This window comes from Rhyacophila brunnea, unplaced genomic scaffold, assembly GCF_057557595.1.
Source record: "Rhyacophila brunnea isolate RB1 unplaced genomic scaffold, BYU_Rbru_1.0 scaffold_2, whole genome shotgun sequence".
NCBI lineage: Eukaryota > Metazoa > Arthropoda > Insecta > Trichoptera > Rhyacophilidae > Rhyacophila > Rhyacophila brunnea.
In genome coordinates, this window is record NW_028232859.1 from 9,572,166 (window position 1) to 9,644,254 (window position 72,089).

Below are 72,089 nucleotides of genomic sequence, written 5' to 3' on the forward strand. Positions count from 1 at the left end.
CTATTAATTTTATAGGAGTGGCAGGTTTTAACTCTTAGGAGGCCCCCTTTTAAATTTTCTCACAAATCAGTTGCGTCATGTTGCGTTAGGAAAACGCGCCTCTGTCTATATTCTAACTAAAATGGTGATTTATTTTTTCAAATTTATTATGATGAGGATTATAATCATCTCATTTTAATGGTTTTTTTAACTGTCATGGCGAATTTTATGATTCTGTATCCATATTTATATGTCTTTAATACGTAAGTGATCATGTGTATTTTATATTTATGACGTAATTTCCCCCCTAAAACTAGTTTTGTGCGAAAATATTTGCTTAAACTGTAAACATTTATAACGGAAAATCTAAATCGATTGTTTTGCTTTAATTAATTAAGAAAAACCAATGAGCCAAGCGTTAAATAAGGAATTTTGGTATTTTTTTTCGTAGATTATTTTGTATCCAAATTATTTTCAGAAAATCATCTAATCGCTTCGCACGAATAGAAAATTGACGCGCCCTGATAGGCATGTGATAATAATCACAGTATAGCATCGATTAATTATTATAAATTTTTAGTATAGAAGAAATTTCTGAACAGCAAACCGAGTTTTAGTCGTAACCCTTAAGAGCATACGTAAGTGAGGACGAAATTTTTCACTCGTCGCCAATCGAAGACCGACAGTCGAGGTGTAAACATGTCAATTTGTTTTGTGATGGCGTCGGAGGAATATATTCTTAAATCGTGTAAAGATGACTTAAAAACGTTACCCATTTACTTGAAAAAGAAAACATGTCAATGAATATACTATTACTATTACTAATATAACAATAACATAACATTAAATGGATGCGTGTTGAATTTTTATGACAAATTACATTTCGTTCGGCTAGCGTCATTTGCACAATCCGCGCATCTGCGTAATCACGATATTTTTAGACCATGCGTCAACTGAAGGCTATACCTCAACTGAGGCATGGTCTAAAAAGATCGTAACTATGCGACGCGCGGATTGTGCTAATGACGCGTGCCTGACGGAACATAATTTGTCATAAAAATTCAACATGCGTCCATTTATTAATAATAATAATATATTCTTCTTCTTCTTCTTCCACGGCGCTACATCCCGGGGTGGGATTTGGCCTCCTCCACAACTGCTCTCCACTCACTCCGGTCTCTCGCCACAGTTCTCCAGTTACCGGTTCTTCCTATATGAAGCCAGTCAACTTCTACGGCGTCAGCCCATCTCCTTCTGGGTCTCTTCCGTTGGGGTAGCCACTTCGTCATGATCATTGGCGCTCTAACTTCAGGCATTCTCTCCACATGTCCCGCCCATTGTAGTCTTTGGGACTTACAGTATCTTATGATTGTTTGCTGTTCAATCAGCTCTTCCAACTCGTGGTTCATTTTGATTCTGTAGTTCCCATTTTCCAACGTGGGTCTAAAGATTTTGCGGAGTATTTTGCGCTCGAAGACAGCTAATTTGTTTTCCTCGTTTTGAGTTAAGCACCAAGTCTCACAGCCATAAGTGACCACTGGCCTTATAATTGTTTTATAAATTAGAAGTTTACTTCTTCGGCCTAGAATTTTCGACCCCACCAGTCGCTTGCAGGCATCCCAGCATTTATTCCCGGAGATATGGCGGATTTTTATCTCCTCTGATGTCTTATTTTGGGTATTTAGGCTGGATCCGAGATACGTGAACTTGCCCACCCCTTCATATGCATGCTGTCCTATGTCTATATTCTGCAGCGGTACCTGATTGCGTGTGCTGACCATATACTTAGTTTTTGACTGGTTTATTTACAGCCCAGCGTTTTCTGCTTTTATTTTCATAGTGCCACCATGGTCGGTCATCCTCTGTTTGGATCTGCTTGTAATTACTATATCGTCAGCATAAACGCACATCTGCGTTGTACTATTATCTACTATCTAGTATCTACCCATCCTCTTATGTTGGTTTCACGAGCTATGGATTCCACCACAAGGTTAAATACCATAGTGGATAGCGCATCCCCTTGTCTCACACCTGATTCGATTTTGAAGCTTTCAGTTTGCTCATTTTGTACAGTGACAACGGCTTGAGTATCCATCAGTGTGGTCTTTATTAGCCTTACTAGTTTTAAGGGAATTCCCAGTATTTTTAGGCTTTGCAGCATCTTATCCCTATTCACGCTGTCGAAAGCTTGTTTAAAATCAATAAACAGGTGGTGGAGTGTAAGGTTATATTCGTGCGCTTTCTCCATAGTTTGCCTCATGAGATGAATGTGATCTATGGTGGGTCTATTTAGTCGGAAGCAGCATTGGTATTCTCCCAGGATTTCCTCACCATAGATCATTAACCTGCTATACAGTACAGATGAGAAAACTTTATAAGCTGTTAAGAATTGTGATCCCTCTGTAGTTATCGCACATTGTTTTGTCTCCCTTTTTCAGAATAGGCACGATTATACCTATCTTCCATTCCTCAGGTAGAATTTCTTTTTCCCAAATATTGAGAATTATCTTGTGGATATTTGCTTCCAGTGATGGGCCACCGCTCTTTATCAGCTCGGCTATTATCCTGTCGGTTCCAGGTGCTTTATTGTTTTTCAGCGTTCTTAATGCTCTTCTTACTTCAGGCATAGTAGGCTCATCAATAAATTCCTCAGAAGTGTGGTACAATACTTCTTCCGTTTTCTCATGACCATTACTATAAGCCTGATTTAAAAGTGTGTTCTGAAATAGCTTTTCCATCTTTCCATAATGTCCTCCTTTTCGATCAGCATTTGTCCTTCACTATCCTTACAGAAGTTTAATCTGGGTTGATAGGATTTCGTTAGATTTTGAAGAGTCTTGTAAAATTTTCTGGGATCATTGTTTCTTCTTTGACATTCCATGTCTTGGAGTATTCTCTTGAGCATCATTCGCTTTTTCTCTCGACAGAGCTTTGTTGCAGTTTTTCTCTTTTCTTTATAAGTTTCGTAATTTTGGCGCGTTTCCCTTTGTAGGCATTTCTTCCTTGCTTCATTTTTTTCAAACAGTGCTTGCCTGCAATCATCATCAAACCATCCTGCATCTATTTTTGCTCTGTTTTCCCCCAGAATTTCTGTGGTACTCGTGATAATACAGTTTTTTGTATCCACATTCACATCATCGGTTATTAAAGTAATTTTTAAGTTTGTTTCTATAGATTCCTGGTATTTATCCAAAATTTCTTCATCCCTCAATTTTTCAGCTTTTCATTTAGTTCTTCTCTGGCCTTCTTTTTTCAGTATTATGGAGATTTTTTGTTTTAATTTTGCTCTCACCAGGAAGTGATCAGAATCGCAATTGGCTCCTCTGCAGACGCGCACATCCTCCACTGTTGTCGCTCTTCTTTTCGATATAAGAATGTGATCTATTTGATTGCATGTATTACTTCCAGGTATTTTACAGGTTCGTTTGTGGATATTTTTATGTTTAAACCATGTACTACTAATTATTAAATTAATAAATTAAATAATATATTCATTGACATGTTTTCTTTTTCGAGTACAGGTATAACGTTTTTTAGTCATCTTTACATGATATAAGAATATATTCTTACAACGCCATCACAACAAAAAATCGACGTGCTGCCACCTCGAATGCCCCTCGGCGATTGGCGTGATACTAATTGCGTTACTTGCCGTTTCACTTATGCATACTCTTAACTAAGTTTCAATGAATTAGAAATACCGATATCAAACGAGCAGATTTTTTTTGGGGGGTGATCCATTTCCAAAGAATATCACTATAATATTTTTTTATTGATTTTTACGATGGCATGACAAAATCTAGCAGGCACCACTGACTTTCACATTTACCCCGATTGCTGAATACCGCACTTTTACGATTACATTCTCCATACCCAGACACTCCGCGCTTTTATTCTAGTTATAAATACCTGATCTAAAGGTGTTCATCTACAAGTTACTGCGAGCTGTCTCATCCACAGTTGTTGATCGGATGCGCGTGGTTTAACGGTCATAATTATTAGAATTCCCCAGATAGTTGCACCAATTTATGAGTACTACGGGTCTTCCAGTAGCTACAAGCCTGGCGTGTCGTAGAATGTCGAGAAACGTCCGTTAAGAACGTTGATCGGCAGCAAATGAAGTATCATTCCATTTACTAACTAAAAATGCCTGTTTTTAGTTTCTGGAGGGGATCCGGCCCCTGACCTACCTCCTCCTGTGTGCGTGCTTGATGATAGATAGATATCAAATCTGTTAATTTTCATTGGAGGGGATTTAACCTTCAATTTTTTAATTTAATTTAATTTTTAAGCCGCGTAAACTGAGAAAGTATACACCATATTTCAATAGTTTGGTATTTTAAAATAAAATAACTCACATAACTTAAAGTAAAATTGTGTACTTATATCCCAAAAACCAATTTTGCACATATCGTAGATTGATCAAAGACCACAGATATTGTAATGTAATTGATATTCAAAAATGCATAAAAAATGACAATTTTATTTTTTAATTTGACTTTGAGACTAGTTTTACTGCTATTTGTTGTCATATAGCCTCTAAAAGGAGCGATATAATATAACAGTTTGATATAATATATTTAATATAAGTCTATATTAATGACGGCATGAGGAATAATAAATTACACATTTATCCTATGACATACGACTATTTTCTGTTTTAAAATCAGTTTTTGAGAGACGTAGAGACGTAATAAAATGAAATTTAACACCGCATACTAATCAATAGTAATATGGCGTAATTGTTACTAGAATTACTTGGCAGTATCTTATGCATTGACTGTCTCCGAATTCTTTTAGTACCTTTATTAAAAAAAACAGTGCAAATTTAATAGCGTATATGAGTCCACTATCTCTTTTTTCCGTTCCACGTTGATTTTAGCTCCGTGGGTAGTATTCAAAATAAGGGAAGAATAGATCACGTTAAAATGTTTTACTGGTTAATAAATCAGATCGTTTCTGGTTACCAAGGACGTCGAAGGGCAACAGAAGTAAACTAGACATCGCGAATACGACAAAAACAGTAATTTTAAAACGTTTTGATGTTAATTAATAGATAAGTTTTGTTTATTATTTTTTTAATGGAAAGATATTTTCGTTATTACTAAATTTAAGTAGCTATATCTGTATAATAAATATCAAATGATTATTCTCGATTTGCCGCCCTTCGAGTAACTACCGCCCCCAAGCGACGCTCAATCTACCTACCCCCACTGGACGTCACTGGTCATCGGCTTCAAAATATTGTTTTTAAAATTGGTACTGTGGAGGAGACCTGGGCACATTTCAGGCTTCATTTTTGGTATAATTTTAATTATTAATAAAATGAGGTATTTTACAATCCTATTTTACAGAAGACGTAGCCATTTATGACTCAATGTGAAATGGTTTTAATATAAAACTGAAGAATGGATAACAATAGTGTGCTACGTAATATGGTGAATTTAAAAATATTAAGCGATACGACTTATGCAATTCGACGACACGTAAAAAGAAAGTGTGAGAAATACGAAAATTAAAGTGATAAATTGTGACAGTAAATATAATACAAGTGAGACGTTTACATTATCAACATGAGTGCATAAAAAATACGAAAAATGGTTCTAAATAAGCAATAACACATTTTACACGTATTAATAGATTATAATAATTAATGCTTTTTATAATAGTGCCTTTGTATGATCATCTTGCCAAAAACGTTCCTAAAAAATAATGTTTATATTTCAATAAACCATGGCAGTAAAATTGAATAATAACTTCAAATGAGGAAAATAAATAGTATTGAAATGTGTACCCTGAACGTTTGTTTTTGACAGAATAAGATAGTACAAATTTTCTTGTAGTATACAAACCAGTTCAGTGAAAAAAACAAACTATACCGTGAAAATTTTCCGTTAAATCAATTACAAAACCCAATGTTTATAAACTGCGTTTAATTTTATCGCATATGAAAGACGACTGGCCGCGTACTAAATTTGGTATATTTTCTTCCATTTTTATTATCGAACCTTTAGTTTATATTTAAAAATTTACGATCCGAAAGTTTTAGTTTACTACGAATCGAACAGATCGGACTTGTATATTATATATTTCAACACCGGACATGCTGGTATTTTGACAGGCCGCGAGAGAATAATATATGCGTTCTATCAAATTAACAATAATACCGAACTCAATTACACCGACAAAATTAAAAGCCATTATTGATAATATCTTGTTTAAATATTTTGAACAACTGCATTATCGAGCATTTTAAGATATGTTTATTTAATTAATTATTCGGTTAATAACATCGTCAAAACTTGAAAGCAATATCTCAAAATAGTTTATTTGTTAAAAAAAAAAACAACGTTTTATAAAAATATGGATTGTGATTACGGGTAATTTTATAAAGGGTAGTTTCAGTGTGGGACCTGTCGGTCCGATATGTTTACCCTGGCGTCTGGCAGCGCCTTATTTGAAGGTGCAAAGCAACCCCTAAAATGTTGGACGTGTTCCGCGGACTCAAAAACCTGATAAAAGTGAGCTACGTTCATATTGACTCACCTGTATTTCGTCTACACTACTCAATAACTGTCATTATATTAATTGCGTTCAGTTTAATAGTCACTACAAGGCAGTATGTTGGAAATCCTATCGACTGTATACATACTAAAGATATTCCTGAAGATGTGTTGAATACTTACTGCTGGATCCATTCCACGTATACGCTGAAGAGTTTCTTCAATAAGAAAGTCGGAATCGAAGTTCCATATCCTGGTATTGGCAACAGCAGAGGTGATAAAGGGAAAGAAGATCTGAGTGATAGAAAAATTTACAAGTATTACCAGTGGGTGTGCTTCTGCCTATTTTTTCAGGTGAGTTCATTACATTATTTTTTTCTAAAGTTATGTATACAAGAAATATTTTTTAATGTAAGCTTATTATGAAATTTTTGATAGTTAGTTGATATTCATTGATAAATGTATTCATAATTTACCATTTTGATTCGTTTTTAAATTAAAATTTTACCGGGCACCAACTTCTTTTGAGTTTTTGTAGTCAAGCCGTATGGCGTGACATTTTTTTACAAACATACAAATGTGTATAATATATTATATAGTATATACCAGTGGTTTCAAACCTATGGCATGCATGCCACCAGTGGCACGCAAGATGATTTTGCATGGCACGCGTTTGAAGAGAGAAAGAATACCTATAATAATAATAAATGATAGATCGCATTGTATAAAAAATAGCAGGCAAATTCTATTCAAGAAGGCGCACTACGCTTAATGTAAATATATAATTGCATCCTGAGGCTTTATGCATCACATATAATATTATCGCACTAACCTCATCAGGCGGCGGGGGATGCCGCGCCGCGAACCTTTTGATCGATTTAAAATGCCTGAGACCACTGTAGCGAGAGAATGTCTCATCTAATCGGAGCAATTATGGTGTCAATTTGTGCATAAAGAACCAAACTAGTACATTAACAAACAATTTCATTTCTACCCAAAAAAAATGGTTGCACCAAATAAGAAACTTGGTAGAGCTAGTAGTAGTAATTCTGGCAGTTTCAAAATTGGTGGACCGAAATGTATGGTGTAATTGAAAAAAGCGATAAAGATAAGTATATGTGTGCTATGTTCTACTAGTGGTATCGAGAACATCATTTTTAAATAGAATTCTAAAAAACTATTTTTCCCCATGAAAACTGCTTGGCACGTCAGGCAGTCAAAAAATAATATTTGGGAAATTATCCCTAACCATTTTAATATATTTATGATTAAGTATACTTTCCATGAAGAATTTACAGTTTCAGTGAAATAAATTTACACTGTGCAAAGATATGTATTCACCGGTATGAAAACATAAATATTCTATCATCAAAAAATAATGTTAAAAATAAAAATCTTGTTTAACTATCTAGCTATTAATTTGATTACTCATTATTTCAAAATCATCTAGAAATACTAAACAAACAATTTGAAAACCCGATATAGATTTTCACGAAAATCGCCGCTGACGCACGCAGAATAAAAGCGAAAAGTGCATCCGCTACAATCACCGCTTGACAATTCGACCTGTTCCATAAAGCCGCGCTCATTTCCGGCGACGCTCGGGACCAGATGCGGCCCGGCGTCGCAGGCGTCGGTATCTGGGCGTCGAATTTAGACGTCGCCAGATGATATTGCGGACTGCACCGGATTAATGCATTAGTCAACGCGGCTGTTAATGTTTTACTATCAACTTACAATAGTTCTACGATCAATTAAAATATTAGGACTCCCTTGTATCGTGTATCACAAGATTAAAATGCATTTTTCGTCATGGACATTTATTTTCATTATACATTCACTCAATTCCATTTTTTTTTTCTAAAATACTAGTTAAAAAATAAAATACAATTATATGGATCTCCCCAATAAAATATAGACCAAATTTAATTGTAATAAGTTCAAGTTTAAATTCAAGTAAAGTATGTAAGGCGGCTCTCGTGGTGCAGTGGGTAAGGCGCTGGCCTTCCACCCGAAAGTTCTGGGTTCAATTCCCGCTTATAACAAAAACATTTATGTGTTTTTATCAAAGCCTGGGTGTTTGTGATTGTTCAAAAATTACTAACAACCACCTTGCACGGAAATGCAAGGACATGGTTATTAATAATTCTATAAAAAAAAATTAAGTATGTATACGTTATATTGGGTCATCCGGTACATTATATTGATGGCGCACGCCATGGTCGAATAGCACAGTGTTCCCTTCTGAGAATCACAGGTTCGATACATGCTTCTGGAAAATGTATATGTGGTTTATTTTAATTATGCGTTTGGATCCGTAGCATGGATCTAATAGATAATAAGATTATGTATAAAAAAAAACTATTGACAAACTAGGGAATAAATTTAAAAAAAGCGAATGTCAAATAATATAATATATACATTTATTAAAAAAAAATGTGAATTACCATGTTGATCTCTACAGAGTAGCAGATTTAAATACAGAGTTTTTTTAAAGATGGATATTTATTATTCCATCGTCCTATATATTGTATCATTGCTTTGGAACAAAGACTTTTACATGAATTCCGTTTACATTTTCGGACGTTCTTGGATGACTTTTCCTTGTATGCTGCTGGTCTGAAGAGGGATAGAATTTTCAGCTCATATCGGTCTCTTAGACACGACGTTTTTCTTCTACAAAGACTTGCAATGTGGCAAATGAATAGATAGATACATTCTTTGATAGCAACTTAAATATAGACATATTAAAAAAAATTAAATACGACGCGCAGTAGGACTCGAACCCGCATCCGCTGGAAGCACTTCACAGATTCAAAAATGTAAAAACTACTAATTAATTTTGTTCTAATTAGATAGGACGCACATGGGTTAATTCATAAATCACATTGACGCGAATCCAGTGGAGGCGGGTTTCAATCCCGCTGGGCATTGTATTTTTATATACATGTATTTATTATATTTGAGGTGTTTTTTTTTTAATTACATAATATGTTCAATATAAGAATATTGTTTTTTTCTCAAATCTTATGAATCGTTCGTTGAATAAAAAAATAGTTTATTGAATAATACGTAAGTATAAAAAAAAATTAACTTGTAATATTGTTAAATAGATGTATAAATCGAATCCGTAAGATATCTTTATACGGTTATAAATGAATACTAGTCATGAAACTACTCAATAAAATTTATTTATTTTTGCATGAACCGTCGTTTTGACTAAATTATGTTTAAATTATTTGACAATAACACCAGTCTGTAGTCTAAGAAATAAATATCAACCATTTTTTTATTGCCAAGTATAAAATATGTATGTACATAATATTGTGTCTGAGGATGATAATTTGTATGAGTAGATAGACACAAGATAAGAAAATATGTTTACTTTTAAAATGGTATATTAAAATCGCGATAATGTTACATAGGGTATTATTTTCAAATAAAGAATACTGAATTTTAGTACTCATTATTGAATGTTGGTATTAGTGTCTGTCAGTGGCGACGGGTGACTTTTGATGACTGATGAATAGGTGCACACTAAAATGACGACACACTGAATCATTTCACAACTGCCTGTTAAAAACAAATATTTATCATTTAAATTGTTGTGATAATATCTAATATAAGTTTATTTTTGCTGTGTGCAAATCTAGATGAACCCTTGACCTTCCAACTTTGATAGGTAATATATGATTTTTTTTATCAAATGTCAAACTCGAGAATGATATTCTTAAAATTTGGTCTGTCATACATACAACAATTTTAAAAATCAATCCGAAAACTAGACATTTAATAAATACTTATATATTTAAAGCACTGACAATTAATGACTTAGGGTACAAAATAAGATAATCTATCCACATTCAGAACACAATACACCACTGAATTTTGTCTAACAAAATAAAACTTTACCACCGTGTTTGGAACAACAATCTGACTGAATTAAAATGATATAAATTGTGTTTGTCTATGACTGAACTAATCTAAATAATAATCACGAGATACAATTATTTGTTATTTTTAAAAACAATTAATAATGATATCTGATTGAACCCAATAGACATTATTTTTTTTAAATCATCTTATTTATTTATTATTTGCTTATAGCGGCAGGCATAGACAATAACATTTGCATAAAGAGTTGTAAGCGGTGTCTCGAGCGCTTACTAAACGAGACAAAATTTGTAGACTTGCCTGAAGAGATGAGTCATCATAAGTATAGAAAACAATTTTCGATTATGATGTCAATAATCGTCATTCAAATAACAAAAACAGATGTCGCTAGTCGCGTGTAATTTTTTGTTTGATTCTAAACTTGACTAATTTAAATAGTCGCCATTCTAAATTCATATTCTGACCATAGATGACTCAATATTTAAAAATATTCCACATTATATCAATGTATTTAAATTTTAATTAAATAGTTGAAGATATAGTTTTCTTGAAGGTAGGCTTTAAATAATCGCTTAGTATGGAGACTTCGCCACTGGTGTATGTGTGTGTATTCCACTTAATAAATTATTAACAATAAATTAATTGACCCGACCTATTTATTGCATGATAAACAGTTTCGGGATTTCCATGAATTCAATCTTATACTTAATCACAGTATCGACTCATTTATAAACATTTATAGTTAATTACATAAATATAAACATCCACGTTCTAATATATCAATCGTCGCACATTGCAACACTCAGCTGTTTCGGCTACCAATGATAAATTAATCAGTAATAATATAACATTCGCCAGTAAACAATATACAAATGTGAAATTTTCACCATAATATGTTTATTAGGCGTGTGCAGCAGTTCTGTTGTGATAATGCAAGTATTCTAAATAATACATACATTAGGAGTGATACTTGATCCATCGTTGGATGAAAGCTTCTAACTCTTTATCTATTCTGTAGCTTTTAATATCCAAAATAATCATATTATTAAATATCCACTAGTAACTAGTTTGTGTGTGTAGTAAAATTAATAGCTCTTTCACTTATTTTAGTGAATTTTTTGTCATTTATGATTTATTTTCTCTTTTCTGGCACTACAGCCTGGGGCAGACCATAGCTGTCTTCAACAGATCCTTTCACTCAGGCCGATTTTTGGCTTTCTCTATAATTCCCAGCCTTCGCTCGCCTATATCTTTGTAAGCCATCAAGCCACGAAAATCATGGTCTTCGGCCGTTAAACGTGAGGCGCTTTATCGGTACTTATTCATCCAAACGTGTCACATGGTCAGCCAATTTATTGCAGACATTGTGTTTTTATAAATTTTCTCGTTAATGTCGCAGATGTCATTCTAGCAAGATTCTAGGCTAGCTTCTGAGTATCACCGATAGTTAATGTCCACGTCTCTTCACCGTAGCGCAATACTGGTCTAAACAATATTTTATATAGTCGAACTTCCGTATTTCTTGATTTAATGTGCTTATAGAGTCCATTATAATACTAGTTAGCGCTTAGAATCCATTTTTTTAATTTCATTACCTTATCATGCTGTTATTGGCATATATGATCTGAGGTAGACAAACCGATCAACTATTTCGATGTATTCGTTGTTTAGTGTGAAATGGCCCTGTAGTGACGTTGATTTGTGAACGATTTTTGATGAATTTGGAATTTTACTTATTACATATTTGTTCATTTTACCTGATGATTGCTGCAGAACAAAGTAGGTACGTCTACATGAAAATTTTTCAGCGAACTGATAAGAATGCTGCGGTTAATATTAACCGCGTACTTCAGAACTGTACAGACTGGTCCCAAAACAATTTATACAATATCTTTTTTTTAGAATTATTTAAATATATATATGTAGTGGTGCTTTATTATCTTTAGTCTCTTCATTATGTTAGAATAATAGATTACATTGCGCCCAAAAAGATCAAGGTATTGAGAGACCCGTAGAGTCCTTCATTCTATCTGAACCCCACGATTTTCCTGTTCCGTGTTGACCACATATTATGTTTCTTCAAACGAAGATCCAATACAAAGTATTTTATCAAAGTCAAAGCAATACAGAAATTTTGGAGACATATTTTAGATAGCCGCTCTTTCACGTTTATTTACACTGTAGGTACTGTAATTACTTTAAAATTTAATGTCTAAATTCAATGTTCTCAAGGGTAGTTTTAATCCAGAATCCTGCTGATTATATTAGTTGTTGGACCTTGCGTACGTTAGAAAAAATATCCTTAAATCCTCCGGTAAGAGGCTAAGTAACTAATTTGTCCAGCGTGTGTGTCCATCAATCAATCACTGACAAGGCATGTGGCGGGAGGGGAATCAATCTAAGAATGATTATCTTTCTATTCTCTAATTATTATTCTCGTCGATGTTATTCTGTGGATGGAGTGGTGGATTTTATTAGCCCGTGAAATAATCATTATTCGTCTAGGACCCGGGTAGTTGCCGGGGTGAGAGTTACATTAAACTCTTGCAGACATCTTTTTATGGTCCCAAATATAAATTGTACAGTTGTCTCTCAATACTTCAATCTATTCCCATGAAAATATTTAATATTCCTAAGCCCAGTCGCACATTGAAAATCGTCTCGACTGGGATAGTAGTCATAAATCAAAACTGAGCGCCACATGCAACTTTCTTATGTAGGTGCGTATACCAATACCATACGAGGACAATGACATCACTCGGCAATTTCGGGATTATATGCGCTGCATGTCGGGTGAAAATAGTTGCATGTGTCTCCAGATGTTTTTTTCAAACTAAAATGGTTTCTTCCAGCAGTGTGCAAAGGTCCATAAGATAACGTGTAATTGGTGAATAACGATGATGTCATATCGACGTATTCGACACGTTGCGGGCGAGACGAGTTTAGATGTGAGAGCCTGCTAATAGTCAATATGATCTTATTTTGCAAACTCTACTTCATTGTATTGTATTGCAAAGATGCCGTTCACTCAAATATTATATGTTACTCTATTCTAGTCTAGTTTATAAAATATTCTATGTAAATTCTATCATCAACTAGATTGGCCTTAGTGGCAAATTTTTTTGACGCAAATGACGAAACAGATTCCTCAAAAATTAAGAAAGAGGCCTCTAAGCAGTTCAAACTATTCGTAAAGTTATTAGGGTAAAATTTCACAAAAATCTAAATAGGATGTGTATTTCCCAAAGTACAGAATCCTTTTAGTGAAAAATGGTTTTTTGTGTTCTCTCATGCTGGAAAAAGCCTCAAAACCAGTCAATGGGTCGGTCCTCTACGTCAGTAAACGCGCCACTGCTTAGCCCTAATACCTTGGCATGAATTTACGGTCTGTCTATCGATGACTTTTTAATGTAACTATAGACTGCTTTAATTATTGTTGTGATTGCATCCATGGTTATGTTTCTATATATCTTTAAGAAAACTTTTTTAAAAGCGCCACTTAGGACGCTTCTCGCGCGAAAAATATAAATTATTATCAATATCAATACACCTTACCTATTATTAAATATACATACGCAGTCACTTCTTATTCACGTATGGCGGCAGGATACCAGATCACTGTATTGTGGTGTGTAACTGCAATAACAACTTTACCATCGCCGGAAATAGTGACATCTGCTTGCCACTGTGGTGCTTCTTTCAAGCATGTAAGGAAGAGGCATTTACACTTTAATTAACGATATCCTCCAGCCTTATTCCCATATATTTATATGAGACAAACACACGTCTAACTCACGTTACAAATAGGGATTGCAATACCGGCATTTAAAAACCTGAAAAATTATCAATATATTCAAATTATTTGTAAAAAATCACTAGTTTACGAAATACCGGTATTCAATAAGAAATACCGAAAAACCGGTATTGATATTTTCATTCGGTATTGCAATCCCTAGTTACAAAGAAGTGTGATCGTGATAAAACACTACGATAAAACAAACGTAAAATGTATGGATGATTAGTTTCTAGACTAAACATAATAATAATCTTTGATTATTTCACATGATAATATTGCCGTTATTATGTTTACTTATAGTACAGTAAATCCTCAGTCACTTTGGCTGATTGTTGTAAACATTCTAACTAAGTCATTATTTAAACCCTGAAAGCATGGGTCGATTTTTGATCGTTTCGTACACTTTTGGTCTTGATTTTTTTATGACACTGCTTATGCGTGCGACGTCAGAAAACCATCCGCACAACGCTTGCAGAACCGCGGCGATTTTCTTCAACGCAGATGATGCAATCAATTCGTAAGAATTTTTTTTCGACCATGTCCGATCCTAATAAGATCATAATATGGACCTCCACAGAGTGGAGGTTTATATAAACAGATTTTGTTTTTACGAGAAATGGATGTCAGCTACTTGCTCAACCTGGTAGGTCCATACTCTGACCGCATACACAATTCGAACAACAATATGCGTACTTACTTGCCACTCTTGCAAGACCCAGGATTCGAATCTGGGACCAACGACGCTATATTTCAACGCTTAAGCCGCGCGGCCATCGTCAAATGGGTCAATTATTAAATTGTACCGCAAAAAAAAGTTGCGTATTTCTCAAAAAAATTGTACAACATTATATTACCCAAAGCATAAGAAACTCCTTGCAACTATAAAAATATCACATAAGCGTGAAATTCGATAGTTATGAAACAAAATATGACGTAGTTATAGCGACACCGAGCGAGATAAAATGATACAATAGGCTTCACAACTCTTCATACTTCATAACATTACCAATAATTAAATTTACCATAATTTATAATTCGTGCGCAGTACAAGAAATCGTAATCTGCGCAATTTCCAGGTCAAGTTGTTCCACTATAACATCAAACGGGCATATAAGATAACCACTCAAATAAATACGTACCTACTTGCACACACAAAATAAACCACTATCTAATATTATTATGTAGAATTACTGTCATTTTCAATAAAAAGCTTTTTTAGTTAAAAGTACAGAATATTATGATTCTACGAAGAGAGATACGTTAATATTTTGACTCTGTAGGTACCTTGGTCAGTTAATGCCTGGGATCTATACATCCACGAACCCGCCACTGTTACGGGAACAAGTATTTTAAAATAGTGAAGAAAATCGAATTATCTAGTTGGCGTGTTAATGCATCTTGAAAATCTCAATCCAAAACTCACTGATGTATATTGTGTTAATTTTCATGAGTTGCTGGTCCACCGGTGGGTAACCAGTGTTCATTATTTAGAAACAATTTAGTTACCTAGTTGTTAGTTGGCGCCCGGCCAACTGACACGTACGTGACGAAACTTAAACAATGCGTGACGGCCGCATGTGATTTTAAAGCTCGGAAATCCAATTCACCTCAACGGAAAAAGCTTAAGCCGCAGATTTTCGTGTGGATTAGAGCTTGCAGATTAATTGACGTTTGACATAAATACTAAATAATTATTGTTCTCAGCCTAAATTCATTGAACGTTTGACTCTATTAGCTGTTCTCATTGATAACCTTTGATGATTTTACACCGCGATATCGTTCTAGCGGCTCGCAAAAACTGGTAGTGAAATCAAAAAGCAAAAGAAAATATCAGTAAACAATAATACATGTTATAATGCTATCTAATCATTGTTTGACAACTTAACGTTTTTTCTTACCAGATCTAGCATTTTTCGATTGCTTTCAAAAACGTATCTAGCTTATGGCGTTTTTAATGTCACCAGCGCTCGAAATGGACCGGAACGCACCGGAGCGCAGCTCCTGTTTGTGAAACCCCCAAAATTATTGCTCCGTCTCGTGGAAAAAGTGAAGTTCCTATTAAAAAGTCATAAAATTAATTTACTTCATATATTTAAAAAAATGTTTATACGCTATTTATAGTAAAAAATATATATTTATGACGTAAACCTCAATTTTTGGCTGTGGCGTCGATACTATTATGCCATAACCTTGCTTGCCACAATTTTAAAGACAGTCACTTCATTTGACCGGCAGAGCTTGGCAGGTATATAATAGATATTAAGATACATATAATTATTACATAAATAATATGGAAATAATTTCGGAAAATTATCAAGCGCTCCGGTTCGTAAAATCTTCCATTTCGAGCGCTGAATGTCACCAACAGCTTTAAATGTGCTGAAAATATGCTACATAGATATTTTGTTTATTTTTTTGTTGCACATCAAATTTCTGATAACGAAAGCAGCTTTCGACATATTTTCTAACTCTATCTGACATATTTTCATAAATGACAGTTAGCAATATTGTTTCACTAATGATGCTACGTTACGAGCACCTTCCAGGTGAATCAAGAAACGGACTAAATAAACAGTAGTTTAAGTACCCAATTCAACGCAGTAGCGTTCCAGATGGATAGATATTTTTGGAAAAGCCGGTAATTTCAGTGGTCACAGTAGATATGAAGTAAATCATATTCGACGATAGACGCGGTTCACAGAAAATCGATGACACAGACAAAACACTTTATTATAGGTATTTTCACTACATCATGGTTGCTGCCGTATCTCCAATCATATATGATGGTCTCGTACTTGAAATGTTAAAACAATAATTAACTAAATCCTTGAACTTTAAAAAATTCGAATTTTTTCGTCCTAAATGAAAAAAATCATCACATTTTCTCACAATCGCTTCGGAATTGGGTTGACATATCATTTCTCTCGCAGTTCACGCCTAGTATTTTGGGTATGAATACGTATGTGTTCCTATTTAGGGATTCCAATCCCGGGATCCCGAGTTATTTTCGATACCTATGAATCCCGGGATTGATAAACATAATCCCGGGATTTCGGGATTGATTTTTTTAGCAATTTTTATGGAAAATAAAATAAAAGCGAAAATATAAAAAATACTTTTAATAAAAAATAACTACATTAGAAATAAACTGAGTTTGAAAGAAGTGTGATTTATACCCATGCGTAGGTTGCCGATTCATTTTATTTTTTCACACGAATTATTAAAAATGGAAAGATTGGAGAAAAATAATGCTTCGCACTTTTCACAAAGTAATTCCACCATGATATCATACGTTTTACGGCAGTTTAATATTTGTCTGACTAATTAGATTAATAAGTACGCCATGATTATTTTGCTTTACTATTTTAAATCTCGCTAATCCATTCATTAAGTCTTTACTATCAGAAACAGCAATCTCCTATTAAATTCATTATTATTATATAAATTACAATATTATTTACTCCGTTAAACCTGTGTATTTCCAAGATTGAACGTATACAATATTAACAATAAATGTCTTAAATAGTATAAATTATACTAGATTTATTTTTGACCGATTTTATCAATGTTATTTGTAAATATAAAAATTGTATTTTAATAATGGAAAAAATGCCAATCCCGGGATTGTGAAATTGTAATCCCGAAAACCCGGGATCAGAATTTTGGCTCGGGATTGGATTCCCTATTCCTATTTAACTTACTAACTCGATTTTTTCATAAGTTAAAAATAACAACGATATAATTCTTTATATTTACGTGATTCAAAATTATTGTTTGTAACATGATACGTCTTATTGATTAGAACTGATTCAAGAATTTTCGGTTACATTACACCACTGTCAGTAGTGACTAACATTTTTTTTCTCACATGAATCAGACATACGAAAAACTTTACTGGGGCGGTATTTACATAAATATATATTTTTCGCATAATTATCCAAGTCGATAACTTCAATAAAATCATTCTTCGACATTCATGCAGACGGTCATGACTGTTGTAGACCAATAAAGACCTTAATCATTGAACCGTAATATACACTTTTCTTTCAACGCACATTCGTAGTTAAGTTTTCCTAGTATGCCCTCATTTTGATAGTAGGTGACCATTTAGTTTTTATTGTTATTTTATTGGCGAGTCTCTTAGGATTTTATCGCTTTTCTGCGTTACGGCAGATTAATTCAACGCCAGGGTTTATTAAGAGTCATCAAAATCAATATGGTTGGTAATTATTTTATTTTATCTCTGGATTTGTCAACAGGTCACCCCATGAGACAGATATTCTCAACCACTGTTTTGCGAAACACTAATGCATCGCTTCGAATAATTACTACTTTTTCTACCGATTTGACAGGTTATTATATAATTGCCAGGTTGTTTAAAAATATACACCAAAATTATGTCACACAATCGATGAATATTCTGACTAATTCTAAGTAATGTCTCCTCTGGGAAGGTTGGCAGGCTTTGAAACTATTGACCAGAACAACGAAGTTATATTCTTATGAAACCATGTCCATTATGACGTATTGCGTGGACCTCTATTTCTGGATTTCTACCATTTGTAATAAGATATTGGAGGTATTATTTGTCACTACATTTCATGTATCAAATATACTCCAGTTATCTACTTTTTAATGTGTAGTCCTTGCTTATTTTTAATTATTTGTAATACAATGACGCAGGCGCGTACACAATGGGGGGGGGTTTCAGGCCCGTATCCCCCAGGAATTAAATAAATACAAACTATCAAGATAATAGAATATAACTTCTTCTCCTTCATTAGGGTCCCATGATTGAGGATAGAGCCTTCTCAACGGATTGAACCCCTTCCTCTTGGCATTATATGGCAATAGTTGTGTCAGTGGAAGACACGTGACAATCATGAATATGTTTTTGTGTTGGGATATACGAAAAAGATTGGGAATCATTCATTCATTATTGATTATATTATAATATAATCTACATACATAAATCGTCTCAAAGCGGTACTAAAGCGTTTTCGTAAGCACGTCATTTTTAAAGCTTACTGTTATGATTCTATCTAATCGAATTCTATTTCGACCACTGCAACTTTTATGGTACCATCTTTGGAAAGTCGACGTTCTATATCTGATCAATATTTTCTTTTTAAAATTATCAATGGTTTTGTTTACTCGCCAAACCTACTCGAAAGGGTGGGTTTCCATTGTCCATCAAGATTTACGCGAAACCAAACTTTGTACCATGTCAGTCGTAGCGATTCTAATTATGCACAAAACTCTTTTATTCGGCGCTCTTATTTAAATTATAATATGTATTTCTCCACCGTTGATCCTTTTAATAATTCACCTGTTTCATTTGAACGTTCTATCTCCAAAATTTTGTATAAATATATATTTTTTTATGTTACTTTTATTTGTATATAATTTATTTATTCATTATTCTTCCTCATTTTTCTCATGTAAATTTCTTAATATTTATGTTATTCTTACTCTCTATCTTGTTGGGCTTAACTATGTTATGATGTATATATGGAAACTTTGTTGGTTGCAATAACTTTTTATTATTATATTTTAAATTTTTGTAATCAATATGTAACTATTTGTTTCCTTAATAAAAAAAATAATAAAATAAAAAATCACTGGATGAACCGTGTGAAAAATAAAAAGTCTCCCGTAAACTGGTCTACCCAGAAAGAACCCAGGCATTATTTCAATTCATTTCAGTTCTATTCTACTGACTCCCGCGTAGTCTATTAATTGTTAACTGCAAAGTAAAAATACAAAGTATGATACGTAGTTTAAAAAAAACTCTACCTAAATTATTACAAATTGACATATTATTATTGTTCTACAAAACTTGTCCATTTTAATCTTGAGATGTTCTATTCAAGGGTATGTTATTATACCAACTTTAAGACCCTCTCTCATGAGGTATATTCATTTGAATACAATGCAAACAAGCTTTGGTAACATCCTGATATATTCCGTGTTAAAATCTAAATGGTACACAACGGAATACTTCCTATAAGAAGGATGTGAAGTCGTATCGGGAAGGTTATTGATACATCGTCTGAAACCCTTGGGATTGTTTTTTATCTTCATATTGATACCTTTCTTTTGCACACAAGGTTTGTTAAAATATTAGGCTGTAAAACGAAATAATACCCTCGACTAATATTTGCACTACATGTTTGTTTTACTTGTATTCCCATTGCCAATTGACCAGCTCGGTGACATCTATTCAATTGAATCTAGTATTCCAATCCATTGGTTTATTTTGTATTTTTTTGTGGCCCAATATTCACCGTTCTATATAATATTTTAAGTTTTGCATATCAATCAATGATTAGGGTGTGTTGTTAACCATAATATTGCGTAATTATATAACTCTTTATAGTGTAAGAATTGTAAGATTACAATATGTAAACTTCGGTCATCCTAAACAGACGAACGGAATAAAAATATTTAAAACTCTGATACAGCCATTTAGTAATGATTAGATGTCGTATCGTATTGGATTCTTGGGTTTCCCCCGCGTTTACTTCTTCCTTCTTTCCTCGACGTTTCGGGCTTTCGGTCGTTGGAAGTACCACATCAACATTTTAATGCACGTGCTAAATGTATTAATCAGGGAACTCAGAAATAATGGGAACTGAAATACCCAACGGGTAAGGCGATAGCAGGTAACCGTCTCGAGTGAGGAAGAATCTGGGTTAAACTTACACACGTGTCAAGAATACGTTGTACGTCGATTACTAAAAACTGCTCTCGGTTTATGCATTTACGCTCATTTAATGTTGGTGTATTACACACACTATTGCACGTGCATAATGCATGCTTCATTTTCGTAGGACACTCACACATTCAACAACCCTGATTCAACGTGCGGCGTATTGAATATAGCCTATCGGTATTCTATTTATTGTCTGTTCTGTGGTATTAATAGTGGGCATCTACGACAATATCTACTACGATATTTCCAAACACCCTCACACTCTTTTTTCTACGTGCCTTTTCTAACAATAGTTTCCACATTTTATTTATTGTATTAATTTATTATAATAAATGAGAATTTACTGTATTCGATATCAGTGTGCGTTTTCTATTGGTGAATGCGACATACTTGAGGTTGTATGGATACTATCCATGGCTTTATCCAACTGACCTTCTCTTAGGTATGCTTACATACTACAGTCTGCAATTTAGAAGAGATCTTTATTTAGCTATGTATTTTTTTCGACTTATACGAGGTATAAATGAAAACTCTGCCATTCTGGGCAGTGTTGCCCTGTGTGTCCCTGATAACTATCTTAGAAATAGAGAGCATAAGTTGTTTATTCTCCCAAGGTGCAGAATCAACCTGCCATTGGGAGGGCGATAACTATGTTCAACCAAATTGCTTCCGGCGTTGATGTATTCTATATATTATTATGATATAATATAGTCACTTGCATGAGGGTGAGTTTAGGTAGACGTTATTTTATAAATTCTTAAAATAGGGTTTCCTTAGCAAAGTCGGTGTACTTCTTTGAACTTCTATAGATGTATATGTCATGTTGTAAACGTCTTAAACTTATAATTTGTAATGTCCACAATATATTTAAAAAAAAAAAATGAATTGAATTGAATTGAATAGTGTCTGAAGATTCCGAAATGCGACACGGGTCACAAAAAATGCCTCAAATGAAATAGTATAAAACTTAAATCTATTAGAAAAATTGTAATATCTTTATTCTTTCGCAGATCTGTGCCAGCCTCCTAAGTAGCGCATGAACTGTCACCGTGTAAACTTTATTATAAAATAAATTACAGCATACATTTATTAGTCTTCTTGAACAGTAAAAGAATTTAAAATCGGTGCGTGAATCAGATTCATAGATATTTTTGTTAGTCATTAGTTTTGAGTCAGACGTTTTCCGATTCCCAATATAAATTTCAGTAATGATAATGATCATCATTGCAGTCCATTCAACGATCATGTCGCTTTCTTCCATTTAAATTTTCTCTTTTTAATCGCGTTTCTAGATCATTTGTCGGGAAGCTGGCACAGAGCCAATTAGACCATCGAGCATGTTGTCACAACAACCCAAAGTGTATAGCAAAGCTGAACATATTATACCTATAGAAAGGAATTTAGTAGTTCACTGTAACAACGTGCATTATTGCAATTTTTAAGCTACATTATCTCTAACTGTTGATCGACAGCACTCGTGTTTTTCTTTACATTTTTATCTGAAAATCATCAAGGAAGTCCACGAATAATCTATTAGTGCGCAAGTTGCATCCATCGCATGATAGTTGCAGTTCGCGTTTGTATTAGTTTTAATTTGTTACTTACCACATTTTTTAATATTGCCTCTACGTGCTCATCTCTCACATGGGTACCTTAACTTAAAGTCATGTAAATTCAGTCAAAGCACATTTGAGTGCATGGCGAACTTAGTCTTGGGTAACTGCTCCTGAGACATTCCCAGTCATAAAAATAAAAATGATACTTCACATCGAAACGTAGGTTTCCGTGATACGCCCGATTAAGATCGGGTATGGTTTGGTGGAGCCATTACATTCAATGTCGCGTGAAAATTCAGAACCCGCTGAAATTTTTAATCCATACATGCATTCGTGCAGCTTGCACGATAATACGTGTTTACACTAGCATTTTACAACGTTTTTCTTAGCTCGTATTCTTATTTGTCCCTTGGTTATTTGTCCTGTGGTTTTTTGTCCGGTACAAATCTTCCAATCGATTTTTAACTAACTACCCGACTAGTTAGACATTTGAAACTTTTAAAATATATTAGAACACGATGCCAATGCATTTTTTAATACTTTTAGCCATCTTTAAGTAGAATTGAATTCATTTTCAGTTAATTCTGTTTTGTATGAAAAGTTATTTCGACACCATTATTGGTTGCTAAGGGTCTGGGGTCCTAACAACTAAATTATTAATATATACGTGCGTTACTATGGAAATCAATATGACATGTCAAAATGACATTTCAGTATTATTTCTATCAAGTACAAATTTTTTTGATCGTTTAAGCTAGTCAAGTCAAGTATATATGATTCAACAGAAAATTTAAAAACGTTGTATATAAAAAGTTCTTTTTATCTTGTAATTATTATTGTTATGGTCATGATAATACTTACTGCCAGCAATAAATCCATGCACATGTGAACGAGCTATAATGACCAACCAGTAATCGTGCATAGTAATAAAATATTTTGCAATTGACAAAAAAGTGCCATAATTATGAATTAAGGCCTTTTTAACAACATCTACTTCAACTTAAGTGTACTATAATTAATAAGTTAACTACACGATATTTGATGTCAAGTATGGGTAGGTATCAAATATTTATGTACAGGCTGTAATGTAGTAGAAAAGGAGCAATAATATGTTAAAAAGATCGATTTTCCCATTAAAAATTCGTCAATGGTAACAATTTCCACTCCGTCGACGCAATTTTTGTTTGGAAGTTTATCAGCTGTCCTTTTCTCACAATAGATAACCATTTCTGCCTCCTCATTCTCCCCTCCCATCTTATAGAATGTAGTATAATGTAGTCAAAGATATACCTAAATGCAGATTCTTCTAAAGTTTGTTGTAATACCATCATTCAAATATTAATTGTAAATTAATAGTAATGGTACCCATACAACTCAAATTCAATTAATATTATGAGGCTGATATATTGTTTTAATGCAGAATGAATAATAATTTTTATCCCAGCGTAATGTTAGAACATGGAATGTTAAGCAGAAATTAAATAATATATAGTTTTGAATGTAGACTGTAGTGTACTTGTTTCCGACAAAAGAAAATAATTATATTGAGAATCGTTTCAATACGAAATTAGGTAAATGTGCCGCAGAGGTGGACATGAGATTTTACAACTCTCTTTTTAGACCAAACCAAACCTAACCTAACACAACGTAACATCACCTATCCTAATCTAACCTACCCCAACCTAATATTACCTCATATAATCTTAGTTTGTGATAATGGTGTATCAAAATGTATGAAAATTTCAAATTTTCAATTAACGATTATTGGATCGAAAAGCCGATGCGCCGACAGAAATAATTATTTATTATAATTGTCTACATGGAATAAACTGTTTTCGTAAAAAAAAAAAAAAAAAGCACGTGTCCACCTCTGCGGCACAATTACCAATTATATTGAGAATCGTTTTAATACGAAATTATGTAATACTAGCAGTATTCAACACCTACGTCTTATTGTTATTATATAATTTTCATTGTGACATCTAAAACATAAATATATGATCCATTTTTGAAATCTACTTATTGTATTGCCATTACCAATAATAAATTACATCCAGTATAAATCAATCTTACCATATACCTATACTCGATCCATGATGCGTTAATTAATTCAGTTGTCCACTGATAAAGCAGATAATTTTTATATTATTTGAACATTATGTTATTAATTATTAATTTATAATTATTATTCAATTTATAAAAGGCTGTTTGAATACTTTAAACATTTTTTTTTTAAATAAATGTCCGGAAATCATAATTCAAAAAATGGTCACAATAGTGATAAAGGAACGCGATGCGACGTCATTAATTAAAAAAATAAACAACTTCACCATCGTTATATTTTGGTTTATGCAAATTATTATGATATTATTTCGATCTAATGCCACTCGACATTCTATAAATTTAGGGCTAAAGAAGTCACAGATTGAATAATATTATGTAGATTTTAATAATGCGTTTTTTGTTGTTAAAGAAATTGACTATAAGATAGGAACGCACGTCAGACTTCAGCAAATATTCCATGCTTGATCTAAATCTGAAATTAAAAAGAAAATACTTTCAAATAAATGAAGTAATTGAAATCAGTAAATATAACATACTGACCGCGTGCAAAGAAATAGATGGCGGCCAATTAGTTTCAAACAAAACACAAATTCGCGGGAAAACTTAGCAGTTCTAAATTATTTACTCACACCGGGGAAACAAAATGGGTCACGGTCGTCGAAAACTGTTCGCTCCACATTCAAAATTTTTACTCTTAAAAATATACTGAATAGATAATATGTTTCACTCAGATAAAACGCGGTGATTTGTTATGAGACTAAATTATGTAGGTAATTGTTTAAATATTATTGTATATATAGATATCTCATTTCATTATTTTTTCGTTCTTGGCTAGAGCAGAACTAGGGTCTTGGGACATTTTCTAGGACACGATTCGAAGTGAGTTTTCCCGCCGTCCAATGGGAGTTGGAACCTAGAGTGTAATAGAGGAGAACACATTACATTGCTCTACTAGGAGATTTGGATGCATTTTGAATGTCAACGTTTTAAGCTGTCTATAACAGCGTCCCCTAAACTTGATATAGCTGCGACCTACATATAGTAGATTTCAGTATTTTTTTCACGGACCAACATATGTGTATAAATAGATTGTTTTCAGATTGTTTCTATAGTAAGTACTTACAACTATTTATTTATTATATTTTACACATGTGTGTTTATGATATTCATATGGAAATTAGGAGTTAAGGGAGCTAGGAACATCTCATTCACCTACACTCATATTATTTAATATAAAAACATATTGGTAGTTTTTGGTCCGCCTATTCATAATGTATATATTATTATGTTATGATATATTATAATAAAGCATGGTAAAATACAATGACATACAGACATTTTGTCATTAAGTTATTAAACATATTTTTTAGCATTATTTTGTTTACATAGGTATACTACAGTGTGTACATAGTGTTTATTGGTTTTAAAAATTAAACACTGCCTAATCTAAGCCATAGTAAATAATAATAATAAAAATATTCGTTTATCTATAAAATATCTAACATTATGCCATTAAACAATACATCATTATAGATATGTTATAGATAGAAGAATATTTTTATCGATTATGGTTTGACTTAGGCAGAGCGTAATAAATTAAAAAAAAAAAACTAAACAACACCATGTGTAATATGTATTCTTAATTCAACGAAAACAAATAAATATGACTGAAAAATTGTGTACTATTTTTGTTGGATCATCCATAGGACATCTAAACTATTATGGTTTGGTTTATTCACGGTTTAATTAAATTTGTAAAAATAACCAGCACCATCTGCAAATTGTATTCTTAGTTAAATAAAAACAAATAAATACGACTGACAAAGTTTAGTGTACACTATTTATGTCGAATCCCGGCTACCTCCATCACTCGCCACTGCTTGAGACATGGCCTCCCGAACATATAGCCATTAATGGTGTCAACCTCTGGGAAAAATAAGTTGTTTTATTTTTTCAATATTTGCTTGATACAGTTGATGATGACTTTTAATAATTATATTCTCTACTTTACGGATAACCATAATATGGTCTGCTTATGAGCAAAAATTGTGTCTTACTTATTGTATGAAATAACATATAGCTTAATATGCAGAACCGCTTTATCTATAGGCACAGTGTATCGGCAACGAACATTTTAGGGCTCAAAATTCATAATAAGCAATAGCTGAAAACAGTAGGAATTTTTGGCCAAATTCTTTGCGACATTTTTAATTGCAAATTCGGAAATAATGACATTGAATGTCATTTGTCGCATATCATATTGAATTGAAAGTTATGAATGCGATGACATTCGTTGCTACCTCAATTTAGGTTTGCGATATTTTTTAATCAATTTTATGTTTGATAAGCTTTTTACCCCGTCTGCATTTGTTTCAATAATATTGAATATAAAAGTCAGAAAATTAAAAAAACTAATACCCAGTGGCTTTTTTCCACGAGGCGTGCGATCCGGTCGCTTCGTTAGAAAATACCGATATTTTAGTTTTAAGACATCACAAGGGAGCCTTCATACTTGTCAGCGCGTCAAATACCCACGTACCTAAAACCACCGCTGATAGATTGTGTATGTACTTTACAATTTCGCATAAAACTTGAGACTAAATATGAAAGGGAGCGGTAATCTATCCCTGCCTAAGGGCGGCATTTTGCCTAGGGATGTTGCTGTTTATAGAAATATAATATGCCTCATATCATATCGTCTCTGTTCTGGCAGAACACACTAACTGGAGAATACTAGTTTTGAGTAATTTGACTTTGAAGTTGTTAACATGTTTGAAATGTTCTATCACGTGAGTTTATTAAGTAATCGTAAAAAGGATGACTTTAAAATAAAGACTGTTTATTTATTAAGAAGGTTTCCAGACGGTAAAGTTTGAAATAAGGAACATTTTGGTATAACTAACTCAATATGTCATTTTTTCGAATTAGTGTCTTCTGCCAGAACAGTAACGATATATATATACTTTTTACTAAGACGGCATTTTCACTTGGGGAATTACAGTCTTAAACTGCGTCAATAAACTTGATCAAACTTTCAGTACGACATTGAAAAGTAATTAAAATTCACACCGCCATTCCAATTAGCCGGTGTACATATGCGGATATGGTATAGATATAGATGTACTATATTCAGTATATGTGAGTTAATAATACTAAGTCTGTTCTTTTTTAACGCCTGTCTTTTTCAAACGAGCGAACTTCTCCGATAACCAATGTTAAAATAACATTTTTTTAAGCTGGTTATGGTCTATTAAAGGAGGCTGAATGCTTAAATTTTAATATAATGCAGTGACCCCTTCTATAATTTTCGTTAGACTGAGTACCTACCCCTCGTGAAAAAAATGCATATTATACTTTAATAACAATCAAAATATATTTATTTTTTCCTTTTTTAGTACTTACATAAAATAAACAAAATAATAATAAGCTAAAAGCAAAATTCATTCATAATAAAATATAAATAAAATTTATATTATAAATAATTACAAGATAAAAAGAACTTTTTATATACAACGTTTTTAAATTTTCTGTTGAATCATATAAACTTGACTTGACTAGCTTAAACGATCAAAAAAATTTGTACTTGATAGAAATAATACTGAAATGTCATATTGATTTACATAGTAACGCACGTATATATTAATAATTTAGTTGCTAGGACCCCAGACCCCTAGCAACCGATAATGGTGTCGAAATAACTTTTCATACAAAACAGAATTAACTGAAAATGAATTCAATTCTGCGGCTAAAACTATTAAAAATGCATTGGCATCGTGTTCTGATATATTCTAAAAGTTTCAAATGTCTAGCTAGTCGGGAAGTTAGTTAAAAATCGATTGCGAGATTTGTACCGGACAAAGAACAACCGGATAAATAAGAATATGAGCTAAGAAAAACGTTGTAATAACAATGAGAGGGATGACATTGTTCTATGTTGAGACAGATCATCATAATTTGGTTGGTTGTTAATGGTTGTTAATTTTAATCTGAGACGCGTTCCACATCCAAAAGCCCGTTCCGTTTTTTGACTCAATGTCTACAAAAATGCTGAAAAAATAACTTCACATAGATATGAAGTTGGAAGAGGCAAGATGTATTTCAGGACTTTCTCCGTTAAAACTGGATACACGTGCTACATTTGCAACCAGAATGAACTCCTTATATTTATTTTTCAAGAATCCGTCTGAAGCTAATTCCAACAATAATAATTGCTCTTCTTCCGCATGCGATAAACCTTTCAGCGTGGATGTTGTATTGATGTCGTATTAATGCTTGTTGCACTAGGCGCAGCCAAAGCCCGGTGCAGCGCGTACCCCCACCAAACTCTTCCTGTACCCCAGGGGGTACGGGTACACACTTTGGGAAACACTGTGTTAGAGAGAGGTAAACGATAGGTAACAAAAAAAATCGTTACACACTTTGACAATGATTTGAGGTAGATACCTCATCTCTACCCGTCATGTATATGCAGCCACGATTTTTGCATGACCGCCTTCCATGACGCTATAAACTGAATGAAAAGATTTTAGTAGGTACCAAATTTCCTTGTCCCGAGACGAAGCTGCACGGTTACGAAGCAACCTTGCACCGCGGTGCTTAAAGAAAGAGTTTCGATAATAATAAAGCATCTTGACTTGTTCTGACGTCAGTTGTCTGTAGTGTCATGAAGTCACTGTATCCGTATGCTGAAATTCTGCTGAAGCAGATGAGTGAGAAGGTAAAGAAGAAATTTTCCGTCCTCTATACGATGCAGCAAAATTTTTATAATGCCTCCAAGTTCAGGACAATCATACCGAGATATATACAATCATATGGAGAATTAAGGTTTAAATTTATGTTACGGTATATTTGAGTGTATCTGTATGTCCGTCCTAGAATATTATATATTTGACTCGGAAAATACAGAAAAAACGGTCGAAAATACAGAGTTCGGGGTATCTTTAAGTATTAATAATCCATATAATATAGTGTAGAAAACATGTATGTCATTATGATGCTCTGTTTTTTCGTATTTTTTAAATAAACATTTCATGATCACATAAAAATCATTAAATAGTATTATTGTAAACGTTGTCATTTTAAAATAGAGAATATAGCCATATACTTGTAAATAATATATGCGTGATAATGGGGTTTGGGTCGAAATCCCGAAGGCCGGAATCCCGAAGGCCGAAATCCCGAAAGCCTAAATCCCGAAAGCCGAAATCCCGAATGCCGAAATCCCGAATGCTGAAATCACGAATGGCCGAAATTCCGAATGGCCGGAATCCCGAAGGTCGAATCACAAAAAATAAAAAAATACAAACAGTAATAATTCTCAACTTTTTTTTGATTGCATTTTATTTTATAAAAAGTATTATTTTTGCTTTCGAGTTGGTAGTTGTTGAGAAATATTACTGTTTGTATTTTTTTATTTTTCGGGATTTTGGCCATTCGGGATATCAGCATTCGGGATTTCGGCCTTCGGGATTTCAGCTTTTGGGATTTAGGCTTCCGGGATTTAGGATTCCGGGATTTCGGCCATTCGGGATTTCAGTATTCGGGATTTTTACCTTAGGGATTTCGTCTGGCACCCGTGATAATAGGCACTGTGCACTCAGCAAACAGGATGTAAGAAATATGGATATCTTTGCGAGGAAAGTTTTGATAAGAATATATGGGCCTATTCAATAAAGTGGCATTTGGAGGTCAATGTATAATGAGGAGCTGTACACACTTTATAGTGGATTAGAGATCACGTTGCATATGAAAATGCAGAGACTGCGCTGGACCGGTGCTTAGAGTGCCAGAAGAGATACCAGCAAGGCGGGCTATGTACGCAACCCCGAGGGCAAGAGAAGACCTGGACGGCCGAAATTGAGATGGATGGACTGCGCCACAGGAAATTTAAGCCCAGTTCAAAACAACTGATGAGTTTCGGCGCTGGATCGTCCGGTATGGAGGAATTTTTAGAAGGAGGCCAACACCCGCCAAATGCTGTAATGCCATAAATGATGACGATAGTATTCTATTCATATTGTTTTTTGTCGACAAGTGCTTTATACGTTTAATTTAATGTTTATGTATTTGCCATGATATTTGTATTTTATTATGGTCTATATATATATGTATCTCAAGATCTATTCTTTCCCGTTCAGAAACGATAGGGTTTCATATATTTTTATTATCACTGCAACATATCATAAGAGTATAAATAATAATAGGCAAATAGTTACAGAAACACATAAAAATCTCATATTTATAAAATATATAATATATATTGTGACCTTGACAATAGTTGACCCGGAACCCATGTTGTTTGAAGCTAGTACCGTATGCATTATGGTGGCATATCCATCTTTCTACAAAGTCTACAGATTTCAATCTCAAAGATATACCATTTTTAATTTTTGCGTTTTATAACGGCACGTGGCACATTGTATTAGTTTTATAAGAATAAAAACAGATTGACAGTGTACATTTTTATAATTTATCGACGTGTTTTATGTATGTTTGTACTCAGCTCTCGACAGTCGGTGTTATAGTGTGCAGATGCCCAACAAAAACTCATAGAGAAAAACTAAACTGTAAACAATTTTAGGTTTTGGTTGGAGAAAAATCATTTAAATACAGTCGTCTGTTTAGCTTGGTATTTTCATCTGACTTAAATAGATTTTCATTTTTTTTAATAATACCCACCTTTGCAAACCAAACATTTGCAATGAGATGTCGGCATTGCCGAAAATTTCACTTTGTCAGCTAAATTTTCTTAATAGCGTTAGGTACTTACAAATCAAATTATTTTTAAAAACCTTTTTTATTATGTTCCTCCACAGAGTAGAGGTTGTGTTGTATGAACACATTTTTAACGATAAATGGATGTTAGCTACTTGCTGAACTTAAAACTTAACTTAAATTTGAAAAACAACATATTATGAATTAGCCAGACTCGGGATTCGAACCTAGAACCTAGGATTATAATCCTGACGCGTAACCACTCAGCTATAGTGTGAGGCCAATAACGAGACTTAATTTCTAGTTATTGTGTAAAGCCCATCCAAGGATGTTGGAAAAATATCTAAATTCATACATCTACAATAAAAGTTAGGTATGTGTTTCATGTAAAATAACAGATTAAGTTAATTTAGTCAAGCATTTACTTCTAATTAACAATTTTATTTTACAAAATGATGATATAAATTATATTAAATTTTACATGATATTTGTAAGTCGATAGCTATTTATGTTTTAACACTATATCAAGACTACAAAAATAAACAACCTATCTACGTGGAATGATCTGTCTCTCATATACACAGAACACAGGTATTATTCAAGAATAATAATATATACTTACTTGGAAACCGTTTTAATTAATGACAAGTGGTGTCATTCTGTCATCATATTACGTTTTCTAATTCCATTATGGTCAATTCGTGTAAAACAGTTTACTCGTTTCACGGAAACAGTTCCATCCACCATCAGTGCATTTCCAATAATATTTTCAAAAAAATACGGCCCAATAATATCTCTTGCCAAGAACCCACGTCAAGCCGCTACTTTTTCAGGATTTTTCAGGTTTCTTATAAACCACCTGAGGATTTTCAATCCTCGAATCCGGCAGTTTCGTTTATTAACATATCCATTTTATTTGGTGGCAATTATTGATTTCATCCGACAATATCACAAATGTGTTGTACAATTTGTTGCACAATAATTATTGTAGTTGAATCATTTGTATAATATATTTTGTAGAATTTGTACCCGTTGTTGTATTGCATATTATTTCATAACTAATTTCCCATATCCCTAGAGTCTATACATTCAATTTGAAATGACAAAGTGACACCAGTGTAAGATGGCGGCAAATATATAACTGTCAGCTCCTATTGATGTTATACACATCACAATAATATATCTGCCTAATTATTTTGAATAAGTATAACGGATTTAATTATTAATATCTCCTTTTACTATTAATATTGAAATACTATAATGCATACGTATCCTATTTATTTACCTTTCACGCTGTGTGTTTTTGTTGTAAGTAAAATCTGACCATGGAATTGACAGACTGACAGCTGTCAAAAAGTTTGACATGTAAATAAAAGAAAGATGACTCTCCTAGCTTCGACGAATACCTATGTATAATATTATTATAATAAAACTATTTAGACTTATCTTAATCAGAGATGTAGAGACCCTGTTTTAATTAATCTAAAAATCAGTTTTGCATAACGTAATCTTACATAAGTGTAGTAATTTATTATACATTATCACAATGCTCCTTTTATATCCTACGCGAAGTATATGAGTCTCCAATAGATTATTTACGAGGAATAGTGTTTGGGCAAATGTCCAACCTATTCAGTGACGTCCCGTCTAGATAGGCAGATTGAGCGTCGCTTGGGGCGGCAGTTACTCGAAGGGCGGCAAATCGAGGAGAATCATTAGATATAATATATAGAAATAGGTACCTAAACTTAGTAATAACGGAAATATCTTTTCATTGAAAAAATTAGTCGAGTGGTTGGAAACAAACTGTATTAATTAACATGACTGTATTTTTTTTGTTGGGTTCGACATGTCTAGTTTACTTCCGTTGTCCTTGTACGTCACTTCCTTGATGACCAGCAATGAGACGTGCAGATTTGCGAATTATATTTGAATTATAGGTAGGTACATTAAGTACTTACTAATTAATTTATCCAAAGATTTTTGTCAATCATTCGCGTGTTTTGAAAGCTGTCAGGTGTATTTTTAAATGTATCTGAAACCGGGGACTCTCATTGTCTATTGAAGTATGGCATTTAAATTAGATTTAGTGGTATATATTTTGTTAGTAATGTATACATCCAATACATTTCTTAGATATTTGAGTCATGAAAGGGTGATAAAAAATACTGTATAAAAAATGGGGCGGTATTTTGGCGCTGCCTAGGGGCGGCATTTTGTCAAGGGACGTCACTGAACCCATTGGTACATATTAAAAAACAAAATGCATTTTTGACCAGCTGTGGGGTTGATCCCACGACCCACGGCTTCATTTTTTATTAAAGGAAGAATGTACTATGACAACGTGGGTGCATATAAGGGATAAGGAGTAAAACCCTGATCATCCACAATTGCATGTTGCAGCTAATGTTTTAACCATGTTAACATATTGGACCGACGCACTGGGCCAATGATTCTAAATATTAAAACACTTACCTACTTATTATACTATTCGTATATACAATATGATTGTATTTATATGTAGGTAAGTATATAGTGTTATAACAATGAACTATTATGAATGCCCGTTAAGGCTATACCTCAGTTGAGGCATGGTCTAAAAAGATCGTGGCTAGGCGATGCGCGGATTGCGGGTCGCGGGTGCAAATGACGCATACCGACCGAAATATAATTTGTCATATAAATCCAACATGCGTCCATTTAATGTTCTGTTTGTGATCGTCTAGTGGTTAGGACCCCACGTTGTGTTCTATTAGTAACAATAATAATATATTCATTGACATGTTTTCTTTTTAAAGTAAATGGGTAGCGTTTTTAGTCATCTTTACACGATTTAAGAATTAATACCCCCGTCGCCATCACGAAACAAATCGACGTGCAGTCACCTCGACGGTCGGTCTCCGATAGGCGAGTACTGCGAAATTTCGTGCATCATACTGTTCAAATTTATTTGCCGTTTCACTGAAGTATCGCCTTAACGGCCCACGTGCTCGTCGTAGGTCAAAATTGAGTTTTTATTGTATTTTCAAACCATGATCCTGGACACTCCTTAAACATTGTAGATAATCTATTTATATAATTTTGAAGCCTTATTATCTTTTATAGTTATTTTAAACATTTGATGACTGCATAAAGTATTTTTGTTACATAAAATAGTATTCTTTTAAACCTCTCGCTCTAATGTTTTAGAATATAGTCATATTTCGGTACATGACTGTGCAGTGGTGTTAAGATTTTTTACATTTATTAATTTTTAAACGCATTTATAAAACCATTAGTATAATTTATTACGAGATAATTTTTGTAAAATATTCACGATAAAAAATTATATTGATAATCTCTGTGATCCCAAATTTGACAAGAATTAGGCATTTTATTATTCAAAAAATCGGCAAGATTAACACATTTAAAGATGATTCTAAAGATACTTATTATAAGCTATGTCTTTGACCATTCAAGTGTGATAAACATCTTATGAATAATGATTGCTTTATAATAATTATTGACCTAAGAATAAGGTAGTGTTTTTTTGAAATACGCCATTTCTTTTGTCATTCCCCAGTGGTTAAGCTACAACATACGGCCGTAGCCATAAATTGACAAACAATAATTGAAGTAGGAAGTAAAATGATATTGACGCGCGTGTTTGAACATGTACCGCTTAAAAAAAATAAAAAAAAATTCGGTTAGGTACATGTTCAAACACGCGCGTTAACATAATTTTACTCCCTACTTTAATTATAGTTTGTCAATTTATGGCTACGGCCGTATTTTGTAGCTTAACCACTAGGGGATGACAAAATAAATGGCGTATTTCAAAAAAACACTACCTTATTCTTAGGTCATTAATTATTATAAAGCAATCATTATTTATAAGATGTTTATCACACTTGAGTGTTCAAAGACATAGCCTATAATAAGTATCTTTAGAATCATCTTCAAATGTGTTAATCTTGCCGATTTTTTAAATAATAAAATGCCTAATTCTTGTCAAATTTGGGATCACAGAGATTATCAATATAATTTTTTATCGTGAATATTTTACAAAAATTATCTCGTAATAAATTATACTAATGGTTTCATAAATGCGTTTAAAAATTAATAACTGTAAAAAATCTTAACACCACTGCACAGTTATGTACCGAAATATGACTATATTCTAAAACATTAGAGCGAGAGGTTTAAAAGAATACTATTTTATCTAACAAAAATACTTTATGCAGTCATAAAATGTTTAAAATAACTATAAAGGAAAATAAGGCTTCAAAATTATATAAATAGATTATCTACAACGTTTAAGTAGTGTCCAGGATCATGGTTTGAAAATACAATAAAAACTCAATTTTGACCTTCGACGAGCATGTCCCCCCTTTTTAAGAATATAAATTAAATAGATTTTTTTTTCGACCATGTCCGATCCTAATAGGATCATATGGGTCTCCACAGAGTAGAGGTTTGTATTAACAGATTTTGTTTTTTACAAGAAATGGATGTCAGCCACTTGCTCAACCTATTAGGTCTATCATAACTCACACACAAATTGAAAAACAATATGTGTACTTGCCAGACCCAGGATTCGAACCAGGGACCCACGGCGTGATACTCCAACGCTTAAGCCGCGCGGCCACCGTAGACGTGTAGATATAATATAAGTAAACAGAGAATTCGGTACAGTTCGGTCATTAGGAATACAGCGGAAAACATATTTTGAAAATACCCGATATACTGGATTATTTGTTAGTTTGGGTTAGTTTAGGTTAGGTTAGGTTTGGTTAGGTTAACCTAACAAATAATCCAGTATATCGGCTATTTTCAAAATGTGTTTTCCGCTGTATTCCTCATAACCGAACTGTACCGAGAATTCTTTTGAAAACTTAGCTAATCCACATCGTAGAATTTGTATATTCTAAATGTAGCTTTATTTTTTTGTGCCGGTATTGTAATCTAGTGAATACAATTATTATTAAATAAAAAAATATATTGAGCTCACATCTTTTACGAGAGCTTTCAATGTTTTCAAAGATATAACTATATTTATTGAATCTAAAATAACAAATCAATTAATTATACAATAATGATTCTATTATATTAAAATATGAAGGAATATTATTTATGTACTGCAGAAATTTTTCACGTGTCGTCTCTCGCCTGTCATGTCAGATATATCAAAGGTAGGCAGGTAAAATTTAAATAAAGACATTTTGCAAGTTATCGAGTTTAGTAGAAAATTGGATTTGATGTTTATTTTGCTCGTAATTCATATTAATGAATGTAGCTATATTTTACACGACTGGTTATGCTAGGTACCTAATATGTATTAAACATATAGGTATAAACATCATCAAAATAAATATCAGAGAAATATGCATAGTGTAAAGCAGCATTTTTAAATATTTTTTTCGCCAAAAAATCAAAAAAAAATAAATCAGTGTGTGAAATTATTTACGCGCGTTAGAAGTTATACTTCTTTGGCGTAACAAAACAAAAACAAAACTTGTGATAAAATAGATTCTTTGACTAGCTTTTAATTATCTTGTTAAATTACACACTCAAGGAAAAGGACCGCTTATTGGAACGCCTTTGGCTTATTTCTAAACACTTATATTACTAAATTATATAATGGTTCCTCGTTGTTTTTATTTTTAAAGTACCAACTGTCACTCTGAAGTTTAATAGTTTGTTTACGTAAGGAATTGCAAATGGCCGACAGTAATAAATTCGCTGCCTAGGCAACAGAGCAATTCTAAACTATAATACTATACTGTATAATCGTCACGATTGCAGTATCATACTGTGGCGTAAAGGTAGTGCGTTCGGCTGATAACCGAACAATCGGTTGTTCGAATCCAATCGAGCTCGTTTTTTTGTGTTACATGTCACACGCCAAAAATACACTCTGATCTGATTTCTCAAACGCACTAAAATAAGTATAACTTCAAAAATTATTTACTCTACAGGACAGTGTGATAGTTTGTGTAACACGAACCATTCACAAATATTTGTAAAAAGCCCAATTAATCGAAGTATATTCAGGGTCGATAAAATAAATATTCTCAAAAAACCATTCACAAAATAAACATAACCATTTCGTCTGGTCATCCTCGAACGATGATGAATCTATTTTTCGCGCAAATAAGTCTGCGGCCCTTCCATTAGCGCGCGAAAAAAATGAGTGTATATGTTATTAAGACGGTCAATTAACGTGTCCGAGAATGAATTAAGCCAGTGTGTTCGTGAAATGACGCTATAAAGATTTTCGCGGGAAGGATTTCCTCGATCGCGCTAATCGTTTAAAATCCCGCCCACGGTTTCGATTCAGTCTCTCTCTCTCTCTCTGACTCACTATTGCTTGAACGCTTTGGGTGTCCTATCAAAGTACATTAATCCACAAGCACGTGGCTTTTTCAAGCGAGACGAGGAGAGATTTCATTTTCATCAAAAGTTCAGCGCAAACTTTACTTTGCCATTTATCGATTTTGTTTACAGTAAATACGGCATTATTTTGACTAACCAAATCATATATACAAACAAATAACTTACAGCTCTAAAAAAATAATCGTAGCTTTTAATCAAGCTTCAAAAAGACTCACCTATCGCAATGACATTAATATGGACGAAGCATCTGGAAAAAAAAAGTAAGTGTAATGTGAAATGTTCAACGAAGAACTCGTCATTTGATAAAATGTTGTACAAACTCATGTTTAACGTGCTTCGGCGCACGAATAAGTGTCCCACGATGAACTGCATACGTACAACTTACATGTAACCGAAATAATTAACATGGTTAGTAACAAGGCCTGAACAAGAACTAACCATAAGTGCTAGTGAGAAAGGATTCGGCAATCTCATCAATATGCCTCAGAGTAAGATAGAATACATATAAATAAAGGAGTTACGTTTAAGAATGTGAAGCCGGTAAATATTAGTTTGACGGATACGCTTATTAGGGCAAACACTACTGTTCGTCATATGCAAAAAAAAACGGCTTCATATACCCGGACAATACCATATCGCTTTTGCATAATTGCTCTGAGGTTGGCAACTGATATGGCATAAAATGATTCGTAACAAAACCGAATTATTCGTATCTAAAATAGCTATACCACACATTAATAATTAACAGCAAACCAATTGAACGCTTGACCCACTGTATATATTTAGGGACATAATTGATTAATGGGATCATCCTCAATAAATTAAAACAAGAATTGAGATAGCAAGGAGTGCATTCCTCAAAATAAAACGCCTCCTTAGCAATAGCGACCTCGACCCGAGACATGGTTGGCTATTATACCCATCCACTCAACATTTTTCTATGGGCGTTAAATTACTAAACAATGAATTGGTACAAAAAGTGTGTCTTATAAACGTATCCTCGAAAATTTTTGATCTGACTGTATTCCAAATACTGACGTTTTCAAATAGATGGGAAAATTTCAAACCTCATTATGGGAGAACGAAGGTACCGACAATATTGCATACATAAGGTGGCTCTCGTGGTGCAGTGAGTAAGGCGCTGGCCTTTCACCCGAGAGTTCTGGGTTCGATTCCCGGTCATGACAAATCATTTGTTTTTTTCTCAAAGCCTGGATGTTTGTGATTGTTCAAAATTACTAACAACCACCTTGTAGGAAAAAGCAAGGATATGGTTATTAATAATTATAAAAAAAAATAAAAAAATATTGCATACCTAGTTATTTATTTAAGAAAACAAAATATTGTGGACATAACAAATCTAAATTCAAGACATACAAAACATGATATTTACATTACAACAAATATTACCCTCACAAGAGAGAAGAAGATAATATAGAAAATGATAATAATAATAATAATATGGCGATAAACAACTCATTATCTGTGTCAGCAGATTGATCGGCGATATACTGTACCTACCACAATTATAAATTCTATGTGAATTTCCGTAGTGTCAAATTATTGTAAACTCAGTAAATAGCTGACGACAAAGGCTATTTCCGTGATATCTATATTTTAATTTATATTGATAGTCAGCTACTCGTATGTCCATTGACGCAAATGACAGCTGACTCGATATAAGTAGATATTATTTTGATTGTATAAATAGCGAATAATAATTCATCGGACATGTCACTTGAATAAGTACCTGGTCCGTTACTATCGCAGTCTATGTACTGTCAGTTTATTTACATTATTGTACCGATTGTACCCTTGTAATTATGTAACCATAAATAAACTCTCACTCCTCCATCATCACGAATAACCACTATCGTCTTTCATCTACAACACCATCGACCCTCACATCAACGACTCCTACAGTAATAATAATAAAAAAAACAAAACAAAATTAAAATAAAAACATACATACTTAAGTACAATTTTATACAGAAAAATAAAATTTCGAATACAAAATACATAGCACGTCACCGAAAATATCTACGTCGTTGGGGAGCGCATTGACTAGTCTTGCACCCTTCGCTAATGGTGCCTGATAGGCTTGACACGACGAAACGGTTCCAATCCAGAATAAATCATGGCTGCGACCAAGTATGTAATTGACAGGCGCATGTAAATTAGGACAGCAGGGTTGGAAACCATCCCTCGCGATAACAGGCGAAAGTGTTTCAAGAGCAGAAGACACCTACGAGATGCAAGAGAGTTGAAAAGTAGGCATGCCTTGTAGAAAGGCAGTCGGAAAATAATCATTATTTGACGAATTATCGAAAGGAAAATAGTAGTTAATTTGTACTTCATTTCTAAAGAAAGAGCAACACACGGGTTGCAGTCGGACGAGTTTAGTTTTTAGATGGGCTTAGTATTATTTTCAGAAATAGCGGACTTTTTTTCAAGAAATAATGAAGTGTTTTGTATTTTTATAGCGTGAAGCCGCTACATATGTTATCTTTATATCCATGTACAATTATATAAACTATTTAATGAATGCTTATTTCTTAATTAGATATGGATAAAATATGTATATGTGTAGCCACAAGGTACAAAATGAATTTTCGTCAATTAAAACGCATACAACGTCAATATTCTTAGCTCTAGTATCATCAAACAGTACAATAATAAATTATTACCAACTTAAATACATCAAAAACATATCGAAACTATAGTCGACAATAATCAGTAGTTATAATAGAGAAGAATCAGTCGGCAATGTCCCATTGAAGTGAACGAAATCGGTTCTGAATTCTGATGATTATTAAATTAATTATGTAGAATGGGTAAGTACTGTATATTATGTTACAACGTTTTTATTAGGTCATATTCTTAATTGTCCGGTGGTTGTTTATCCAGTACAAATCTTGCAATCGATTTTTAACTAACTTCCCGACTAGCTAGACATTTGAAACTTTTAGAATATATCAGAACACGATGCCAATGCATTTTTTTAATACTTTTAGCCATCTTTAAGTAGAATTGAATCCATTTTAAGTTAATTCTGTTTTGTATGAAAACTTATTTCAGAAGAAATCCGTAATCCAATCCACTATTATTGGTTGCTATGGGTCTGGGGCCTAGCAACTAAATTATTAATATATACGTGCATTACTATGGAAATCAATATGAAATGTCAAAATTACATTTCAATATTATTTCTATCAAGTACAAATTTTTTTGATGCTTAAGCTAGTCAAGTCAAGTTTATATAATTCAACAGAAAATTTAAAAACGTTGTATATAAAAAGTTCTTTTTATCTTGTAATTATTTTCTTTTAAACTATAGTACATATAAGAATATTTGCACCCTTATGAATAATTTTACCTAATAGTAATTATTAACGTTTTTTTATACATCTAGCATTAATAAATGTATACTGATTCTGTTTTAATGTTCTCCTGAAACGTAAGTTTTTTTAAGACTATCCATCGAAGAAACTTAAATGATTTTAATAATTAATAATAATAATTACAATTTAAAAAGAACTTTTTATATACAAGGTTTTTTAAATTTCTGTTGAATCATATAAACTTGACTAGCTTAAACGATCAAAAAAAATTGTACTTGATAGAAATAATACTGAAACGTCATTTTGACATGCCATATTGATTTCCATAGTAACGCACGTATATATTAATAATTTTGTTGCTAGGACCCCAGACCAACTAATACCGATAATGATGTCGAAATAACTTTTCATACAAAAGAGAATTAGCTGAAAATGAATTCAATTCTACTTAAAGATGGCTAAAAGTATTAAAAAAATGCATTGGTATCGTGTTTTGATATATTCTAAAAGTTTCAAATGTATAGCTAGTCGGGAAGTTAGTTAAAAAATGATTGCAACATTTGTACCGGACAAAGAACCACCGGACAGATAAGAATACGAGCTAAGGAAAACTTTGTAAAAATCTTCATTACATATAAATTAAATTCCGTAGATGACAGTTGTAAGTATTCATAAACGAGGGCATTCAATAAAAGTATATCAGTGTAATTCGCAAGTTGTAAAAATATGATCGTACTAAAATAATTATTCAGCAATTCATTTAGATTTAGATTTTCCGGTCTTATTTCCACGTTCATGACGTGGTTGTAAAAACCTCGTTGATTTTTATGACAGCACTCAAAAAAGTAGTTTGTCTTATATGTTTGAAAATGTGGATAAATATTTTTATAAGCGATTTATTTATTGCTTGTATGAATATTGAGCACTTGCTTTTTAAAACCGAGATAAACATGAATTTTTAAATTGCAGAATTTACGATCCCGGGATTATTTTTAATTTTCATTTCACCATATTGCAATCACCTTTTTAAGTAAAATAATGGAAAAAAACTACCTCTTATATGTCTAGCTATTTTACGAATATATGTAATGGAAACTCAAACAAAACAATGTTGTAAGAATAATAGAGTGCCTGAAAGCTATATAAGTGAACTTTCACATCCTGGTTGTATCAACAATAATATTATGTAGAGATTCTTCAGGTAGACGATTTCATAGCCGTATGCACTGGGAATAATTATGACGTGGTGTAATAGATTAGACCACTCAATCTTCGCAATGGTGTCAGATGAGAAACTACCAATTGAATTTACGCAGGATAATATTGAATTATACATGGGCGCAACCCTAAAAATCTAAATATTAATGTAGTCACGTGAGAGAATATGTGAAAGATATGAACTTGTATTTTCAGTAAATAACCTTACTGCAATATATTTAATATATAATATATCAGTGACGAAGGGTGGAGGTAGTCTATTCGTTTTTATTGAACTAATACTACAATTTACAGATGATGTTGATTAGTTTTTAAAAATCAATTAAACCCTACCTAAACCAAACCAAATAAATACATATTATCTCTATATTATTACTCTGAAATTATACCCATATACTATTTTGTCAATAATCAAGAAGTGTTTTCTTGAATTGTTTGTTGTTAAAAGTAAATTGTTATTATTAAAGTAGGTCGGTTAGCAAGGTCAACCATCTGTTAATTATGTATTATTAATATAAGGATTCTCGTTTCTTTTTAATTTAAATTAGTCGATCCGGTGAATTCAGTAAACTGTTTCAAACGGAAAACAACGTGGCACAGTTTTCTACCATTATTGACTTCAAACAAAATCAAAATAAACAGACGTCTTTATTGTGTTGCCAGCGGTCGACTGTTTATGAATATTGCGTTCTTATTACAAATAAAATTATTATGCACCGGCCGATGCAGCGTCTATTTCCGTCTCAAAAGCTCGCCTCAGAAAACCCATAGCTTTTAAAAGCTCGACGACAATAATATTATTGTGACGGTATAAAACCCCCTTTAAACATCTCAGTGTTACAACAGTACAGTGACCGCATTTTAATCATTTGCCATTGAAATCTCATCTGATCTCTATTGATGATTCTAAAAGGATTCATTGTGGTTGATGCACTGTATAGTATATAAAATAATTTAAAAGATGTATACGAATTCCTGTGCAGAGAGAACAATACATTACAATAAGACAAATCTCTGTACGGGAGAACGTAGACTCGGGTTACTTTCTTTTAAATTATGTTATTGTTAAATTTAAAACTAAAGTTAAATTGTTATTACAGTAATCATAAAAAGGGGAAAAGAGGGCAACGAAATAATGATTAAAATGAAATGATCTGACTTTTCATACAGTAGTATACATTAGAAAATACAAAGAATTGTGTGTTTTTGTATAAAAGCATGAAATTCTATGAATTGGTATATCCTAAAGGTAAATTATTCGGCGGCTTACGCGTCATTTTATAATTTCGTGGGTTCAAGGTTCGAATCACGGGTTTGGTAAATAGACATGTGTGTCTAACACCAATTTCTTGTAAAAACAAAAATCTGTTAATACAAACCTACACTCTGTGGAGGCCCATAGTATGATCTTATTAGGATCGGACATGGTCAAAAAAGGGTAATTTTAAATATACTGAGCCGCTTTCAAATGTACTCAGGAAGATTTGATCGATTTTCAGTTGGAACATGTGTAATTGAAAGCCCATTATATAAACCTTCTGCCCGGGCTTCTTTTACTCATAATTCTACTATGTATGATAAATTATAATGTGACATGTATAAAGTATCCAAGCTGATTAATGAAATGTTCCACTCTTCATCGTCTGTCACCAACTCCTACCACTTCCTAACTTAGATAACGTGTCTCTTTCGGCATGGTCCAAGAACCTACATTTAGTTCTCCCATGTATTTAGCCTCCAGGGTGGTTGGGTATCCTCCACCTTATCATCTCAACCCGATGAAGTCATCACAGTTTTACATGTAATGCAATATAGGTATCACTGTACAACAAAATGTCAATTTATAGCAACTAGTTATATTGTACTTTACGTGCAGTATTTTACATCGATTTAAAAAAAAAAGTACTGATGAAATAAGTAAATAAAAAAAATGCTATCAAATGTACAGAAAAAGAACGTATATTGAATTTTTTTTCTGAATACCTCCAAAAATTCTAAGGCTAGACAATAAGTTCTTCTTCTTCTTCGACCATGTCCGATCCTAATAGGATCATATGGGCCTCCACAGAGTACAGATTTGTATTAACAGATTTTGTTTGTACGAGAAATGGATGTCAGCCACTTGCTCAACCTATAAGGTCCATACCCTGACTCACACACAAATTGAAAAACAATGTGTGTACTTGCCAGACAAAAAATTCGAACCTGGGATCCACGGCGTTATAGTCTAACGCTTAAGCCACTTATTATAATAAACTCTTAAGTAAGTATCCCGCTGGTGATTATAAAATGTAAGTCAGATATTCATCGTTAACTAGGTAGTATCTGAGAATGAGTAAAGCACATGAATCATCGGTGGAAGTAACAAGGTACGGTAAGACATTCTGTTTTCCGTAGCAAATCGCACCCAGTTTTGTGTACCATTTAAATACAATACAAAATGTAGTCAACAGCGTGTGGTTACTAAATGTAACTTTAGTTAAACCTAATAATTCGTGGTGTAATAGTCCGGAGTGAGCCCTGGCTTTTTCAAGACGTTTCCCTCCGTCCGATCGTTCCTCCGCAATCCTACTCAAATCTGGGATTTCGATCGCTTGTGTATCCTGGGCCACGCCATTCAATTACCGCAACTTGGATCTCCTAACACTCCTCCGCCCAGATAGCTTCGCATCAGAAAATTTCCGGATTGGTCGACGTGGTATAGTTTCCAATTCCGATATTCTAGAAAATTTGAATTTTTATGAACCCATCAATGACATGCGTGGTTGCAGCCATGACCTATTTTGGGTGAAAGCTGTTTCCTAATGTTACGCTCACCAGGCACCAATAACGAGGGCTCTGCGGCTGGTTAATGTACTCTCAAGAGATGTAGACATTTTTAACGATGCATTATGTACCTATTCTGTTTTTTAAATTCTATTTTATTGTTTAATTAGTATTTCTTTTGGGGCGAGAGTGAAATTGAGAGATGCGTGCGCATACCGTTACAACAGTATGAAAATAGCTGCGAATATGAAGTAGCTGCGAATCAGTCAGCTCACAAACGCAAGTTTTGATAGTATAATTGTTTCATTCCTAGGCAACGAATTTATAATTGTCGGCCATTTTCAATTCCTTACGTAAACATAATATTAAACGTCAGAGTGACAGTTGTTACTTTAAATAATTACAAGATAAAAATAACTTTTTATATACAACGTTTTTAAATTTTCTATTGAACCATATAAACTTGACTTGACTAGCTTAAACGATCAAAAAAAATTGTACTAGACATTTCATATTGATTTCCATAGTAACGCACGTATATATTAATAATTTAGTTGCTAGGACCCCAGACCCCTAGCAACCAATAATGGTGTCGAAATAACTTTTCATACAAAACAGAATTAACTGAAAATGAATTCAATTCTACTTAAAGATGGCTAAAAGTATCGTATCGTATATCGTGTTCTGATATATTCTAAAAGTTTCAAATGTCTAGCTAGTCGGTAAGTTAGTTAAAAATTGCAAGATTTGTATCGTACAAATAAGAATACGAGCTAAGAAAAACGTTGTAAAATAAAAACAACGAGAAATAACAAGATAATTAAGAGCTAGTCGAGGAATCTAGGTTATCACAAGTTTTGTTTTTGTTTTGTTACGCCAAAAAGTATAACTTCTAACGCGCGTACATAAGTACACGCACCTTTTTTTTGAATTATTGTTGTTTTTTTATTTATTTCTATTCTCTAAAATTATTCTTTCTTGTTTTTTCTCTAATTGATTTACTTGTACTTTTTATTCTGAATATCATCTTGTGAACGTCTTGAATTAATAATTTGTCATGTGGTCAACGTGTCTTTTTTTAAATAAATAAATAAATAATTTTAGTCGGTAAATTTTGATAGTATGGATCATAATGCTGGTGGTAGTGACTAAACTTCTAAACTAGTACGGAGCTATATATATTAAACAACGTTAAAATCTCGTATCAAAAAAGCTCTCGTAAGCTCTACGACAGTTATTATAACGGATTACGATTCGCGAGAAAAATGAAGCGGAAAAATTAACGGCAGTCGAGTGCATTCCGTGGATTTAATGACACCATTATCGCTTCACACCACATCCTGTTTTATTATTAATAAACACTGTCACGTATACAAACTTCGGTGATAATTTGACACGGCTGCTAACTTACGGTGATCAACGGTGTAATAAAAATATTTAAAGAAGATGTTTAAAGTAAAATCTCTTTAGATGCGGTATTATAGAATCGGGCAAAGGAGATTGAAATTTGTGATGCAAATTCGTCACGAAATATTATAAAGTATTTAGGTAACATGGCGGAGGTATTTAATTCTATATATTGATAATTAATTAATTTAATTAAGTTAATTACTGAATGGCCCAAAATCCCGAAGGCTGAAATCCCGAAAAATAAAAAAATATAAACAATAATAATTCTCAACAACTACACAACCGAAAGTTTGGCATTCAGGATTTAGGCTTTCAGGATTTCGTCCGGCACCCGATTTTTGTACCATGTTCGATCATATAGTTCTCCACATTATAGAAGTTGTATTAACGGTTTTTTTTTCTAGAAATGGATGTTAGTCACTTGCGCAACCTATTAAGTTCATGCTCTGGGTCCAAACGCAGATTTAAAAACGACATGTGATTTTTCGCGAGACCCGTGATTCAAACCTTGAACCCAGGATATTATAGGCCGACACCATACAATATCTATACAGGTTTCTTCAAAGTAATCGGTTTTTGCAATACCTATCTTCAGCACCACGTTTTAAACGGTTAATTGTGTGACCGTAAAGTTGCACGTAAACAAATCGATTAACGTATTGCCATGTATTTTAATATGAAATAATCATTATATTTTATTAACAGTTTACCATATTGCATTCTAAGTATGAGCAATAATTATCACTACAATAGAAATTAACAGTGGCGTGCCGCGGCCTGTCTATAGTGGGCCTTGTTTTGGTTCATGTACCAGTATTCAATATAATTCGACATCTAATTTATGCCATTCGAGATTTCTAAGTCAGACGAGCTAACATGAGAATTGACAAAATTACAACATTGAAGTTAAGCGCCCTCCGCCGAAACCCGCCCCGCACCACACTCAGTCTTAATCGAGCGTATCGCGGGACCCTACAATTGGTGATGTGAAACATCTGAAACATATGGACTGGGAGTGTCCTGGGAGAAGATGCCCAAGACTTAGGTTACTTGGATTAGTATTTTTATTGGTTTTATTAATTACAAAAAACAAATATTTGTAACTTCGTAATGGAATAACTCTTGCTCACGTATTCTTATGACTAAATATAACGCTGTTTTGATTTAGCAACATCAAATTCTTCTACAACATGTTTTTGACGTAACAGATACCTATTTCTGCAAATTTAAGTCGCTGTAACGCTCCTTTTACATTATACGGTTTTTACCGTACGGCAAAAAATCGAACGGCGACATTCTTTTAGTGGCGTAAAGAATAGCGTGGCCCTTTTCATATTACACGGCAACGGTTAAAAACAGAAACGGCGCCGTATAGCAGCCGTCCATTGCCGCCCGGACGGCCAGCGATGACACAGTGGTACGCTTTCACATTAGATGGTTTTAAATCGTACGGTCAGCACACTACTCAACCACAAACTGAGCTTGTGACGAAAAAAAACCGTGCACACACCGTATAGTCAATAGTGTGAATACAGCGCGAACTTGTTACCGATTCGGATTTTTAGATTTTTTCCGTGCGTGTAAAACACTATAGTGTGAAATAAGGGTCAAATAAGTTAATTATATATTTTTTAAATGTTGCAAACTTTACCAATTTTTTAATTTTAAATAACTTTCAAATATAAATATCTTTTTCAAAAAATTAACATTGTATCATTATTAGTAGTTAAAATGTAGGTACCTTCATCTTTTCCATTCATTCTTCATATTTCATTCATAACATCCGTCTAAAATAATATTTTTGACCAAATCTGAAAACTGATGTAACTATTGGTGCTGTCCATTGGAAATGTCACAGTGGTAAAAATAACCGTGAAAGAGTTCCATATTATATTAGTTATATAAAAGTAAAGTGGCCTATAGTTGTAGCAGTTTGTTTTCATCACCCTTGAAAGACACGCGTTGTCGCTAAGACAAGAGCAGTTCCCTGAACATACATTGATAAAACATATAAGTTTCTCTGGTATAATCGATGTTTTACGAATGTGCTTGCATGTTATGTTATGAATACTTCAATAAAAATATTAATTCATAAAAAAATAGTTTTCAAAATGATCCTCCGGCCACATAAACGTCATTGCTAATTTTAACCGTTTTTTCGATGAAAATAAAGAAAACAAACTATTGATTTCGTGACCAATATTATTGTGTTGTTTTTTTAATCAAATATCTTGCATAATATCTTGCAATATGTTATCATAAAAAAAACAACAAGCCATAATATTAACGATGAAATCAATAGTCGTGTATATAATAAAATAACAAACGATAATTCTGCGGCCGGAAACATATTATTATCATAGCTTAAGTCAGAAACGTTTTATTTGAAAATGTTATGAAACTGAAGTTAATCTCTTAGAAACACGAGGAAGAAATACTTTGAATAGTTTGTGATAATATTAAGCCGGTTAATAATGTGATTAGTATTTAAATAAGATTCCTATTAGACTATTAGTATAATATTTTAAACACTTATCTTTCGTATAGCTTCATAATCCGTATTGTATACTTAGTTAATATTATTGATACATGCAAAATAAGACAACAAGACGTGTCCGAGAGGGAGTATTATATTAAAATATAAATGTTTTTTTTTATGTTACAATACCTGACAGTGATCAGCGACAGTTATCTTTGACGCAATTGATTCGTAAAAAGATTTTAAAGGGGGCTTCGAAAGAGTTCAACCTTATTAAATTATACCAGAATGTTAAAAAAGATGCGTATTTCTTACAAATTGTGTATAAAATATAAATAATTTGAAAACAATGATTGCATATACACACAGGAAAAAAACATTTTGTAGAAAAAAATACGACACCCGACGGGACTTGAACGTGTATCTGCTGGATTCGCGCACGTATTCTTTATCAATTAAGCTACGGGAATCTTATTGAATCACGACAGTTTTAACTAGTAGTTATTATATGAATAAATGCCTATCGAATTGCGTTATAATGTTGGCTATCGGTTTTTTATATCAAATTAACGTAGACAATCGTCATCTACAAACAATTTTCCATGTTGCATTCTATATATAAGCAATAACTAGCCGTAATATTGAAGTTTACAGGTTCGTGTCACGGTCTGCCTATAGTGGACTTGCGTCCGGCAATAAACCTGGTTCACATAATTTCACGAATTATTTTATAAACTATATCTACCAAGATACTATAATTTATTTTGCTATTCCATAAATATTCTTTGCATACAATTCTCCTCGTCCACAATGACTGAAAAATTCTACCAATGTTTGCTCAAATAATAAAAGAGTTTGGTCCTTTGTTGGCAGGCAATGTTGTTCTACACTCCTCGCTGGCTGTGGAAGTCATGGGAGGGCGGCAAGATTCGAGCGCTGATGATGGAGCTGGACGTTGGAGTCTGCTCCGAGATCGAGAAGAAGACGAAGAAGAAACTGATTCTCGACTACTTATGGGAGAACCTCAAATTTCACAATTGGTGGGCCTACAGATACTACTTCTGTGAATGCCTAGCCTTGATTAATGTTGTTGGTGAGTAATTTATGTTAGTGTGCTGTGTGGTCTGCCCAAAGATTTACTTTTTTTCTTCTTCAAAAACGACAAACCCTTTTATATCGGTTATAAAGCTACAACTGAAAAAGGGACATTAAGGGTAATGCTTCATTTAGCTGTAATTTATTTTTAACTAGCTGACCCGGCGAACTTCGTACCGCCTCAGAATCAAGAGATCTCGTGTTACCTTATTAGCTGAATTAAATTCAGTTTTTTATTAAGTTAAAATGAATTAAGTTCAATAAATGTGCAAAAATAAAATCAAAATGAAAAGTATTTTAAATACATTGAAATGAATGTAATTCACGTGGCAGCAAGGCATTTGCTTTATTGAAGCCAATCAAAATGATTCGCGTAGCATTGTTGCACTGCTTTCTGCTAAACTATTTGCTGGATGGGTTGCACTCGGGTCGATTCCCTTCATTAAACCACCTTGTGATATACGACATTTATCGTTTTGTTGTCAGGTGCGAGAACGAATAAATCGGATGGTTTGCCGACACATGAACATCTGATTTACATAAAGTTTATACCTACGATGGGCGAGCGGTAACGCGTCGGCTTATATTGTCGTGGAACCCATGTTAGAATCACAGGTCTAGCAAATTCACATGTTGTTTTTCAATGTGGACAGAATATGGACGTAATACATTGATCAAGTGGCTAACATCCATTTTTCGTAAAAGCAAAAATCTATTAAAACAATGTTTACTCTGTGGAGGCCTATATTATGATCCTCTTAGGATCGAACATGGTGATTGAAATTTAATGTGATTTAGATGGAAACCGTGTAAAATCGCAGAAGGTTACTTATGTAAATAAAACTAACCATAGTAAGAGGGCAACATCAGACCATTTGCATTTTATTTATAAATAATGTATTCAGTTTTATCAATGTACACTAATATACGTACATAATATAAAACTGACTTTTCTATAGTTCAATCGTTATCAAGTATTTAAACATAAAGAATTCGTAATGTTCCCCCTTTATTAGTTCTAATTCTTTGGGTCAGTCACTTCTAGCTTTTTTTTAATACAGAGATTCATTCGTTGCTCACATAAAGTGTTAACATCCAATACTATATTTTATTATATGTCCAATAAATTTTATGAAAATGTAGAATTTTTGTTAATATATTTACATATAATAATATTGAATTTTCGACTAAAAAAACATCTTACCTATACTGTAAAATTATATTATAGTGTAACATGTAACCTATTTTAGTCCAAAAGAAATTTTTAAGACTCCTTTACTTTCGGCTGTATTGATATTATCCGTGGCTCTATCCGACTGATTTTCTCTTAGGGATGCTTACATACTGTAGCTTAAAATTTAGAAGGGATCTTTATTTAGCTACATAGTTTTTCAGACTTACACGCAGCGTAAATGTGAACTCTGCCATTCTTGGTGGTGTTGGCTTGTGTGTCTCTGATAATTACCTTAGGAATCTAGGACATCCGTTGTTTGTTCTCCCACGGTGCAGAACTAACCTGCCATTAGTAATGCCAATTGGGAGGGCAGTAACCATGTTTAATGAAATCGCTTCGGATATTGATATATTCCACTTACGTGAGGGTGAATTTAGGTGGACATTGTTTTATAAGTTTTTAAGATAGGGTCTATCAAAGTTCACTCTGTGTGCTTCCATCTACTTTTATTTTGTTACATATTTTATTTATTTTCTTATTTTATTACTTATTCTCTGTATTTTTATTGTTTTAAATTATTAACACTTATTTAATGTCATGTCGTGAACGCTTTGAATTTATAATCTGTTATGTTCATTATATGTCAAATAAATAAATTTTATTTGATTGATTTGATTTGATTTGATTTGAATTCGTAACAATCTAGATGCCCTTTTATTTTTAAGTTATCCATTTTAATCTTCTTAAGATAATGAGTAATTATTCTGAAATTCCTTAGGTCAAATGTTCCTAATGAACAAGTTCTTCGACGGAGAGTTCATGACCTTCGGCTTGGACGTCATCGCATATATGGAGTCGGACCAGGAGGACAGGGTGGATCCTATGATCTACATTTTCCCGAGGTAACTGATATTTAACTTTAAAATTCTAGAACTCATGGGTAAACAAATCATGATGTATGTACACATATCATTTGTTTCTACATCCCCAGAAAGTTTTCATACATACCTCGGCTAACATTTTGTTGAGTTAAAAAATTATAATGCATTTAATAGCATTCGTAGTATTCCATCATTTAATATCATTCAGCTAATATATATCATTGACTACTTAAATTTTCATGTATCGTCTTGCTAATGGTTAAAATCTGACTATGGCGAAAAAGAACTTCGAGATGTGCAATTAAAAGCGATTCTTTATTTACGTCTCAATCAATTGTTTTTGACCGAAGAATCAAAAAGAATATAGGTACCTATCATTTTTTAATTTAACTTTTCGAAATGGCGATTTTCTCTGACCAAGTTACGAATTATTATTACCGACGTATTGACTAAATATAATAAGTAGTAAAAAAGCCAAACCGAAATTAAGCCTCGACATTCTTAAGAATTTTTGTGATGGAAAAAAAATATAGCAACTGATTTTATATTAAAAACTATTTATATGTTAACTAAGTAAACAGTATATCAATGAATTGATATTTTACTTGTTACTATGTAGAGAATCATGTTTTTATTATTTTTTTGAAAAAACAAAATACGACACCCAGCGAGATTTGAACCCACAACCTCAGTGATTCACACTCATGTGCTCTAACCGCTAAGCTATATGTTTCCCATCCAATTGTGACAAAGTTAACTATTGGCATTTACTATCTCACTGAAGCGCTTTCTAAATCTCGTTAAATAATAACTAAATTATGTTATTATGTATGTTGAATAAAAAATGTTACAGTCTTAAATCATATGAATTATTTGTTGAATAAAAAAAAATGTTTATTACTTATATGTTTTCCATATAACTATGTGTAAGACAAGCGTAGAATGACAGATCCAATATCAATCTTATAACATACTAGAATTTTATTTTATACTTTAAGTCAAATTAATATATTTTGTTTAATTTTTTTAATAGGATGGTAAAGTGCACCCTGTTCAACAAATTCGGCGCAAGCGGAGAAGTCGAGCGTCACGACGCACTCTGTATACTCCCACTCAATGTAGTCAACGAAAAGATCTACATCTTCCTATGGTTCTGGTTCGTAATCCTGGGCTTCCTCACCTTACTGACCCTCATATACAGGCTGGTGATCATCCTGTCTCCGAGAATGAGGGTCCACATCATGCGGATGAGGTTTCGCCTGGTGCGGAGAGACTCAGTCGACACTATAGTACGAGAAAGCAAGATCGGCGATTGGTACTTGCTGTATATGCTAGGAGAAAATCTGGACTCTGTTATATTTAGGGACATTATGCAAGAGTTTGCCACAAGACTTGGACATAGTTACCATTTTAGAGGAGTACAAGAAGCGTGACCTCGAGTCACGCTGGTGAGTGATTGATTAATTGTTATTATTTGAAGTTTTAAGGACGGGGAAAAAAAGTGTTTTAAATTGGTGAAGTGTGACGGACCAGTGAATATGCTATGAAAAGTTGTAGAAGCTAGAGAGAAAAAATATATTGTGGGTTTTACACGAAGTCGTTGAGTTATACCTATAATATGATTGTAACATAACTGAAGATTAAATAATACTTAAATCGACAGACGACAATCTAAAAAGTAATCGTAAAATCGTAAAGATTTTGAATGTAGGCAGCCAATATTAAACTTGATTGCTTGTTAAGATTTCTAATGTTATCAAAGCTCAAGTGTTGGAAAATGATAAAGAATACTCAAGCTATTATAGAATTTAGCGGCAAAGAAGTTTGAATAGAGAAATGTATTAAGTGACCAATATTTATAAAAAAAACAGGTAATAAAAGTAACGAAAAAAAATACTATAATGAAATAAATTATTAATAAATTTTTTTTTTTTGATTTAATGCTATAGTTAAATGCATACGTTCTAGATTACTGTGGATATACGTAACCTCAAATGATGTTATTCCTACAACAAACACCATTAAAGCCTTACAACTAATCAGTGGGTACATAACTAAAGCCTATACATTATAAAGTATGGACCATAATTTCTCACGAAATCATTTCGTTACAATATTTACGTGTCTTTCTATATAACGAAACATCAAAAGTTTTTTTCATTATAATACAATTTATTCTCCAGGCATTGTTTGTTTGTAATAATGTAGATTACACATTTCGCGTGATGTTTCAGTTAGCTTGTCTATGATCGAAGTATACTAGTTTCATGACCCATGGTTACTTATGGCCCTGCTGTCGTGGTTTTCCAGCGCCTTCTTTTCGGTGAATTGATCGACTGTCAATCCTTGTTTACTAAAGCCATGGTGACCTTACATGTTGCGTCCAATTCGGCGAGGCCGAAATCTTAATTAACGTTTTAATATCGACGTCAATTTGCTAGTGAATTTTTTATATTGTTTTTTTTTTAATAATATATACGAGCTTCTGTAAGACTCTATTATAGTGCTTTAAACACGTAGTTGTAACATTTTTATCGGCGAATCGTATAAAAGATTGATTAACTTAACGTTTTGGTGTATAAGTTGTTTTTTTTTTTTAACTTAAAATCGTTGCTATTCAGGTAAAAGTCACTATTTATAACAATTGCAGTTTTTTTTTAATAATATACCTCCTTCAGGAACACGCCAACGGTGACTGCTGCCCGAGTACCAGCCCAAAATTATCCCCCCTCCCCACATAAATAAAATACATTTTTCAGTGAAAAGACAGAAGTCAAAAAAAATTAAACTATTATTGTATTATCATCAAAATATATACAGGTACCTAACAAAAATTATGACATATTTTACTTATTGGTTAATATAATATTCTGAATTATAAAGTAAAGCTTCTTAAATCTATAGATATGTATCGATGAAAAACGGAACTACCATTTAAAAAAGAATTACGCTTGTTAAAAAAATATGTGAATAAAATTATCATTAAAAATGTTTCTTTTGGACTTTCGCTGCACTCTGAACCCTGCCGCCTGGGTGTTTCAAATCCCCAACACACCCGCTTGAAGCGCGCCTGTACTCTTTAACCAGACCATTAATTGAAAGTGTCCCGTAGGAGTAAGCAATTCATGCGTTGTTTAGGGGCGGAAAATTGAGGTAGAAATGCATTTTTTTAAATGCGATTATAGGTACCTATTTCATGAAACGCGACAACACTAAATATGCATATCATAACACTCCAAATATTACAGATCTTGTATATAATGCATTTCTACTGTGTATTTATGTTAACAGATAATAAATTATAGATAATAATATAAAGTGAGTAATAAATTTAAGGCATACGAATGACACTGCTAAATGGGCAAATTTTCATGCGGCTTTAAACTTGAGGTTTAAAGCCGCATGAAATGAGGTTACCTCAATGAGGTTATGAAACTATGTTTTTGCTGGGTACGTAGGCGACTTTTACCTGAACGGCAACCAAATAATTTATATATAGTGATCTCTAAAAGATCATAAAAATTAAACAATCAGTTGAATTATTATGGACTTCTAAATGATTGAATATTAAGTATTGTTTTGGATTCGAACGGCTATATCATTCAAATGTAATAACATAAAAATTTTAGTCACACACTCACACAGTCGATGATTTATTTAACAGATTTTTCATACATCCTCGTTGATTTTTATATTCCATAAGTATATAAATATTACCATTAATATTCATTAAATATACTTATATAAAAATATTGTAAAGCATTTACTAATTAAATGAACCAATTCCCACTATTATATAGTCAGGCCGTGATACGAAACTGTTAACTTATAGGTATGTTAGTGCAAAATATTGCTTATTCTTCGAATGCAATATGGTAAACTGTTAGTAAAAAAAATATGATTGTTGCATATTGCAATATAAAGTAATAATTTTAACGAAATATGCAATCGACAATATTTATTTATTCCGAATTGATTACCGCGTTTCATTCTAAGATAATCAATAATTAGCGCTAGCATCGTAATTCGCGATTCAGTGCCACGGTCTAAATATTGACTCCCTTACAAACTACAATAATTATGAAACATTAGAATCAAAATTATTTTATATTACAAATGTTATGCGGTCAGTAATCGAGTCAGCATTTATTTGATTTAATTCCATTCTGTAATAGTGTAAAAATTAGTAATTTTAAATTGTACAAAATTGTTTTTTAGACACATCGCTGTCGAAGACTTATAATAGTGTGACAACCGAAATAGTTAATTTGAAGAATCTAATCTATGGTTAAACTTTGTAATGCATTTTAATGAATTCAACAATCGATAATCCAAAACAATACGTTCACGTAGGTATATGCGATGTTTAAAATTATTTCAAAACATTTAAGCAATTCATTTATTTAGGGACATGAGAAATCCATTAGTCAAGTTCAATAATTCAACTGTTTAATGATCTCTTCTGTGAACGAGGATTCAAGACGAAATTACTTTTTTATTTCAATACTTACTACTACACACTAATATTATTTTATCCTTATTATAAATCGATTCATAAATATAATATTGTATCTTAAATTATAATTAATAGTCTACAATAGGTAATACATTTTAATAATTAAAATCTCCCAACTTAAAAATGTATCAATTAACTGTTCCATCTTACTTAATAATAGCACAAAATACAATTTAACCCCTTTGTTTATTACTTTTTTTTAAATACTTGTATGTTTTTGTCGATATTATTTATAACCTCAACCTGCTTATCGGAAAACAATACAATTTAAATGGCGTAGAGCCAAGATGTACAATTGACAACTACGTAAAAAAAACAATTATTAATTTGTGGTAATGATTATAAATAAAAAAAAATGTTTATACAATACAATATATTATTACAGATCGTATAAAAGTAATCAGGTTAAGTTAATAAAGAACAGCCGACTGTATGATTATTTATTATTCTTTACTGATTAAGAAAATTCTATAAATTTTAATCATTTATTTACCTACACACTATTCTTATAAAAAATAAAGTATTAAAAAGATATAACATTAATAATTGAAGCACACTGCCTTTTTGAAGTTCAAAAACTTTTCAATATTATAATAGGTATATAATACAATATAATATTATGTATTCCTACAAATATATATATGTAGATATAAACTACTCCCATTATAATTATTATGCCTTATTGTATTAAAATTATCAAATTATTACACATGTTACAGTAAAGTAAATTATGATCAGAATATTAGGCTGGTTCTAGACGAAGTGTTGAGTCGAGAACTGCCCTTGTGCACCCCCATATAAGATTTTAGTGGCGCTTTTTAAAAGCGCCACACACGCTGGCTTGTTATTTAAATACATTTAGATGTGACGCTTACATATTTGAGTGAAAAATGGCGCAACTTTTCGGGACTCACGCGTATGCCGGCGTTTTTTATGCGTTCGTAGCGCATCTTAAAAAAACTATAAAAGACAATAATTAGTGTCGTCACAGATTGGGATAGCTAAACGCAACCACAAATAGCAGGAATATTCAATGTTCGATTAGGTATATCGCCACGGTGCCAGTATAGTACGCGCGACAATTCGGTAGCGATTCCGTGAGTATCGTCTGCATGTTGTCATACGATGGTCATATTTTTTTTACAAATTATAATTTTTTTTTCTATTGTTGTACTGAAGCGCATCGCTTCTGGAGCCCGCCATTTTGATTTGTGAGAATTTATAAATGTATTGCGTCCCAACACGAGCGGTGATATGTGCGTGTGGGAAAATGTTCGCGATTGATTGACGAGAGACGTTCGCATATTTACGCTTGCGATGAATCAATACGGGACGGTTCATAAATTAATTACACATATCCAAGAATTATTTATGATACAATCGCGAGAAGTGTCAGAATATAACAAAATAAGATGTAACTATATCCACACAACTACCTACATAAGGGAGATAAGGCGGTCAAATTATCAGACATTATAATCTTTAAAATCTGCTCATTTCAGATAATATGTTGGGTAGGGTCCAAGGTTGGAGGGGTCCACAAATCAAAAATGTCACATATTTCTTACTAATAAAGCCCCTTAACCAAACCGAAGAGAAGGCTGTCAGACATCTAGGTTACGATCCAGTCATGAGTAGAGTTGGGTTTCGGGAATTTCCCGACGGGAATTCTCGAGAAATTTTCGAGATTTTCTATCCCGAATCTTGAGAATTGAAATTTTTAACATTTCGGGATTTGGGATTTCTTTATTAAATATTAATTGAAAAACTTTTTTTTTAATTGAAATAAATAAACAAAATTTAAGTTCAAGTGTGTGCGATTGTGTGATTTTAGTTCAACACAACGTCGACTCAAAATGAACGCATTCAGGAAATTTTATCTCAAAAGCGTACGCGATTGTACAGTCTGTATTTTTTTAAATTCTATGTTAATAAGTAATGTTTTGAATTATTTTTGTTTTTCTACTATTTTTTTGTCTTCTTACATTAAAAAAACATATTTTTTTGAAATTTGTCTGTACATTGATTTTAGGATTTTTTACAGGTTTTTTTTAAATTTTCTCGGTATCTCGAGAATTCTGTTCTGGAAATCCCGAATCTCGAGATTGAGATTTTCTCGGGAAATACCCAACTCTAGTCATGAGGTACCGATAAAGAAGATACATTAAATAAACATGTGAATATTAGAAGCATAAACGTATAAAAAAAACCATTGCTGTATCTCACCAACTGGTGTTTTACCGCATAAACAAAATTGTCTTATCTAAGAGGCCATCCACAGATTGAAACCATAGAAAATATGGTTTTGATGTGTATTAACGTATGATTTCTGATCTTATAAACGCATACGGTATATAAACGGATATGCTCAGATACTTATATTGAAAATATATTTCCATGAAAAGAAATCATAAGTTAAGTACGGCATACGGTACAAAACGACATAAGGTTTCAATTTGTGGATGGCCCTTGGCTCGAAGCTTGTGAATGCCACAAGCCTCCACATAACCTTTCGTAGTATCGTGACGTTACCATCAATATTGGTGAAATTATTAATATAATAATTATTAATAATTAATAATAATAAATATCAATTATTAATACCTATAATAATTTAAAAAATCAAACTGTTATAATATTATTGTATTGCCATCAGTGAAGTTAATAATCTTCCTATAAGCAGCTCAAAATTATAACGATCGTTATTAAATTAAATGGATTAAAACAATAATTTGAAATACGTAGTCTCGGAATATTATTCTTATCGAGTATACAGTATACACATCTTTAAATACGAGTTTACAAACGTTTTATATAGTTAGTTAGATAGGTAGGTGCCTACAGAACCAAATAATTATTTTCCATTAAAAATTCGACATAGCTCGCCATCTTGTCAATCAGCTGCAATTTTTTTAACGATGCACCATATTTTCCGCCCGTGTAGGAAATAATGTTATACTATCCTTCACAATGGCCCAAGTCATGGTCACCATTGTGAAAAGGGCGAGATACGCATTGGCCGGCAAATATTTGCCGTCTGTCGATACAGTGTCGGTGTTTCAACACGCATCAAAAGGCGCCAACATTTGTCTGACTACGGCCTTTAGAATTTGCTAAGTCTTGTGCTTATGATTATATTATTGTTATTTTCTTTATATATTGCATTTAATATGTTTTTGCCAAATTATACAATGCTACTAGTCACTACCGAGTCATATTGCTAAATCTATTTTTTATTATTTATTATTCACTTAACAGCGCTTTGTTATACTTTTACTAGTCTCTTGTTATGTTCCTATTATGTATACAGAAAAAATAGATATTTCTTTATGTACTTATTTATTTTATTTTTATTATTGATTTACAGATTTACATAATTTGTTATTTGTGAAAAAACGTTGTAAAGAAAGTATGTGGTTATAGTATGATACAGTACAAACGTAGTTGGTACAAACGTCCAAAGAAATGGTTACATATTATAAATATTGTACGTATGCAGTTCTCCGTGCGATCACCGTGAGAAAATGACGCTGTGTTCCTATAACTACAGGAGGGGGCAAACTTTTTTGGATGGATGGCCAAATTCAAGAATTCAAAATGAGCGGCGGGCCGCAAGTAAAATACCATTTTTAGATATACGAGTACACTATTTATTATCACGAAAAATAAACATTACAAAAAAATTAATGAGAAGAATGAAACTGTTGTACATTTTTAAATTTTTTTTAAAATTCAGGTGTTAATTTTATAGTTGAAATTCTCAAAACTGCTTGTAAATGAGCATCGAAGATATTTGATCGTAAAGAATTTTTATTGAGGTTCATGATAAAAATATTTGTTCACATAATATATAGGTTGATCCAAAAATAACGAACATTTTTCTTGCATAATCTTTAAGTTGGTCGAATTTGTCTGAATTAAGTGCATTGTACATTTTGGAGATTTCTCCACGACGATGCAATTCTCTTAAATCAGTGTCATACTGCAGATCAATAATCTCAAGTTGTGGCTCTGTCGGTACACTATCAATATCTATTGAAAATGGATCGCGTACTATTGCTAAACAAATTTTAATCTTTTGTCAATATTTTTTAAAAAATATATAAAAAGTTATTCGTAATCAGAAGTACACTATTAATGATGGAGGGCCGCAGTTTGCCCCCCCCCCTGGTATAACAGTTTACCGTGAAGTGAGTTGTACGTATGTTACAAAGCCATTTAGATGCCACATATTTACAGACAGATATTAAATTCAGTAAGAACCGATTGATAAGAATTGATCGGTATCAAATAATGCTGTCATTATTCATCGGATATTTGATAGCTATGATTTGATACTTACTAGCATTTATTTGCTAGCCAAGTATTGAATCATTCAAAAATATATACGATATTATAATTGCATTTCTAATTTTCTTACAACATTTTATTTTCTTCTGACTTTCCCTTGTATTCATGCCTATTGATTGAGTGTTTTATTTAGACATGAATTTGATCTCAATTTTATACGACCATCTGTTTCTGATTGGGCAGCTCAAGATGAACAGTGATAGGGAAAACTGCATACGTACAATTTTTCCGGACACGCAAAAAAACAACCTAAATTGCAGATAATTGATTTCATTTTGACTGTGTAAATAGGTGCTAGCAATCAATATTATACCAACAGGCAACACGTGTAATCAAATCAAGAAATACTTACGTACATACATCTTAACCATTTTATTAATATTGATCATTTTCTTTACCTACTAATATTTCCTCACGAAAGATAATATAACAGAAAAATTGTAATATATTAATATATTTACAGTGCATTTCTACATTTTTATAATAAACATAGATCGATTTACAACATTTTAAATTCGTGACAAATATTTTAAAGAACATTATAGTATTTATTCTATTATAAAATGGAATTAATTATATTTGGTTCTTTGAGCGTAAAGCGGAATCATATTTCGAAGCCTGAGTAGAAAAGACACACAATTTTACTGTCGTGTTTTTTTTTTCACTTCCACAAAGGTCATGACAATAAAATGTTTTTCTCACTCAGACTAAGTCGCCGATTTTGACATTATAAGTCAGACGTCCAACTTTTGGTTCTACATTACGAGGTTAGTCACCAATTATTAGTTATGTTATATTGTCACGAAACTGGTTTTGATTTAGTATAATAATGTGGAAGTAAATAACGTAAATAATATAATAATTATAATTATGTTCTTATTTTTTAAACTCCAATGCTAAGAATATTAATAGAATATATTATATAAAATTCCAGGTTTCATATGTCAAATCAACATAATATTATTATCAAATCAATATTTTGTAAACGCACATGCTAAAACGGATGTATCAATAATATCATAATTATGACGATCAATACAGAATAATAAAAAAAAACTCTCACCAGATTAAAATGATGATTTTACCTTTTACCTATAAATTGATAGTACATTTGAATAACACATTCAATGTGAATTGATATCATTTACAACACAAACACAAAGTTATATTAAATTATGCCATAATTATTACAGAAAACTACCCTAGCTACCTACTTTCTTTGCAATACAATAAATATTTCAGTATGTGCCATATTATGTTTAGTAATAATAATTAAAACAATTAGAATGATAAATAATCAGTCAAAATATGTATTATTTTATGACTATCCTGTATTTTATAATGACATTTTCTTCTTCGATTTTCCAATCTTATTTTATAATAATATAAGCACATTTTTTTTTTACTATTTCATTGTAATATTATTTATAATTTAATCAATAAGGCAATATATGAGTAACTGATCGAAATAGCGACTATTTAATAAATATTTCCGTTATTTACTATATTCAGTTAGTGCAATAAGTCACTAAGTATCAAACGTTGACTAATTTTATATTATATAGATAGGTAGCTTAAACTTATTATCTCCTATTAAATAATCATGCTGTAGTGAATGAAAGCATTTTTCTAATATTATCATTTTGATAGTTAACGACTTCTCGCATTAACCCGACAATATCATGTAAAAATACAGTGCGACTTCTTTAATGTGGTCGGCATAGAATTTCGCTGGAGTGGGGGAAAAACAAACATTCGCCTGCTTGGTCTAAGTGCGTCTTTACAGTTTACAATATTTTTCTTCTATAAATTATCAATGTTAATGTTCGAGAATGATAATAATTGATACATGATCATACTTACATTATAACTATATACATACTTTAAAGGCAGTTTATCCGATTTGTATCTGACGTGTCTACTGTAATATGGAACTTGCACTGTATTTAATATTTAATTTGAAGTTATATCTCATTCAGAGAATAAAATTAGGATCTTTGTTCTTCTTGTAATGAAATAATACTTATAATGTTTACATCTTCAAATATTATTGTCTATCTATTTTATTTGACCGCTCTATGGTCAATCTCAAAATACTCTTAACATTTCCTAATATAACTGTATTCACATATCTCTACATTATTATAAATTGTTTATTATATTATTTTACAGTATGGTACTGAGATATATTTAAGTCTAATAATTGACATATAATAAATACCAACCAACTAAGGACTATCACAAAATATCTCAGTATTGCATTATGTTTAGATACTGACGTGTTTATGTTATATCTACGATTATTCGCTGTTCAATAATTATAACTATTAATAAAATTATAAGAAATATTTTTTATTTTGATCTATATGTTTGTGTATATTTATTTATTTATTTTAAACGATATTTTATTTTGACTAGCGTTTTATTTTGTAAAATGATTTTTAAATACTTGTACGCCGTATTGCGTACAAATCACAAAGAAAATAAACTAATGGACCATTTTCCTTGACTTTTATTGACAATTTTTTACAAATATATTATGATTTTCATTCGGCTCTATAGTATGTTATTTTTACTGTATCTTTTGTTCCAAATGGCAGTGACGTCCAGTGGGATTAGGCAGGGCGTGCCTTGCATAGGGGCGGCATATTATAAAGGGCGGTAAATGAAGGAATGAATGCAAATATTATAACTTTTGAGAGCAATGGCGGTTATCAATGAAGCAAACGATGATGTCGCAACATAAGAAAATTTAAAAAATAACCGAAACATAAAAATCCTGATAACGTAACTATTATTTTATTATAATACCCACTGTAATATATATGTTAATATTGATTTATTACACAGGAAAATTTTTGACAAGAGTGCCTCCAAACCAGTCGGAGCCACAAATATCCACGTACCTAAAATCACCACTGTTTGTGAGTATGCTTTGTGGAAATGCTCCGCTTCTCAGTAGATAGATTACACAGTGTATGTCGATTTAAAGAGATTTTTTGTGTATAATATCTGTTTAAGAAAATAAAAAATAAAATAGGTAACTTGTTAGCTAACGATTTTGGAGATAATTTGAAACAAAAAATAAAAGTGGAAGATATTTTCAGTTCGCCTACGGACGTCACTGCCAAATAGAATATATGGCGATAATAATAGCTAAATAGGTTTCAGTTGCAGTGCTTGGTCATTATTCATTCACTGCGAACCCTTTCTTAAAGGGATGAAAAATAAAGAAAAATGATGGAAGAAGATCACTGATACCTATGGTCTGAATATGCGGTTCTATCAAACAACTTAAAACAGCACCCTCAATCAAAAATCAATAGATTTCAGATACCTACTAACTGTTATTACTTATTGTCTATTGGCTTTTCCATACATGATCAACAAAGAGCATTTTATCAACATAAATATGTTTAAATAAAAAAGGTAAAATAAAAGCATACAATTACGTACCTGCATTTACATTTTTTAAAAATCCTATAGAAATAACCATATTGACTCCAGATGGGACACGGTACGGTGGGTTTATTTCCAAATTCTGTAAGCTCGGTCAGAAAATCTCCTATTAACTTACATGGCGAATTTCAAGTTGCCGATCATATCCTCTGAAACTCTGGAAGTGTCGCCATCAATTGAAAGAAAATAACAACTTATGTCTTGGAATCTCTTGAGGGAAATTTATCAGCTTTCGTATTCGTCTTATGGTGAGCGAGAAGGTCTCTTTTCGTCAAGGTCTACCCATAATAGATTAAAACATAATCTGTGTCTCCGCCAGCGGCGGCTCCTCTAATACCATGCAAGTGCAACGCACTGCCTGCATTTTTGAAGACATCGCTCAACTTTTCATTGTTATTCATACGTGTATCACTCACTTCGCGAAGTAGAACATGTAGCAGTATTATTAACAATTCTCCTTTCATGAGCGCAAAGCAATTGCGTCCAAATAGATTTTCAGTTTGCACAGGATTACAATGAGGTCATTGTATACTGCTTAAACGGTGGCCGAATGTTCCTGTAATGGCGTTTTGTGTAGAATTTTTTACACACTTTTAGATCGGCGCACGAAACGAAGGACTCTAGAAACAAAAACGCCAGTTTCTATTTTATAACAATGTTGGGGAGTTTATTTTTAATATTTTTACAGTTAACATATTTAATGAATTGCCAACATTTTACGAAAATACAAACCTGCCGCGTTTATTTCTGAACCACTTAAATTCATTCAAAATAATAAAAAAACACATCAGCTGTTATTTATTTGGCTAACGCGCTAAAGCATTGTTCGCTCAGAGCGTAAGCCATAAACTGTGACATTTATATTTCTTTATTGATATTAAATCATTTTTGCTGTTCAAATCTTTTTTGACAAATAGTATAAATAAACAAAGACATATTTAATTTACCTTCTGAGAAGTCGGTGAGAGAACACGGTAGCTTTCGGTGATTGACGTAATCATGAAAAGACGCTTTACGACCTTACGTGGCTAGGACACCTGCTCCGGATGCCGCCAAAAAGTGTGACACGTCGTACCCTTAAGGCACCGCCTCAAGGGTTCCGTCGCCATGGCCGGCCCTCACTTACGCTGCAGCGGTGCCACAAAAGTGACCTACGTGAAGCAGGTCTGAACTTGTGCTTGCTTTATGCTCCAATGCTGGGTCGTGACAGGGTGAAAGAAGAAGATCTTCTCTTTATAGAAGGTAAACCATTGCGCACTACCAGAAAATGCTATTCTGAAGACTACCGGCCGCCACTGGTCTCCACCCTACCTTAGGGATACATTGGTGCAACCGTGTTACAAACGCACGAGTTTGTGAGCGGACACGACATCCCTCAGTGATTGAAGTAATCACGAGGAGACACTTCACGTGGTTGGGACATTTTTTCCGGATGCCGTCGCCGTGGTCAACCCTCCCTCATCCTGAAGCGGGTCTAGGACGATTTGGCACCGGGACAACTGGACGCCACGGAATTCGAAAATAAATAGACGTTAGGTACTTATAGGTACTTTAAAAAAAATATTTAATATTATTATTTATATTTAAATGATTATATTATGATTTAATAGTTGGTGAGAATCTAAATATGTCGACGTAAATAATGATTTAATCATGCATATGTTTAAGTTCCAACGAAAAAAGAGTTTTTTATTTTAAGTATATAAAGCCTTAGGCATGGTAATTCTCAATCCGCAATAAAGAATACATTATGTTAAGAGTAAAATGAATTAAAACTACTAAGTAGTAGATAGAAACTGATTAAAATACCTCGTCTACGTTCTGTGTACGTGTCTACGACAGTGCGGCGTCCAATTGTCCAGAGTCCAGTCGTCCCATTCCCCCTGAAGCGGTGCTACAAAAACGATATACGCGCTGCAGATCTTGCATGGTGGGCGAATGGCGCACCCCATATACCCCAACACTGGGGCGTGACAGGGTGAAGTAAGTAAGTATAAAATATAGCAACCCATATCATTATGGTAGGTAGCGTTTTACATTTAATATAAAACAATATATGTAACATACAATAAATATCATTATCTGTTGTTGAAGCAGTATTAATGTAGATATTAATTATTATCCACCTTTTTGGCAACCCTGAACAACGTTTTGCCGATACAATGTTAATGGACTGATTTGAGGAACACAATGTTAATGTGGTGTTAGGTAATAAAAACATCAATCTAAAATTACACTAATGCACACGCCATACATTCTTCAAGTCTTCTTGAGCAAAGTACTTAGGCAAGTATTTAACTATCTGAATGCCAGCCATGACGCGGTACTTATTATTATCTGCTCGGGAAACTTTGACCCAATGGTTTAACTTTGACCCACACTATTTTATCTTTCTCGACAATAATTATTAATTATTTCAACAACTGTTTTCCAAAAATCCTCATTCGATTTTTTATAAATTTTATGAAACTAATAAATCCCATCTTGATCTAAAATGAGAGTCTTCAATAATATGCTAGAATTATCTATGTGCGATTCTTACATTAATAACTAGTCAAATCATTTTAAAAATAAATGGTAAAATTTAATTACAACCTGTTAAATACCAGGAAACAGTCATTTTGTATATAGATTTAGTTCCTTGTTTTCACCAGGGAACACAAAATCAGTGACGTCCCTAGACAGAAGGCCGCCTCTAGGTTTCGCCAAAATGCCACCTCATTCTTTAAACAGTATCTTTTATCACCCTTCCATGACTCCAATATCTAAGAAATGTGTTGTATTGATACATTACTATCAAAATATAGACTATAATTATTCGCAAATCTGCTCGTGTCGTTTCTGGTCACCAAGGACGCCGAAGGGGAACGAAAGTAAACTAGACATCGCAAATCCAACTAAAAAATACAGTCCTATTAAATCTTGTATGTTAATAAATACATTATGTTTCCAAACAGTGCTGAATTTTTAATGGAAAGATATTTTCGTTATTACTACGTTTAGGTAGCTATTTCTCCTTTATATGGCCTATCTAGCTCAGACGGTCAAATAATTTTTTTCACGAGACGGAGCAATATTTTTGCCGGTTTCATGAACCGAAACGGCGCTCCAGTGCGCTCCGGTCACTTCGAGGCCTGCGTAAGTATTGTAATTAACATTTTCTTTAACACGTGTTTAAGTAGATCCCATATTTTCCACACCCGACTGAGATCTGTACTCTGTTATATTAATTTTATTGTTAATTTTGTGTTCCCTAATTTTAACTAAAATCAGATCTGAAAAATGTTTTGGTTTCCGGCGATATGTACCTAAATCAATGCAAAGGGCCAGATTTCATAGGAAAAATATCATATATTAAATATAGACGCAAGGATTAAAGTAACCTAAATTTTCTGAATACCCATATTAGCATTGATTTGTTTTTTTAAATTTATTAGTATTCCTGCAACTTCATCTTGAGCGTCTTGGCAAGAGTCGAGACATACCAGATGCAAAACTCTTGTCAAAAAAAACAGAGAAAATGATCAGTTTATTTGCAGACAGAATTCTATGAAATTGCTTAAGTATAATTTATTATCCGAAATACAAAAAAAAAAATATTAAAAATGACCCGCATGAGCTTTGGGGTCCCTGCGACCAATCGTCTCATTATAATATACGGTATCTACCCCATGAAAAGTGGTGGATGGGTGCCAAAATATTGTTTGTTGAGGGCGTCAAAGATCGAATGCCGGCTGCCGGCCCTGTCTACAAACGTAATAATTAATATTTAATTTTTGTATTTACTCAACTGGAGTAGACCTCGCTTGCGTTTCCAAAGGCAGGAAAAGCTTTCATTGTTGCACCGATGTATAAACATAAACAAAATGGACGCGAGTTGGCAAATCAAACGTAAAATGGCGGAATGCCGTTCGTGGTCGCGGTAAACTTTCGAAACGCATTAATTTTATTACTTTTATTAGGTTCCTACGTGTATAATATCATACATATGCGTTTGTATATGTTTATTTTAAGAAATTTATTTTGGTATTTCTTCAGCATCTTGTGATACTATAATAAGATGCATCGGTAATAAATCTAATTTACATTATACACACCTACAAATTTTTCCTCATTTATCATTAGTACTTTTTGAAAAAATATTCCTGTATTTTCTGAATGTAATATAATATGTGCACGAATTATATTAATTAAAGCAACTCGTTAAATAGCATTTAAAAATAATCAAACAATGATGTGAATGAACTTTCATAAACAATTATTATTCTTCTATCAGTGGCAAAGGGTGGAGGTAGGCTGTTAAAATTCGACAAAAATAGTGCGCACTAAACTTTGTCAGTCAAATGTATTTGCTTTAATTAATCTAAGACTATAATGTGTAAATAATGCTTGTTAGTTTTTAAAATTCAATTCAACCCTGTATAATCCAGGCCATAGTAGATATTAGTCAAAAAATATTCGTTTATCTATAAAATATATAAAATTATGCCATTAATCCATATATATTTTTAGATATTTTACAGATAGGATGTTTTTATCGATTATGGTTTGTTTTTGGCAGGGCTTAATGAATTTAAAAAAAAAACTATCCAATACGTATTCTTAATTCAACGAAAATAAATAAGTATGACTGAAAAAGTTTACGCTATTTTGTCAGATCGCCCATAGCATACATAAACTATTACGGTTTGGTTTAGGCTGGGTTTACTTGAATTTGAAAAATTAACCAGCACCATCTGCAAATTGTACTTTTAGTTCAATGAAAACAAATTGGTACGATTGACAAACTTTAGTGTTCACTGTTTATGTCGATTTTTAATAGCCTACCTCCACCCCTTGCCACTGCTTTTCTTAAACCGCTTAATAGAAAATGAAGTCATTTTCCATCACATCAATATTTTTAATAATTTACTAGGTACCAAGACCCTCAATGTGGAAATTTCTTTATAAACGTTTCTTTATAAATTCTTGCTATCCATTTTTTATTCCACCCATATATGAATGTAAAAACCCCCAGAAATAATGGAAAACTTCGCAAATATGTTCTAGACATAAACAATGTGTGAATGATCACCGGGTTCGTGGTAGCATTTGTTTTTTTATAATAAAAATATATACATAATTACATTTATATATTCTTTTTAAAACCACAAGAGGCCATGAGACCCAATGCTAGTTATGTAGTGAAACAGTAGGTAGTGTATTTAGGAATAGAAGTGAAATAATCACAGACAGCCCAGCCCGGATTTGCGAAAATCACTTAAATATATTGTGACCTCACCGAGATCGAACTTGAGGTTCACCCCCGGGTGAAAGGCCAGCGCCTTACGCACTGGACTACGAGATTCCTTAAGTTCTGTCAAGTTGATAGCAACCACTAGGTAGAAGAATCGAAGTCACCATTTACGGACGGAGTCGCAGCGACTAGTCGCAGTTTCTGGTTACTGTTACCATGGTTACTGGAGACCAGTCGACAGTGTGTAAAAGGCCTAAGTAGTGAATAATCTCTCTCTAAGACGCCTTTATTAAACATAATATCTTATCTAAATACCTGCAGCTTACAAGACGCGATCACGTGTTCGGTTCTGTCAAAACATAAACAACCATGACACATTATCTTAAGCTATCCGTGTAGACATCTCCGATCATTCACAAATATCTTATTATATTAATAGTCTTTTAAAACACTTCCATAAATAAAAGGGCAGCCCCACCTGTCGTCGGATATTAAATCTTCAACTTGTCGCACCTCATTTTTCACAGCGGAAACTATGACAGCCGCCATGTTTCATTTTTGTCTATGGGCTCGTGTAAAAGCGCGGGAACGATTAGTTATTATTGCCAGACGCGAAAATGTTTGTCGCAATAATTTTGAGAGCGAATTTGTCTCGTTTGTCTTGCAATCGTCTGGTAGTTATTTATTGTTTTTTCCACCGATTAGTACGTGTTTCTCTAAATTTTATCAAAACAACCACATATTATAAATTGAAAATATGAAAACCTACCTGTAGTGTCTGTATATCACAATATAACTGCATATTAAGTCATTAAAAATATGCCTTAAATTTTATTCATTCAAGTGTATTCATTTCAAAGCTGTGGTCCACTAATCATAAGCATACACTTTAACCCAGGAGTGAAGAACATCTTTATGCTTATGTTGTGATAACGCATGGCGTGCCGGGATTGTTTTTTTTAATTATGAACAACACTTTTTACTTTTAAACCAGATCGAGAGCGTTTTTTTTTTACTTCTTCCAGCTATTTTTTTAGAGATAAATTTACAAAATTTATTCAGAGCAACATTCTCTCTAATTTTTCTATTGTATACATCATCGACGGATCGGCGGATCATCAACGCATCTGAGCAGTGCCGTAACTGAGCCGGCGGTGTGGTAAATTTACACCCCCCCCCCCCTCACAAACACACACATACAATTTGTCATTAAAACTTATATTTTTAAGGCATATGTATTATGTGGTATAGGTTTGTGCATGTGATGGTTTCGTGCATTCGAGCAAAACTAAAATCTGACAAAGGAAACTTTCTTTTGCAATATATTTTTGTGTGAGGACTGTGCGGGGGATGAAAACATGTGTGCGGACACATTTTGGTAGGTGTGCGCGCGCACACACGCACACCTTACAGGGAACATTAATTCAGAGCTTAACAAAATTCAATCCAAAATCTAAATCATTGTGATCTTCGTCTTTTGGCTCTTCTCGCAAAATATTTTTTGTCCGGAATTTGAGAAATTCGGTTCCCAATCTGTCAGAACATTTTTTAAGACGTCTGCCAAACGCCTTTTTGTTTTTGTAAGTTTTTATTATAACTTATATACCTATTGTCTGTGTAAGAAAAATGCTAGATTTAACGAAGTAAACTAGATGCGTTTCTAACAAGGTAAAATACGTCTACTCAAAAACGTTAGATTTGTAAGACACTATTTGCAACGCTGGGTGCTACGTCGATTAGGACGTTCTAAGTGCTAATGGTTGAGTGTAGACATGGTTCTATAATCCGTTCATGTACCACCAGAACATATTTTTGCCATCGCAACCCTAACATATTACAATCTACTCTTTACGGTCACAATAATAAAAGGTGAGATGTGTCCACCCTGTAGAGTTCAATAATTTCTATCATGGAGTAATGGAGTTTAAGTGTTGATTTACCTTTGTTTATTTTGAGAATCAGTTAAACGATCGACGTGCTTATAAATTCACCGTTGAGTTATGAATATTTCTTTAATTTTCCATCAGATGGGACATATTATGCGCAGATGTATTTTAAGTATTTTTGCGAAAATTGATTGTTCGTCTTTCGCAAAGTATTCTAATATATATATATATATATATATATTCTAATATATCCAAGATATTCTAAATCAAAATACACATATTTAGGTTTAACGCAATAGATAAATAAAGGATTATTTAAATAACGGGAAAACATTTAACATAACTAAATAATATTTCACCTAAATTCTGCTAAACTTAAAACTATGACCACATGTATCCCCTCTGTATTTAAATAATATGATAATTATTGCCATAGACAAATAACTTTAAAATATATTTTTAATTTCTCTTAATTTAAAATGACACCGTTGAAAATTTACGGCGCAGAGACACGCACGGGAAATAATTAATGCCACAAAACGCCTAAGTTATTAATTTTTAGCTTTGTCATATTTTGTAAATTAAACTCGCCGTATTTAAGAAGTTACGATATCATTAAATAAGTTTACTAAAACTTACATGGTTCGGTATTCATTTTAATTCTATGTTGAATGTTAAAAAT

At 32.8% G+C, this 72,089-nt stretch overlaps 1 protein-coding gene across 1 annotated transcript; it reads left to right on the forward strand.

Moving 5' to 3' along the window:
- The first annotated feature begins 5,861 nt into the window (after positions 1-5,861).
- Positions 5,862-53,820, forward strand: shakB (Innexin family member shaking B). The gene is made up of 4 exons (XM_085946660.1): positions 5,862-6,836; positions 49,684-49,903; positions 51,858-51,981; positions 52,994-53,820. The coding sequence occupies exons 1-4, from the start codon at positions 6,462-6,464 to the stop codon at positions 53,391-53,393; spliced, it is 1,119 nt and encodes a 372-aa protein (XP_085802786.1). The 5' UTR covers positions 5,862-6,461; the 3' UTR covers positions 53,394-53,820.
- The last annotated feature ends 18,269 nt before the right edge of the window (positions 53,821-72,089 follow it).

What these genes read in the sequence shown, in the direction of transcription:
- shakB (XM_085946660.1), top strand. Translation starts at nt 6,462, where the DNA reads ATGTTGGACGTGTTCCGCGGACTCAAAAACCTGATAAAAGTGAGCTAC. An exon ending in AGCCTTGATTAATGTTGTTG is followed by an intron (nt 49,904 to 51,857) that starts GTGAGTAATTTA and finishes GAAATTCCTTAG; the next exon opens with GTCAAATGTTCCTAATGAAC. An exon ending in ATGATCTACATTTTCCCGAG is followed by an intron (nt 51,982 to 52,993) that starts GTAACTGATATT and finishes TTTTTTTAATAG; the next exon opens with GATGGTAAAGTGCACCCTGT.